The sequence below is a fragment of the Felis catus genome, chromosome C2 (assembly GCF_018350175.1).
Source record: "Felis catus isolate Fca126 chromosome C2, F.catus_Fca126_mat1.0, whole genome shotgun sequence".
In the NCBI taxonomy this organism is placed as follows: domain Eukaryota; kingdom Metazoa; phylum Chordata; class Mammalia; order Carnivora; family Felidae; genus Felis; species Felis catus.
In genome coordinates, this window is record NC_058376.1 from 24699474 (window position 1) to 24771562 (window position 72089).

Here is a 72089-nt window from a genome sequence, read left to right on the forward strand (position 1 = left end):
AAACCTTCTATAATCTTAAAATTAAATTTCAATTTTGTCGTTGGCCTGTGTCCTTGGAATACAAACTTCATCAATATTTCTTGATTCCTCCACATCTTAGATAACACAGAAAGGCTACATGAGGATGCAGTGGGAGAAATGTTTATCTTGTAGGTGAGATAACACTCTGGTAAAGTCAGCTGCCCTTTAGGGTAAGCCTTTATCATGGGCAATGCCCTGATCATATTTCACAAGGTTGATTCTTCCCCTTCCTCTGCCAAGGCCATGAGAGATTATACTTAGTTCTTGCCAATGAGAACCTGGAGGCTTCATATGGGTAAAACCTAAGAAAATGTGGGGACCCTGCATAGACTGTGGGCCCCAGGAATTTCTCCCTCTATATCTAGCCCACACTCAGACTCCAGCACTTTGTCAAAATTATCATTTTAGTGTTCCTACCAGTTGATGGCTCCAGCAGCTGTGCTCCTGGTAGTAGCTCTTGACTTTAACTCTATGGATTCATCCATCTACAAGTTTCAGGGCTTTGATTTGTTCTGTAATGCCAGTCCTTGGATGGGTTCAAGAAAAGTCATTGAGTTTTAATTTGCTTTGCTTTTTTTTTTGTATTGTAAGGAAGAGAGTGGTGATTTCTCTGCACCTTCTGTATATTCTCTGTATCTGCTCTCCTTTCTCTTCTTTATTATCAGTATTTCTACTCAGCTATATTTACAGTCCACTCTCAGCAGATTTGTTCAGTCTTCTTGGGAAAGAGTTTTTGTTGGGTACTTTGAGATTTTAGCCACACCTCACCCAAAGTACTCTCCAAATTTTTCGCAGTAACTTTGACATAATTTACAGATGGAACCTGTGTATTCTTTTCCTCAGTTTTGGCTGTCTTTATCAGATTCATGTGCTGAATTTCCATTTCGGTTTTTGGGAACTAACGAGTAAGTACCTATGGGGAACTTCTGGATTCTCTGGCTTAAGTATAAGATCATCTGACTAACTCTTTCCTTCCCTCTGCACTCTCCTATGCTACTGCTCATCTTGAACCAGGGACTTGCTGGTGTCAGTATCTTGTCCCCACATATTCATATTCTGGATGAGGAGATATAAAGATGACTTATCTTTAGATTTTATTGACAATGTTATCATGACTGTAGTTTTTGCTTGTTGGTTTGATTTTAGATTGGCTATATGGAATTTTTGTTAATGTTCATGAGGATATTTGATAAGATTAAAAACGAATTCCACCACAATCATCTAGTCATCTGCAAAATAAAATTATTTATTTATTTTAATATTTTATTTTATTTTTGTAAAATGAAAATTTAATATATTAATTTGGTTGGGAACTGCTAACTCCTGTGAATATATTAGGAATAAACCCTTTTATGTTCAAATAATTTTTGACTTACAGAAAAATTGAAAAAAAATAGTATAGAGTTTACTTATACCTTTCACCTAGCCTTCTCTATATTTAACATAACCACAATTATTAGATTTTAAAAGTTCATTGATAGTAGTGATATTAACTATATTAACTAATATAAGACCTTACTTAAATTTCAATCTTTTCCCCCTAACGTCCTTCTGTTTCTGGAGCCCACACTGCATTTAATTATTGTGTCTCCTCAGTTTCTCCCAATCTGAACTAGTTTCTCAGTCTTTCTATGACTTTGATTAATCTTCACTTCTTTTGAAAAGTACTAGTAATCATTTTTACTTCAGAATGTCTCCCAATTTTAATTTTTCTGATGTTTTCTCATGATTAGATTGAGGTTATACAGTTTTGATAAGAATACCCCATAATGATGTGGTGTCCTCAGTTCATCTTGTCAGATGAACTATTTGATGTTAATAAGTCTTATTACTAATAATGTTATCCTTGATCACTTGGTCTTCTGAGTTTCTTCACTGAACGTCAATGTTCTTCTTTTTGCAATTCATAAATATCATGACACTATACTTTGAAACTGTAAGATATTCTCAAGTTTGTCCCTAAACTTTGGTCCATTGATTTTAACATCCACTAGAGGAGTGTGTCTGCAACAATTATTATTACAGTGACCATTGTTTTTAATGATTAAGATTTTTAGTTCTAATTAAGTTAGTTTTTTGTCTTTTGCTGTAAAGTTCATTTTGAGTTGTTTAAGTAAAAATACTATGTCTGCTTCAGTCATTTACAGCTTAAGGAATTTTTAATTTCCTTTATTTTTTGCATATTTTGCTGTTTTGATCTCCTTAAAAATTCCTTTCTTGAACACTTAAATATACTGCAACTAATATCAAATAATTTATTAAGTAATAATAAATAATAATAAGTAATTTTATATCATAAAAATATATAAAGCAAACAAAAAACTGATGGTGACAATAGCAATAGGAAGCCAAATAATTTTATGGACCAGATTTTGTATAATAGTCTTGAAAAAAATTAAATAACAAACATCTGGGTCAAATTCAAGGTGAACAGTCTCAGAAAGAAGCCATAGATTTCAGCTAATCCCCTCAGAACTAGTTACCAACAATAAAATACTTTTTGAACTCCAATAGCTTGCTGTTTTCATTTTGACATGACTACAGAATAAATTCTACTAGATTCTTTGAGAACTAAAAATATCAGATCATTTAATCCTTTTGGGTAAATTATTTTTTTCTACTTTGCAAGCCTTCTCACATACATATGCGAAAATCTCACATAAAACTGGTATTCTATTGACTGTGCTTGCACAGACTCCCAACATTTTTTTTTTTTTGAGCGTACAGACATTCAAAATGTTTACTTGTAAATCCTAAAATACACTTACTAATCTGGAAAAAATCACCATGTTTACCATAAGGCTATGCCTAATCCTGCTATGTTACTACATAGCCTCAGGTGTACACAGAAGCATCCATATATAAGAAACAGTTTTGAGTAAATATTTGTAGAAAGTAGAAATTAGATTTTTTAAATGCCAAATCTTTTTGATAAAAAATGCTTTATATGCTATTCATTTTTAAATTGCATCATCCATTCTTCTGGTTAATTAAAACGATCAATATCTGATGAACTCTAAAGTTTCTGTCAAGTTCAGTATGGTGATATCCTGGCATGGCAGTACTCAGGAGTAATTGTATTGTCAGTAATATAACATTGCCTTCAGGCATATGCTGAGTATTCATGAATGCTTGTTCTAAGCTTCATGTCACAAAGCTACAACAATTTTTAAACCATTTTCATTTTGAAAGAATTGTAGATTTGGAAGAATTTGCAATAATGGTAGAGAAGTCCCTTCACCCAGTTTTCAACTGATACATTTTACACAACTATAGAACATCAAAACCAGGAAATTGATGTTGGTATAATCCACATAATTTATTCAGACATTTTATTGTTTGTATGTTTGCATTGCATTTGTGTGTGCTTCTATGAAATTTTATTACATGAATAAATAGATATAACTATCACAACCAAAATACAGAACTGTTGAATTGCCATAAATATCTTCTGTTATCTTTTCATAATTACATCCACTCTTTCCCCCTGTTTGGTCTCTAAACTCTAGCAACTATTAATATGGACTCTGCTTGAATAAATTTGCCACTTCAGGAATATTAGGTAGGCCTGGGCCATAGAGACAGTGCTTGGACAGCCATTTCCCTGGGGCACCATTTCCAAGGTAATGAGCCATGCCAGCCATAAGCCCTCCAATAAAGCCAGCCAGAGTCACCTGCCCCAGAGCCCAGAAGAAAAACCAGTGGAAAAGTAAAGAGTCAAAGCTTGAGATGGACCTTTTTAAAGGACCAGCCATCATACTGAAAAGACTCATTTTATGAAAGTTATCATTCTGGGAAGGCATCGGTGCAGGGTTGGCTACTCCAGCCCTCTTTTCAGTCACTCGCTGCACCTGTTCTCCATCCTGTTCATGAACACCACCACATACCTGCCTCTGTTGAGGCACGAGCTGCCACCCCGTGTGGAGTAACTGCAGTGAAGGCTTAGGAATAATCACCTTGCCCTTCTAGCTGCATCTTCTGGGTCATTCTCACCTCTTCTTTACATTGATCTGCAATGGGAAAGGCCCTCTCCCCCTCCTCTTCCAAGAAAGGAAACAAAAGCCACATTCTCCTTAGAGTCGAGAAAGGTAGGGTGGGGTAAGGAATGTTATAGAAATATATTACTAAAGTATATATATTTTGGGATTGCCATTTTTTACTCAGCATAATTCTTTAGACATCCATCCAAGTTGTGTGGACTCATAGTTTCCTTTTGTTGCCAAGCAGTGTCACATAATATGGCATAATATGGATGTACAGTTTATTCAACCATTTATTTGATGAAAACCATCTGGAGAGATAACTTTGGTGTTCTTCTGAATAATTTTATGTGAACAATTAGGTACAGCTTTTGTGTGAACACACAGTTTCATTTCTCTGAGTTAAATTCCAGGAGAGCAGTTGCTGAGTTGTATGGTAGTGTCATGCTGAGATTTTTAAGAAACTACCAATTGTCAATTCTAAAATAAAGCTATGTTTTCCATGTGTTTGTTTTTTAAATATGGTTAAGCACTGATAAGTTCCCTTTATTATTTATTTATAGATCAACATGGGGAGAAATGGATTTTTTACTCTGTCTTCTAATCCATGAACATGGTGTATCATATCACTACAATTATTTAGATTTTCTTTGATTTATTTCATTAGCATTTTGTAGTTTTTAGTATGCAAGTCCCGTACATCTTTGTTATATTTATACACAAGGATTTAATCTTTTGAGTAATTGTAACTCCTTTTGTGTTTTCCACATTATTACTAGTGGATAGAAATACAGCTTATTTATATATGCTGATCTTACCTTAGTTACTTTGTTATATTTATACACAAGGATTTAATCTTTTGAGTAATTGTAATTCCTTTTGTGTTTTCCACATTATTACTAGTGTATAGAAATACAGTTTATTTATATATGCTGATCTTACCTTAGGTTTTGAAAATTTTGTTCACATTTCCTGGAATTTTTTACATATACAATCATATAAACTGCAAATAAGGACATTTAATTTTTTTTCTTTCCAATCCATGTGCCTTTATTTCCTTTTTCCCCTATTGCCCTGACTTGGACTTCCAGGATTATGTAGAGTAAGAACATCTTTTCCTTGTTCTTTTTTTTTTTTTTTAATGTTTATTTATTTTTGAGAGAGACAGAGACAGAATGTGAGTGGGTTAGGGGCAGAGAAAAAAGGAGACACAGAATCCAAAGCAGGCTCTAGGCTCTGAGCTTTCAGCACAGAGCCTGACTAGGGGCTCAAACTGATGAGCTGTGAGATCATGACCTGAGCCAAAGTTGATCGGTCAACTGGCTGAGCCACCCAGGCGCCCCTCCTTGTTCTTAATCTAAGAAGAAAACATTTACTCATTAATCCTGAAATATGTTAGCTTTATTATTATTATTTTTTGTAAAAGTCCTTTATCAAGCTGAGGAAGTTTCTATTTCTAATTTACTCAGAGAAAATTTTGTCTCCAGTGGTTGTTGAATTTTGGCACATATTTTTTTCCATACCAATGATATATCCATGTTGCTTTTCTACTTTAGCTTATTAATATGGTAAATTATATTGATTAATTTTAGAGTACTGAGCCAGCCTTGCATTTCTGGAATAAAAATCCCTTGGTCACAATGTATAATTACTTTTAATATTGCTGAACTTAATTTGTTATATGTTTTCTTGAAGATTTTTGCACTTACTTTCATGAGGGATATTGGTTTGTGATTTTCTCTTTTTGAACTGCTCTTATCCAATTTTTGAATCAGGATAATATGGAATTTATAAAATGAGTTTGGAAGCATCCCCTCTTCTATTTTCTAAAAGAGACTGTAGAATTGGTGTTAATTATTTTATAAACTTTTAGTAGAATTATTTGGTACAATCATCTGTATTTGGAGATTTATTTTGGGGAGATTTTTTCTAACTAACTAAACAAATTCAATTTTTAAAATAGATAAAGGCAATCTAATATCAGCTCAGTTTTGATAGTTTGTGCATTTTAAGAAATTGATCTTTATTAGCTCAGTCGTAGAATTGGCACCACTTGAATGGGTTTCTGTTTCATTTGAACCTTGGTTTCTCTTTTATTTAATTTTCAATACTATTCCATATTAAACACACTTTTGAATCTATGTTGTATGCTGGCACATTGAAGCATTGTTTCTTAATAGATTAAATTCCTGCCATATAGAAACTCCACATATCCAACCTGCTCTCTACCTATGAAAAAAATCCCCAAACTTATTTTAGCCATCATGTTATCAGAAAACTATATTTCATACTGATGGGTCATAACAGAATCACACTTTCAAAATGATTTTAAGAAAAAGCCCAAGGCATGTTTGTTCTGTTTAAAAGGCCTGGGAAGTACGAAAATGAAACAGGAGTCATAAATGGAAGTTGATTTACTTTATGAAGCCCAAATTCCTCTGTGGTGTTTATCCCAATTTCTACACAATAACTTGAAAATCAGAAAACCTTTGTCATCAAGCAAAACAACAAAATGGCCTGAATAAAGTAGAAAAACCTTTGCTTTTTTTGAATATAATGTTGTATTCTTGTTTAAAGTCTAGCTGGTTTTTAATTCTGCCATTTTAACTTAATGTTAAATATGCGTTGTGTGTCTTTCAATGTTACTTAGAGAATTTTATTGAGTAGTTTTAAATTGGTATTTACAAAGAGAAAAAAATGTCTATCCAAATATTTTCGATAATATATCCAGTACCAAGTTCTTATATTGGAAAAAAATGCAATGCAAAATAAAAATAAGCTGAAAAAATATATAATGCTGGGATGATAAGTAATCTACACAAAAGTGACATTTCTAACTACAAAATTTATGCTTAGAGAATAAAAGTCTAAGCAGTAGGTCGATACAAATGCATGCCCATATAAAAAGATGATGGAATTGATGGAATTCTTTAAAATCAAATTCAGCAAAAGGGCAAGTTTATACGATGGCAAACCATGTTTGACTAGAAAAATGAATATTCAATCTGTTTTGTCATTATTTTTTCACTTCAAAAATAAGCATATGTGAGAAAGTAAAAAAAATAGGTAATTTATATATTTATCTTTTTTTCCCCTTTTCCCTGAGTATACCTACTTGGGACAAAATCCTTGTGTTAGTTTGCTATTGTCACAAAAAATGCTGTGATTAAAAAACAAACAAGCAAAAGAAGCTAACCATCTCCAAAGTCACTGCTTGAAACAGTAATCATTCGTCCTCACAAGTTTCCAGATCAGTTGAGGGTCCGTTGGTCTAGACTGTGTTTTGATTGGTCACTCTGTTGAGCTTTGGGCTCCCACAGGTGACTCAGTGGAGATTAGGCAGGGTTCAGCTGATCTGGATTGCATTCAGATGGACAGTGTGATTGTTCCAAGACTTTTTTCTTCCTTCTGATAAAAATCAAACTATACTGGGCATGTTTTTCTCATGACAATTTCAGATGTTCTGGAATAAATGCAAAAGTACAACATTTTTCAAGCCTGAGCTTGCTTCTTGAATAATCATCTCAAAAGTGAGATGCATAGCTGAACTGAGAGTGGAGGAATAGGGAAATATGGCCCATGGAAACAACATGGCAAAGAATGTAAATGTGTGATCCTATTACTGAATAGGATCACACTGAAAAAAAATACTCATTCTACTACATGTCCCCAACAGACATTAGACAATAGATTGTTTGTCTGTTATTCTAAGTAGGACTGCCAAGACATCGTCATGCAAATTTGTGGAATTCCCCTTAATACATATGAAGAAGACCCCACAAGAATCCAATAAATGTGGAAACAATTATACAAAGAAGGGACTGGTATTTCATTGATAAGCTTGGTTCTTTGTTTATAAAATGGCATTGATGATTTACTTTTTGTGATCACCTGAAAAGGAAAATTGGGCAAATTGAAGGAGATGGAAGGTAAGAAGAAGAGACTCTTGTTTGTTTATTTATTTATTTATTTATTTATTTATTTATGGTTATATGTTTATTTTGGGAGAGAGAAAGAGAGGGAGCGGTAGAGCCAGAGGGAAAGAGAGAATCCTAAGCAGTTCCATGTTGTCAGCACAGGGCCTGATGCCAGGCTTGATCTCATGAACTGTGAGATCATGATCTGAGCCAAAATCAAGAGTCAGATGCTGAACCTACTGAGTCATCCAGGCTTCCCAAGTTTTATTTGTTTAGGTGGAGAGAGACACCACAGGAGAGGTGGAGAAGGAGAGAGAGAGAGAGAAAGAGTGAGAGGGAATCCCAAGCAGTCTTCACACTGTCAGTGTAGAGCCCAACAGGGGGCTCAGTCTCACAGATTGTGAGATTATGTCCTGAGCAGACATCAAAGTCTGATGCTTAACCGATTGAGCCATCCATCTGCCCCAAGAATAGAATCTTAATTATCAGCGTGAATACTACTGTTTAGTAAGAAAAGAATGCTCTATGCTTAATTTTATGTGTGAGCTTGACTGGGTCAAGGGTGCCCAGACATTTGATCAAACATTATTCTGAGTGTGTCTATTGAATATGTTTTTGGATGAGATTAACATTTGAACTAGTAGACTTAGTAAAGAAGATTGGCCTCCCTAAAGCGGGTGGTCCTCAGGTAATCAATTGAAGACCTGAATAGAAGGAAAAGAGTGGGTAACAGGAAACTTCTCTTGCCTGTCTTTAAGCTGGGACATCAGTCTCCTGACTTAAGACTTGAACTTGGACTGAACCTATGCCATTAGTTCTCCTGGGTCTCCAGTTTACCAGTGCAGATCTTAGGACTCTAAATCCATAATAATGTAACCCAATTCCTTAATAGTTTCGCTGAAGAACCCCAAATAATACAAACACATTGGCCACCACAGAAGTTAGCTATTAATTCAAGCCAGTAAGAGAGCTGATTACTAAGACAAGGGACTCTGCAGTAACTAGATCACAAAAGTGAGAGGTGAGAAAGAGTAAAGAGGTGAAGGCAGAGTAAGAACCTATGAAGTGGGGAAGTTTTTTATATGAGGATTTTCAAAGAATTCACACATGTGTACAACAAGAAGTCAAGTATTTAGCCATATCACGCATGGAAGGTATCATCAGGCAAGCAATAACAGCCAAAAGGGGACAACTTTATCACCAGTTAGGTGAGAATTTTAATGTTTTCCTAATCCTACTCATGAATTTCCAATATCCCAAAAGTTAAAAGCATCTTGAAGAGGAAATCGTGGTGAAAAGAGAATGAATATCACATGCCTTTTCACTGTGTGTTTCCAAAAATTTGAGGCCTCCCTGTTGGGGAAGACATGAGTAGTGAATTGGGTAAACAATTTAAAACCAATTAACTTTGATGGAATTTAAGAAAAATTCAATTTCTTTAAACAAAATTCAATTTCTTTAAACAAAAACAAAAACAAAATAAACTAACAATGACAACAGCAAAACCAGTTTTCTCATGTCTGCTACCTCCCATCCCTCCCCTGGCAAACACCAATCTGTTCTCTGTATCTATGAGCTTGTTTTTTTTTTTTTTCTTTTGTAGTTTTTTAAAACTGAAAGTGCCCAGAAAGTTATAAAGGCTGTCCAAGGAACAGTAAAGGGGATTTCAAAACGCATGATCAAAAGCAATGATTGTACAAAATTAACATATCATGGCTGTACTCTTCTGTGAGGGAAGTATCAACTTTCCCAAGACTGGGTTGGCCTCCTAAAGAGCTCCCTGAAAAATTGCTACATCCAAATTGTAACGTAATCAATTCACTAGAGAACTGAAGGTAAGAAATCAAGTCATTCATCTATCATACCATGTTAGCCACAAGCCAAGGCTGAGACCTTGGTGCCTGACCATGCCAGAAGAGGGATCAATGTTCCCTCAACTATAAATATCAAGCTGGCAAAATAAGACTGAAGTCAAGGTCCTGCCATTTCATTATGCTACTACTGGCCCCAGATAATGACAAGGAAAAGACTAATGTCTCATCAATCATGCAGCTTAAACTCTACACTCTAAAAGTAAGAACGTCTTTCCTAGACACTGAAGTTCTTCTCTGGTACCCAAGTATGCAACGGGAAACAAAAACTGGTACTTCTACATTTGTGTCTCTCTACTTGTGTGCTCCTATTTATATCTTTTCCCTGGAAAATCCAATCTGTGTTTCTCCCGTAGCTAATGACAACTCATATTTTAAGAATAAAGTATTCCACCATTGCATTTAGTCAAGTATTGCTCCTGCTTGCCTCCCACTCTCCCATCCAAATGTCTGACTAGAGCTCTTTTCTTTGCTTTCATTTCAGTATGGGTTTTCCTCTATCAGAGCAACTGTAACATTAATTTGTGAGTAAGACTGTTCACTTGTTTCTATGTTTTATTTATGTACCATACTTTCTGACTCTCCCATAATTAGATATCTGATTTCAGCAAATATATTCAGTACATTTATATTCTCAATGGCTTGCAAGGTTCCTGAAACCAAAAAGAGGCTCAGTGTGTTTGAGTAGAATGAAGTGGTTTAACTTTCCCTTTTGAAGTACCTGCTTTGTGTCAGCCACTGTGCTGATTGACGTGCTTATGTACTAATATTCTCTTGTACAACAAACCCAGTATGTTTGTAGAATATGTTTTTTAATTACCTGACTAGCATGTATCCCTGCTTCCTTTATGCTGCCAGACCCCCAGTTTGTTTGGACATCCACCACCCTAAGTCTTTACTGATCATGGCTACGTATTGTGGTTTCAGTACAATTATCAGTGAATGGATTAAATGTGAGGTGTGTGGTGCAAATCTGGGTAAAGGGTAATCAAAGAGATGTCTGTGGGCTTCTGGGAAGAGTCTCTTTGACCTTGTGAAGCAATGAAGTAAAAGACTGACTCCTAGATTTACTACACTATCTTATTATTTTTTTAAGTAGGCTTCATGCCCAGTGTGGAGCACAACATGGGGCTTGAACTCACAACCCTGAAATCAAGATCCAAGCTGACATGAAGAGTCAGACACTTAACTGACTGAGCCACCCAGGCACTCCTGCTATACTATCTTGAGTGAACGAAGATGACTAGACTAAGAAACAGAATTCTAAATTGGTACAACAAAAAAATGAAAGACAACTAAGTCCTGAGGAAGCAAATGAGCCACAGAATTAAACCCTGGGACCACACTTATCTCAGGTCTTATAACACTTAATAACAATCCCCCCTTTTCTCTCTCTTTTTTTTTTTTTTACCAATGAAGGAAAAACTAATTACTGCATTATTTTTACCAACATTTTATATGTGGGGAAGTTGAAGTCCAGGGTTTAAGTAAGACATCTATGTAGACAAGTAGAAAAAAATTAGAACTCAAGTCCAAGACTCTCTTTCCAATACCGCTGTTTTTCCATGGCACCACAGAGTTTATGAGAAGTCTCAGAATACTATTGAGTGACTTCATTCACCAGGGCAATGTGTCGGCTTTTCTAAGCAAAGCTACACAAGACAGAGACAAAAACAGCATTTCTGTAATATTTGTATTAATCTCACCAAATTATTCTACTAAATTGATACCAATATCAAAACTAACCTCTATTGTCAATGTTAATAATTTTTAACTATTTCCATTTTTAACTTAATACATGATACAGTTCTTATCCTTGGCTAGTCTGGTCGTAGATGACATATTTAAATGGTACTATTTGAAAGGAATAATTTTGATACTGACCTTCTTTCATGGGAATAATGAGGTTAATCATTTACTCTGTAGTGTAGTAAGATTCCCAATGTCTCTTTAATGATAGTAGAGTTGAAATAACACACTGAAGGGAAACATGGGGAGGGTCATTTAGACTCTGTACAAGGTCCTTGTCACTACAATATATAGTTATTAAGAGAACATTACTCCCTCTGGATAATAAAAAGGGTGTCCTACAGGGCAGAATACATGAATTGTAAGACAGCATATGCATAGAAGAAAAAACCGATCTATTATTATTATATTATATTATATTATATTATATTATATTATATTATATTATCGAAGGACATTATAGAGAGATACAAATGTTAGGAAAAACAAATTTAAAACTAGAAAGCTTATCAGAATTAGGAAACAGCGAAAATACATCAAGAAGATATATGCAAGAAGATATTCTAGCTTTATCTCTTTCTCAAGCAATCATAAATCAAATACTAAAAGGAAGACCAGACTGTTTATTGGAAGTACATGGCAGACTGGTTATAAATTTGAGAAATGTGTCAAATAAGAAAGAAAAGAAAGACAATTTTACACATAGTTAACTGTATGAAAAGGTCTGCTTCTGAGGAATGATATTAACTGCGTGCTAGTGCTCATCACAGTGTAAAGGGATCTTCCAGAAAGCAAAGGGTTTCTATTAGACTGTTGCCGGTTCTCAAGTTCCGAGCAAGAGGCGGCAATTGCATTTGCGGTATTCCCCAGAGCGTTTCTTCTCGCTCTTCTGTCTTGGCTGCACTGACGGCGCAGCTTTGCACAGTCCTTTGCTTTATGAAAAGCTCAAAGAGGGTAATTGAGTACAAGGAAAGAAAAGAATTCACTTCAAGGTTATGCTCAAACTATTTAACACTGAATTCCACCAATAAGGAATCTGTTGGTTGGAAGCAGCGTTGCAGTCAGGCAAAATAGATGAGCTCTTTGAGGTAAATGCTAGAGCTTTATATAAGCACTGGAATCTCATTGAGGAACAGTTGATAGATCCAGGCAAGTATTAGGAAAGTTTCTATTTAACCTAAACAATATTCAGTAGAAGTACTACAGCCAGAATAAGAACTGGAGAAAAGCAATTGCCAAATGGTCAGTCATCAATATTCAATAACTGCATATGGGTAAATCGCTTATATGTATGAGTGATCTGCGGAAGCTTAGTTATCGCTTCTTCTAGATAATGAACAGAAGTACAATGCAACAGACAGTAATCTCTGTGTAGCTAACTGCTGTCCTACCACAAATATGCCTCTAATACCAACGGAGATGCCAGTCAAGCTAAGAAAGAAGAAGAAAACTCAGTAATTAAGTGAAACTGTTGGAATTTGAGGTTGAGATAGAAGTTGCCTTTTCCAAACTGCCATCAGATATTTCAGCTTGGAATAGAAGCACACTTTCATGTGGACTAAAGCCAATTTCCTAATGATTACACAAAAGGATTTAATGTCTTTCTTCCATATCATTTTGTTATTAAAATAATTCAATTTTTTAAGGAATCTAACCCTGCGTTAAAATACAAATGAAGGCAACTCACATAATGGATGATGCAATGTGCAATTTTACCTTTTCAGGACACAAAGAAACCTGCCCTTGAAGAGAATTTTACATATTTAGAAAAAAGCAACTAGCAAACAGATTTCAGTGGTATTTCACTTTTGGTGGCATGTTTGATTGCCTCTACCAACAGTTCAGACTGTGGAACCCTTGAAAGAAATAGATATGAAGTAGTTTTAATGAGACCTTGTCAATGGGCTCAAATAAGCAAGATCACCTCATGAATGTTGGTATAATAGTCTGCTCTTACCCACTGGAAATATGTTCCAAGACTCCCCAGTAGATGCCTGAAACTGCAGATAGTAGTGAATCCTATATATACTTATACGTCTTTTCCTATCCCTACATACCTATGATAAAGTTTACTTTATAAATTAGGCACAGTTAGAGATTAACAGCAATAACTAGTAATAAAATACAACCATTAGGGGCACCTGGGAGGCTCAGTCTGTTAAGGGACCGACTTCGGCTCAGGTCACCATCTTGCTATTCGTGAGTTGGAGCCCGGCATTGGGCTCTGTGCTGACAGCTCAGAGCCTGGAGCCTGCTTTGGATTCTGTGTCTCTCTCACTCTCTGCCCCCTCCCCTGCTCTCACACACACACAATCTCTCTCTCTTAAAAATAAATAAACATTAAAAGAAAAAAAAACTAAAAAAATACCCCAAACAACCATTATAACAATATGTTGTAGTAAAAGTTTATGTGAATGTGGTTTCTCTTTCAAAATGTCTTATTGTACTGAACTCATCCTTCTTGTGATGATATGAGATGATACAATACCTACACAACAAGGTGAAGTGAGGTGAATGACACAGGCACTGTGATGTTGTGATGTAGTGTTGGGCCACTATTGATCTTCTGGCCATCTGTTGGAGAAAGGGTTATCTGCTTCTTGATTAAAGGTTGACCTTGGGTAACTGATACCACTGAACATGAAACTGTGGATAAGTAGGGACTACTATATCAAAATCAGCAGGTTGAAAGCAACACTGATGAAGGAAGCTTGTACACTGCACTGAAATCAGAGTTGAGGCTAAAATGAGGCTGATACTTTGATTTAATAGTTAACATTAGTTGATGATTAATGACACAAGGACTGAGTCAAGTTAAGTAAACAAGTATACATGTTAACACTGCAAAAATTTAAGTGACTTCTCAGTTATTTTGTTGCAAGCTTATTTTTTTTTTTGTACCTGGTGCATTTCAGGAGATCAGTGCCATATATGCATGTTTAAACATATGTGCATGAGTGTGTTGTGTGGGTTTGTAAATCAATGCCATTAATAAACTTTCAATGGTTACAGCTTGAGAGTTTAAACTTTTTTTTCAAAAGTTTATATATTTTAAGAGAGATAGAGAGAAAGCAAGGGAGGGGCAGGAAGAGAGGGAGAGAGAAAATCCCAAGCAGGCTCCACACTCTGAGGGCAGAGCCCAAGGCAGGACTCAATCTCATGAACCATGGGACCATGACTTGATTCTTGAAATCAAGAGTCAGATGCTTAAGGTATGAACTGAGCCACCCAGATGCCCTGAGGGCTTGAACTGTTTTAAGTGAAAAAAGTTCAATTTCCTAATATGGAGGCATTTTCAATTTCATTTACTGCACTATGCTTTTCATGGCAGGGGGGAGAGGGAGAATAAAACTCATTTTATTATGTTTGTCTTAAAGTAGCATTCAACTTTCAATTAGAGGGCATGCAAATTTCTGTGCTTACAGATATTTAAAATATTTAAATATAAGACTGTAATTAGAATTATTTAATTTGCATGGACAGTGTTTATTTTATCCTAAGCAAAGATGATATTTAAATTGCTGGCATAATTTGATGACAGTGGTAAGAAACTCAACGATAATTAAAGACTCATTAGATTATCATCAGAGCATTAACCTGTCCCATTTCACCTTCAATAAAACATATTGACTCAGTGATAGATTTATAAGAGCATTATTTTAAGGTTAGAACTACTTTTGTGGAGAAAATGGATATAAAAATAAGGGAAACATCATTTGTCTGTATTATTCATAATCTGATGCTCCATTAATCACAAAACTGTACTTCACCCCCGGCCCCCATGAAGGGAGTAGAGCATTCATCTTTTAAAAAACATACATTTCATGTTCTTAAGAAGTAAAGTACATCCCCATAACATTTCCAAATAACCTTATTAATGTTTCTCATGCGTAACTTTTAAGGGGGGGCATGAGAAAAAAGGTCACTGTTCTATTCTTCTTTTATTCTTACTGCTCCATTGACAACTTGTCACAGTTGTGTCAGAGCTTTATGGGAAAGTTTTCATTATGATAACTGAAATAAACCTTTAATGTTTCCTTAATTTCTATCAAAGATCACATAGTTGATGATGTAACTGTGATTCTGTAATAATGTATCTTAAAAACAAGAAATTGATACTGTGTGCAATTGGCTACCTGATTGAAGAAAACATTTGACACCACTCTTGGAACATCAACCACATGTAATTGAAATCTGTGCATTTTAATATTGAGCAGAATGAGGACATATGCCACAATGCTCCTAAAATTGCTATAACTTGACCAGGAAATGCCTGAGTATTAAGTTGTCTCCCTAATCATTAAAGAAATAGGACACACAAGAACCTGCCCCTAAATATCTTATTAGGTTTGCAGGGTTTTTCACCACTGCTTTCACTTAGAAATCCATATATTTTTTTTTTATTTTTAGAACAAAACTCTAATGATTGAACAAAACTTGCTTTCCAGTAAGTTTTCCAAACCAGCCAAACTATATTATTTACCTGCTAATATTTATCATTCAAAGTCAAAATGTTGGGTTCCCATACAATCATTTTCCAGCTATGTGAAATTGCAAAACATAACTCACGCATGTGGGTCTTCAAGCCCTCATTTGTAAAGTGCCTCTTCCTGTGAGATATATTTAAAGCACATTTTACACCTCAAAAGTATTTTCCAAAGGAAAGTTTCCTCACAGCTATGGAGGGGTAAAGTGGGAGAGCAAAATGAATGGCATGTTTGTTTTGAGAAGATAAAGGTTGTAATCTGGCTCCCATTGATTGGGATCTCCTGATAGAGAGGATGTCAAGTTTATATTCATAAAATGGACATACTCTACCTGCAAGAAAACTGTAATAGTCAAATGAATGACAAAGATTTGGACACTGAAATCATACATTCATTCCCCCCCCCTTTTTATTCTAAATGCTATCTGTTAGTTTTTTGGCCTAAGATGAGAGAGTAATGTCCATAAAATCTGGTTTGATTTTCAAAAAGCAAGCTTATATAATGAGATTTAATACAAAAATAGGTCTTAAAATACTATAGTTTGTTGCTGTTAAGCATTCCTTTGGGAGAGTTAAAACAAGGAAGTCAATTAACATCAAAGTACTAGTTTAGGCTTGCCAAAAGAAGGGAGATCAAATCATTATTTGGAATTAAAAACATAAGGTAAGATCTTGGTCTAACCTATATAGTATTATATGACATGTAGAATGTGATATAGCTATTGAATCAATGAAAAGTTACTCTACTGCTAGGAGTAAACTTGCTCCTGAATAGAAAAATAATGAGTCAATACCATAAACCTTATACTCATAAGTTTCTTCCAACCTATAAAAATATATGTTTGTTTATACTACAATATTAGAAATGTAATCTTGGTGTTTATTTTATAGAGTATTATATTATTAACATAATGCTTATGTTTTACTTTCAGAAAGGGCACATTGTGTCAGGTATAATAGATAGAGTGTTATTAAAAGAAGCAAGGGATAATATGTCACATTAGCAAGTGCAGTTTTGTTTAGGAATTGTGTATAATGTTCATGTACCAGAGAGGTGAGTTATGTTTAGACTAAATAGCACCATAAAGCTTATTATTATGAGTCATGGTAAATATTCACGATTAATTCTTACAGCAGGAATTTGTTGTTGCTGTTGGAGGGTGGGGATTCCTTTGCGTATTGATTTTACAAAAACAGAAAATGAATCTATTCTGAATGGCAGTCAGTAAACAGTCAGAAAAATTCTCCCTCAAAGTGTAGAGAAGCCTATAGGGTATTGTAATTGCTGTTGAGATTCTATAAATAGTTTTCTTTAGATGTTGCTGTGTTTCTAATTATACTGGAAGTTATCTTATTACATGCTACAGAGATTCTGAATAATTAAATGTAATCGAATGTAATATCTGACTTTAATCATTGGTGTCAGGAGCTAATATGTTTTCCACATGGTGCATGAACTGTACAGCCATTGGAAGAAGTATTAACCAAAGCAAAAATTTTAATTTTACTCTTGAAATTAAAACATTTTTTGTCATGTAGAAATTGTAAGGCTTTAACAAATACAGTAGAAATTGTTTCTGTATTTAAAAGAGCATGCTTATACCCATCAATCTATGAGTGATATCTTATGAATCACACTATTGTAAAAAGTATTATGTTAGCCTTTAGTCACTGATTCTTCTGGGTCTTTCCATAAATCCAAGCAGTTGGTGTGTGAAAGTACCTGGTTATACATAAGAGATAAACTACAAAACAATTTACCTGTAGTGATCTTTCATGTTTTTAGAAAATAAATGCTAAGTGAAATAAGTCATAGAGAGAAAGACAGGTACCATATGTTTTCACTCTTATGTGGATCCTGAGAAACTTAACAGAAGACCATGGGGGAGGGGAAGAAAAAAAAGAGAGAGAGGGAGCCAAACCATAGGAGACTCTTAAAAACTGAGGGAGGTGGGATGGGAGGTGGGAGGGAGGGGAAAGTGGGTATGGGCACTGAGAACGGCACCTGTTGGGAAGAGCACTGGGTGTTGTATGGAAACCAGTTTGACAATAAATTTCATATTAAAAAAATAAAAGTACAAAATGTAGGAAATACAAACCAACTGTTCTATCAGCACCCAGTTGAAAGGAGGCTCACACATATTTCATTTTCACATGATTGCCAAAATTTAATACAAATATAAGATAGTATGCATTTCTAAATATATTAGGTTCTAGTCCTTTATATTGTTACATTTCTATTACAAACACAGTTTTGAGGCATATGGCCATATGACTCAATAAATACTTTTTCATGGTAAAATAATATACAATATATGTTACAACATTTTGTTGATAAGTAGACATAATGTAATTATTAATTACTTATCCAGAGACTACTTGAGATGGGAAGTATTCATTGTTCAATAACATTGTTCATAATTGCATAGATTAACACCCTAATTCAGTTAGAACCTTCTGCACTGCTTAATGTACATTCTTTCTTCCAAAACATGCCATGTTTGGGGTTTTGCAGGTATTGTTTGCCACTACTCTTACTCTCGCATATAGCTGTAGCTGTCGAGTCAGCCATTCTAGGTGCTGGGAAACACACACACACACACACACACACACACACCACACACACACCCTGGGAAAACATTATTATTTTTTTTCCCAAACCATCAGGTAACATCTGGATTATGCCATAACTCTATTATATATCAAGCTCTTCACCAGATATGATACCCATACCCTTTAAGCAGCAACCCCTGGTGAAATTGAATCTAGTTTTGAACATTGTTGACTTCATTTCTGTCTTGATCAATTACCAATCTTCTACTTTCCTGGTTGGACTAGAGTCCTATCTAGAATCCCAGTTTACTCATCTGAGGCCTTCTTCCCTGAGGGCTAAACATTGGCCAAATATTTTTAACAACTTGGCAGTCTGCCCACAGAAGATGGTTTGGAACCAAATAGAATGGACCCTCTTCCTGTTTTGGAGTATAAGTTGTTGCAGAATAGTTTACTTCAGTGCAGAAACCAACCAATCACTGAAGTCCACTGGGATAATATTTGCTGAGTTGTATGATACACAAATTCATCTTGCAGTTTCTTATGGTTTCCACAATTCCCAACCAACTCATCCTGATTTTTTTCCTTTTCTTTTTATTTAAAACAGAAGATCAACTAAGCCCAGTGGAGCTTTAACAAATGCATTTCTGAAATGTCTTTTTTTTAAAATACCTATTTCTACTCTTCTCTACCCTACAAGATTCACATTTACTTCTCAATCACCCTTATAGTAGATGATTCCTTGTTCTTTGTCCCTGTGAAAGACACTGGAAATAAAATATTTGTTAAATTATTTAATGTGTGCATGAGTAATAACCAGAGACAGGTAGCATCTGCTGTTGATTGAAAGCAGATTATTAGTTAATTATGGTGACAATTTAGTACATTGTATTAAAAGCAGGCTCTTTAAGCTGAATAAGAAAGATCAAGACAGACTTTTAAAAATTACTTCCTGTGTCCTGTAGAATTTTTCTTTGTCTCCTAATTTCCATCTTGTCTTTCAGGACACAAATTGAGCAAATCAAATCAACATAATAATCACCTAATCATGTGCCTAATTCAACTAGAAGCATATGCACACTTCTGTAACTGTCACTTAAGTGTGAATGTATATCTTAGCAACACCTCCTTCCACCCTTTTTAATTGATTCATAAATTTTCTGTCTTTAATTATGTTGGAGATTGTAGTTTATGACCTTTCTACTATAATGGGGGCTGTCTAAGCATCAATTTACATCTTAAGTTATGTCTTCGGATGTAAATGTGTGCCTATTGGAAAAGAAACCTTTCTCATCATCCTTCTTTACAATATGGATTGGCTTAGAATTTTCCAAATCTGTTTCCTCTTGATTAAAAATCCTGTATCTAAATCATTTCTCTCTTCTCACATTTTACCATAAGCGGTCAGGAGATATCAGGTCACTATAATGCTCTGCTTAGAAATTTCCTTGGACAAATATCCAATTTTGTCACTGTCAAGTTCTACCTTCCACAAAGCATTAGGACATGAAGACAATTCTGCAAAATTCTTTGCCACTTTCTAACAAGGATTTCCTTTCCCTCCTAGTTTACAATAATACGTTTCTCATTTCCACTTAAGAGAGGGACTTAGGTCATCAAAGTGCATCAGAATGGCCTTTACCATACATATTTATACCAATGCTTTATTCAGGATTACTTAGATATTTCCTAAAAGGCCCAAGACCTTTTCAACAGCTCTCCTCTTCTTTCTGGGATCTTGTCAGAATTGCCCTAAATGATCCATTCACAGCAAAGTAGGTTTTTTTCTGGCATGTATCTATGAAAACTCTTCTAGTCTCTACCCGGTACTCAGGTCCAAAGCCACTTCCACATTTTTAGATATCTGTTACAGCACCTCCTTCCTCAGGACCAATTTCTTAGTCCATTCAAGCTGCTAGAGTAGCATACTATCTCTAGATGGGGTCACAGAAGTTTGTAAGTTTGTCTCTTTCCTGGGAAAATGACAGATGAGGATTGGTTCTCATTCACTTGAAGTTCAGACAGTTCAGACAGACAGATGATTATGGTAAATAAGATATGGCTCCCTGAGATGGTAAGTGCCGTAATTTTATAATTATTTAAATTTATTATTATTTTTTTTATTTTAGAGTTTATTTTAGAGAGAGAGAGAGAGAGAGAGAAAGAGAGAGAGAAAGAGAGAATCTCAGTCTCCATGCTCAGCACAGGACCTGACCTGGGGCTCTGTCCCACAACCCTGGGAGCATGACCTGAGCCAAAATCAAGAGGCAGACACTCAACTGCCTGAACCACTCAGGGGCCCCAATAAGTGTAGTAATTTTAAAAAGGAAAAAAAAAAAACCAAACCACTGAGGGGGATGGGCTAGAGGGGTGATGGGTATTAAGGAGGGCACTTGTTATGACGAGCACTAGGTATTTTATGTAAGTGCTGAATCACTTAATTCTACTCCTGAAACCAATATTGTGCTGTATGCTAACTGACTAGAATTTAAGTAAAAATTAAAACACAAAAAAGAAAAGAAACAGGTAGCAAGATAAAGTTACCTATAGCGAGCATAGGATATATTTGTGGCTCGGAAGTGCATTTTAAAGGAATAGGGAAAGAAAACTCCAGATACAAACCCACAGGGACTGGAATTAAACAAACAAACAAGCAAACAAACCACAACAATTCAGTGTGAGTGCAGGGTAGAGAGATTTTGTCATTTTGGAGCAACTGTGAAACCAGTGAACTGGCTTTATCAAAGTCTAATTTAAATGTTTTATTGAAGTTAAGTTGAAAAATACAAAACAAGGAAAGAAAAAAAAGGTTTCCAGCTAGTGTAAAATAGGTAAGAGCAAACAATAATTACTGAGAGGTATTACGGTTCACGTTTCCTGAAAATGTTATGCCATATGGCTTAGAGTTTCATTTATACTTTTGTGGAAATGGCCATTGCAAACTAAACCATAACACATAGTAAAAGTATAACAAAGAGAAAGAAAAATACAAAGTTCTATTGATGGATGGTGTGAGCACCTGAAGCTGAAAAAGTAGAGATAGTGATCCAAATCTGAGGAAGAAAACAGCCCTGAGAGCAATGAGAGATACCTGGTAATACTGAAGAGAAGATACTTTGCAGGGAAGTGACAGTTTCACGGGTGGAATTTCCAGTCGTTTGTGTCATGTGTCTCTGTGATCAGAAGAGTGGCCCAAAGGAAACTTCCATGGCTAATTGCCATGAACTATGTTTAATTTAATAAAGTCACAGCTGCAGTGCTCTTCAGTAGGGAAATCTCCTGAGTCTGTATTGCTTGAGCGGGTTGAAATCCATAAAACCACAGCATTTCCTTGCCTGAACATTAACTTAAAGACAGAGTACTTAGAAAAAATAGAAGGTTTCATGGATTCAGGTACTGAATGCAGTGAGTTTGATTTAGGATTAATGTTTAATAGCTGCATTAGTTATGCTATTTCCAGGACTCATGCTAAATATATTTTCAATTTGAAAAGAATAAAGTATTAACATTATTGAGTTTGATAATGTTTATAATACTCTAAATATATGTAGTGAAATGGATGTTCTAAAACTCACCTTTTTATCTTCCCTGTAAATGTAAGCCCCATTACCATTTCCCTAGCACCTCACACCGTGGTGGGAACAGAGTAGTCGTGAAAGAATGTTTTTAATTAAATGAGCAAATGCAAGAACTGTAGAGAGATTCAACTAAACAGACACAAGAGGTTTTGCACTCATTCATGCTTATTTGGTAACATTTATTGACAGGTTATCATAAGGTCACTGAAACATAATGTTATTTAAAGAGATAAAAATATGTGTATACTTAGATACAATAAAAATTAAATTTTGAAAAATCACAATATAATTAAAGTGTGTTGGGAAAATTTACTGAATAGGGAATGGAATGATTGTGAAATATGAGTGGAAGGCTTAATTTATCCTGCCTATGTGATTTTGATTTTATTTTTCCTCAGTAAGATGGAATTCTTTTGCTGCTTACTTTTATAAAATTTGTCAAGGAAATTTGAATAGCAGATAATTTAGGAAACTAAGACTTCTTTGTAAAAAGAAAGTTGGCAGAGGTATTTTATCCATTACAAACATCATATTATCATTAGATCTAGTCAAAAGCATTTCTTTCCAAAATTGCATAAGATTCAAAATAAGTTGTCTCCTATAATCATTGATTTCAACAGAAAGTAGAGGAAAAAATAAAGCACTCCAGCATGGAACAATGGAAAATGAAAAGCTTGGAAGTGGACAAGCCAGTTCAAACACACAGAAAAAGTACCAGCTAAAATTGACTGCAGTTAAGTATATGAAGAGGAACTGTAGACAGAATTGTATATGCAGCAGGCAGGATAACTACTAAGGTAGTTGGTAAAGAAGTCCATGGTTAATTCAACAGTCTATTAAAATTTAGGGAGAGGAGACTGTCATGGCTACTTCTCTGCTATTTTCTTATTAATCTGAAATGTGGAGGAACAAGAAGCAGGAACAATGGTAGAGGTACATTGGAGTCATTTAAATGAGTTTATAGTCTTGACTATAAATCTACTGATTTTATCAGCAAGCACATCCCACTGTTAATTTCTACAAAATATGAATCTTAATAGTAATAAAATCATCAGTGAAAAAAGTTTGCAGTTAAGTATGACATATCTTGATATTTTTTTCCTTATCAAATGGATTTTGTGCACCATGAGGAGTATTGCATACTGTTCACAGGGCAGCTGAATGTCTTAAGGGGATATCAAAATGTGAACTATGATTTCCCTAAGTTTTGCAGCATAATACATCAGATCATTAATAGGTTAACTCAGAAGGAAGAAGTAAGTTGGATTCTTAGGCAGCAAGAATGACTTAAGCGATTCTATATTTGTACATTGAAGAAAAAGGTATCAGTTTACAATTTGAAGTTAAGAAAACAAGACTCAGAAGATGTTTTCATTGACTCTCCGTATGCCCTTTTTTAATATGACAGAATCTTAACAGAACAAGGTAGAACATTTGACAGAATTGCTTATAGTGTGAGACTAATGAATCAAATTATCTTAGGTAGAAACAATAACACATACAAATTGTTGAACTATCTTTGCTTTTATTAGATGTTCACCAGGCAGCATTTGACTAAGCTATAGGTTTTTCTATAAAGACTTCCCCTATTATTATGACTGAATAATCCTATTATAGTTATGATTTACTCATGATTTTATGAATGGATTTCCTGAAGCTTTATCTACTATAAAGCAGATAACATGAAAGAATGACCTCCCTTAAGGAGTGGATACATCTCCCTGGTAGGTCAGGACATGTGTCCAAATGAACAGCCAGTGAAGGCTATCACAATTGGATAGTCAACACACATATATTGGATGTCAACACACATATAAAGTTCTGTGGTTCAAGGAATAAACTTACAAACCAAAGTGTACAGTAAGCCTACAATAGTAAATTTATTTTAGATACAAAACAATAATGAATATTTATGAACATGTTCTTTATCAACTGGATTTTGTGCACTATGTATAATATTGAGTCTGTTCACAGTGTAGCCAGGGTATAGAAAGAATAAAAATGTGAATCACCACATTTTTCTTTTCTAACTTTTGTAGCGTGTGTGAGTGTGTGTGTGTGTGTGTGTGTGTGTGTGTGTGTGCACACGGGCATGTATGCAGGGAGGGTTGTACATTTCAACCATTATCACAGTTTTCTTTGGATTTATTCATGTTACTTTGGCACATCACTATAAGAATTGGTATGAGATGGGGCACGTGGGTGGCTCGGTCGGTTAAACATCTGATTTTGGCTCAGGTCATGATCTCACTGTTTGTGGGTTTGAGCCCCGCCCTGGGCTCTGTGCTGACAGCTCGGAGTTGCCAAGCTGTCAGCTGCCTCTCCCCGGCTTGTGCTCTGTCTCTGTCTTTCAAAAATAAATAAATTTAAAATAGTTTTTTAAATAGAAAAATACAGAACAAATACTCATAATATAACCTTCTTTTCCTTCTCTATGTCTTCAGCATTTCTTCAGGACCCAAAGCCCAGGCAAATATAACCTGTATCTTTCTTTTAGCTGTGTATAATAGCACTGCATGAGCATATATGAAAGCACTGTATGTTTTTTAGTAGATAAAAACTTTAGTAGATACTTTGACTTGCTCTAATTCTTCTCAGAATATTTTTTTAAGTTTATTTATTTATTTTGAGGAGGGGAGGGGCAGAGAGAGAGGGTGAGAGAGAATCCCAAGCAGTCTCTGAGCTGTCAGTGCACCAAAGGCAGGGCCTGATCTCATGAACTGCAAGATCATGACCTGAGCCAAAATCAAGGCTCAGGTGCTTAACGACTGAGCTAACTAGGCACCCCTTCTCAGAATATTTTATATCATTTTCCATCCCACAATACCTTAGCAAAGATATTTTCGTTAACATTATTAAAAATGTATGACTCAGGGGCACCTGGGTGGCTCAGCTGATTAAGCCTCCAACTCTTGATTTCAGCTCATGTCATGATCTCAGGGTTCTGGGATGGAGCCCCATGATTGTCTCTCTCCCTCTCCCTCTGCCCCTCCCCTGCTTGCCTGCATGCATGTGCATGCACTCTCTCTCAAAAAATATGTATGACTCAAAATGATATTTACAAAATACATTAATACACATAACATATAAATGAATTGCATCCCTTCAAAAAATCATTGATTATAGAAGTTGCATTTCAAATTGTTAATCTTTTAGAATACCTGTATGACAATCAGGTAAATAGTCCATATATCAATTCTGTTAGAATGAATGCATATAAGAGGATATCTTATCAAACAGATTTTGAACAAATAGGTAAAATTGAAAATTTTAGTTCTGAAGTTAGAAAAATATTGATATGTGATAAACTGGCAATAAAAATGACCAGTATGTTTTAGTTTCTATTAATGTAAGACAACCATCCCTGGCTTCTGGCTAAGAACTCAGTTACTCTCAAACCATATTTATAAAAGTTGTGTTCCTCATCATTTTCAGATAATTTTTCCTATTTACCTCTTGAATGAATTCTCAGATGTCTCAATGAACTGATAACCTGACTCTGTTTTCACAAAGAATAGTTTGAAATTTTTTGATGGTTACGAATGCATTCAGTATATAATTTCCTTTTTTTCAAAAAGTCCGTAATTCATGAAATAAAAGATTAAGTACTATTATAGTTCATCATGATCCTTTAAATTCATAGCAGGCACATGACCAAATTGTGAATGTATCTTCAGTAGAACCTTATATATAAATGAATCATATTATGTTTGAGATGCAGGTATCTTTAAGAGAGTAATGGTATTCTTGTCAAATTACATGAAATCAAATCATGAAAATGACTACCAATGAAAATTAGACATACTTTTGTCTTAACTATTTTTTAAATGAATAAATCCCATTTGATATGATTTCTTTCATTAAGTGTAGAAATCATTAAGTATACAATCTTTATATAAATGTCTTCAATTCACTTTCTAATATTAGGCATAGTCATTTAGAAGTCCTTGAGTTGTGCTGACATAAATATTCAATAGGATTTTTTTTACATTAAAAATTTTTGCAGTTAATTTTCAATACATTTTTCCGGCAACAGCCATCCAACATTGATATATTCAAATAACACAATAGTAACAGGAAACATATATAATTTGTAATTTTAATACAGAAAATGCTCTTTACAAACACCAAAATTTGGATTTTTTTCCACATTTAATCAACAGTGCCACCAGGTGGCTACATTAATGCAAGAAAAGGACAATTGTTCAAATAATTTAATGTTTTGAAAATATAAGTTTTGTTGGGGTTTATATTTCACAACAAAGTAACAAAGTGACTGATGTGCATAGTTAAATTTAATGTAAACTTATCAGAAACTTTTCTTTAGCTATTTTTTCTATATAGTACGTTGTTATTAATTACCCAGCTTCATAAGAATTTGGTGAACCATTTAATATGAATTTGATGTGTGTCATACCTTCCTCAATAGTAAGTACAATTTTTTTTTTTCAAATCTGCCAGTTTGAATAATATATAAATGTCAACAGTTCAAAGAGGCCAAGTGAGAAAATGCACAGAATGTTTTGGAATAACATAAATTTGATCCTCTCTGAGATTTTTCTGAAAGTGTACCTTAATAAACACTCATAATCTTTTAATTTGGATGGTGGCCTGGTTTCTTAAAAATCAATGGCTACTTTATCCTATATCTTAATGTTCATAATTGTTTTTGAGCCTCACTTAATGCAACATTTAAATGCATTTGTTTACCTTCATTAAGTGCATGTATCGTTTTTCCTCCTATATTTCCCTCCCTGTGCTGTTTATAGCTGTAGGCCATTGGTAGCATTCCTGATGACCCTTCAACCATCCCACTCACTGGAGGAGTAATGTAGCTAATTGCTGAATTTGGAGTAAAGGAGAAACTGGGTTTGCATATTTCTGTTCCTTACTTTTCTGGTTGGAGTCTGACCTATCTGTATCCTAAATTTCTTTCAACTGTGAGTAAGCTTTGGCTCTATGAGTCTATGGCTTCCAGCATTACTGATGACTGGACAATCACAATGGCCTCCTTTTAGAGGAATTAGGAAACATACAAGACCATAAATACAAGCTATGTTCTATCATATCAATATTTTCATTAACAAAGATGTTATTTTGGCTCATATCTCCTCACATTTTCACTTATTTCTGAATTGATCATTACTTGAGTGGGAAAGAAAGTGTTTTTTATTGTCTTTCTTCAAAAATAAACAAACTATAATTACTAAAAGAAATTTTAATGACTGATCAAGCACAAGTAACTTACTAAACTTGGAAAAAAGAAAGACATCTTGAAATTTGAGGAAACTGAACCATTGTTTTAACCACCCAGTCAAAAAGTTCAGCATGCAACTAACAATGGTAACACATTTTTGTATAATTTTCTCTATATTTTAGATACCCAATGACAAAGTAACCAAATGATATAAAAAGAATCATTGATGAATTTCACCTTTGAGGAAACTTTTAAAGAATGAGGTAATTTAAGTCTAGTTTTTCACATTATGGAAATACTCCTCTAAATTTGGTATCGTTCACAGTGAAAAGGATGTGTTTAATCATATGCAAATCCACTTAAAAATAAAAATTTCAAAATCCCCAAGTTTGAATATTTAAAAACAACATGCTTGAAGAAAAGTTTTGCCATAACTGCCACTTTCAGTAGCTACCAAATAAAACGTTGGATTTTCCCACATATCTGATGCTATGCCATCACCTCCAGATCCAAAAAAAATTCATATTTTCTCCCCTTGCAAAATTGTCACTGCATTTCTAGCCTTTACAAATTAGTGCACTGTCTCCTTATATGAATTTAAGGACCTCCACAATGTGACCTTAATCTATTTTCCCTCATTATTAGAATACCTTGTTGCTGAAGCCACAAGGAAGAAAATGTAGAGAAAGAAACATTTTATGAACTTAATGAAGGTAAATAAATTAATAAATTCAAATGTTATTTTCAGTATGACTTACAAATAATTATTAATATGGATAAATATGTAATTAAATAGCCTTTAAATAGCCACAGTGGTTCCCCCAACCTGGTATTTTTTTTTTAAGTTTTTATTTGTTTATCTTGGGAGAGAGTGAGTGGCTTTGGGCAAGGAGAAAAGGAGGGAAAGAATCCCAAGCTGACATCGCAGAGCATAATGAGGGGCTTGATCCGAAAAACTGAAATCATGACCTGAGCTGAAATCAAGAGTGTGAAGCTCAGTGGAATGGGCCACACAGGTCCCCTTGGTGTCAGGTTCTTGTGCATATTCCCCCACTCTTTGAGTATGGACATGCCCTAGTGACTCACTTCTAATGAAGAGAACATGGCAAAAGCAATGAGATATCATTTCTAAGATTAGGTTAGGCTTTGCTGGGGTCTCTCCAAAGTAGCCTACCAGTCATGTTGTGAGTTGTTCTACGGAGAGTTTCATATGACCAGAAATTTATATTTCTGACCAATAGCCAGCAAAGACTTATGACCTGCCAATGGCCATATTAGCTTGGCAACAGATCCTCCCCCAGTTTAGATCAAGGTAGCCTGTACCAACAGATGGACTATAAGCTGGTGAGTGGCTCTGACCAGAGGTTCTCAGTAACTTATCTCCAGATTCCCGATCCCAGAAGCTGAGATAATAAATATTTGTTGTTTTAAGCTTATAAGTTTAGAATAATTTACAACTCAGAAGTAGATAATTAATATGCCCATATACTGATGACTGACAAGGAGAGACCATCATGTGTCCACACTTGCCAGATGAATTGCCTAAGGTTCTGACTTCCTCTCAAGCTGCTCTGGCAGGCCCTATCCATTACCATAAGTAAAAATTGCAGGCATGATAAGTATTTATGCAGTTGTCCTTGAGCAGGGAGGGAGGAGAAAGAGAAGATCAATAAGTAAATGACATAATTTGTTGCAATCTTCCTGCCAACACCCAAAAGAAAGATCCCAAGATGTGATAGCTCCACATGGACTAACTTTAGAAGTTCCCAAGATGGAGCAGTCAGCTGTGTTTTTGAGATCCATGGCTAGCTGGGCAATGCACCTTCTGGTATTTACTCTCTTGCTTTTGCTGACTGTTTTCACTCTTTCTTCACTCGCGCTTCCATGGTACTACCCTCCAAGGTAAAACTCTAACCCATAAGTTTTTGCTTCAGCCTTTTTCAGGAAGGACTGTAAACTGATGAGTGACCCTGACCAGAGGTTCTCAGTAAGCTATCTCCAGAATCCTGACCCCAGAAGTTGAGATAATAAATATTTGTTTTTGTAAGCCTATGTTTAAGCCTTTCACCAGCAAATATATTTCTTAAATGTGCTTCTAAAACTAGAAGTTTATAAGAAAGTCCACTAAAACCTAATTTTAATTATCTTTAACTTGTATAAAATTATGTTAACTCACATATATTATATTCTTAACTTATTTTAGCCAAAGAGAGCTAAAAGGAGTGAGAAAATTCTGATTTTTCCCCCCAAATTTTGGGAGCATAGTTGTGAAAATTTATAGTTATATGTAATGTTGGTGTGATATCAATTTGTCATAGTTATTTAGAAAATAAAAAGCAATAAATTTGAATGCTAAGGTTAAGTGTTAAAAAAATCATGCAGCAGGTAGATATCTATAAACAATGCGCTAGAGTATCTGCTAAAATTTTGAGAATGAGGTATTTAAGACATGTTGTGCCAGGTTCTGGCTTTAATTTAAGGTTAAAAACGAGTAAGGTTGGTAGCTTCTCTAATGTATGACATGTTTATATGAGAAGAATACACATGATTGCTTTTCTTTAATTCTGTACTCTATACTGGCTACATCTACATTAAGATTAGAGATGCTACATAATGTGAGAAATTATATAAAGAAAAATTTTAATAACAAAAGCAACCGTACCTCAAGTTTCAGAATACAAAAGAGTGCCAGACAAAAGATATTTAATTTGTCCTGAACTGGCACTGCATTGCATTGAATCATGAAAATTTATTGGCTGTATACAAATTAGAGAAGAGTCAAAGGAGAAAGAGAAAGGATAACCTGAAAACTTGAAGCTTTGCCAGATGCAGCTTAACAGATGTGAAATATCTATGGTCTTGATCTTAAGGAGACTTGAAGATTCAGCATGTAATAAATTATACTTAACAGGAACAATTGGTAAGAAAACTCAAAAAAATGAATTCTAGTAAATCAACATTTTGAATGTGTATGATTCATAGGAGGCAGTGTTAAAGAGTTAATTATTACTGAACAGAATCTAGGTTCTAATAACACAAGGCTGCTTTATATACATATATTTATACAAATAATGGACTTCTATGTCATATTCTCATGGTGAACTTGAAAGTTTCTAGGCAAATTTTGTTCATGAATATAAAATAATCTTAAAACAGTGTTTATTTAGGAATATTCCAAACCACAATTTATTTTTCAGCCAAGTAATTTTCTTGCCATAGTTTTTTAAAGGTTAAGGCATATTCTGAACCATTAGTAGCCATTCTTAAAACAATGACCTTGAAAAAATCATCAATATAATTAGATGGCTGATTATAAGTATTTGGGGGAAAAAATCCCAAATTTCCTGGTTTATTGCTATAGAACATGTATTTTTTTCTAATTTATTTCTCTTTTTAAAAAATGTTGATTTATTTATTTTGAGATGCTACAAGCTGGGGAGGGGCAGAGAGAAAGGGAGAGAGAGAACCCCAAGCGTGCTGTCAGCACGGAGCACAGTGCAGGGGCTCGATCCTACAAACCCGAAGATCATGATCTGAGCCGAAGTCAAGAGTCAGACACCCAACTGAGTGAGCCACCCAGGTGCCTCTTTTCTAATTTATTTCTTAAATAAAATTTCATATTTATCTTTATGAAATAACTATTCTGGCCCTGTTGATTGACATTGTATACTTCATTGATTTGATTACCTATTACAAATATTCTCTTTTGACTTAATAATTATCAAATTAATTTTTAAAACTGTGCTAAGCAATGTCCAGCTAGATTTGTATCACATCAATGTTCTATTACCAAGAAAGTTTAATTCATAGAGACTTTTTCATGTAATGTGGGTCACAGGCAAAAATAATAACCCTGCTGGCTTCATAAAATTAGAGGGTTCCAAGTCATTAACATACAAAATTAATAATAAACCATTTAACATGGACCCTTGAGGGAGACCAGATGTTCCGGCCTAATTAGAGAAGCCCTGACCCTAGATGACAGTATATTTCAATCACCTTTTCAAATAAGCAGAAAGCCAAACTACAGAGCTTTAACACAGCCCACAGTGACATGCATAGGATTAAGGAAGCCTCACTGAAATGTCAAAAGTATGCAACGGTTAAAGGAGAAAAACATCACACTAACATAAATAAACTATTGTTTTTTGTTTTTATGAAAATAAGTGTTGTTGAGTGATAAAAAAAATTATCCAAATGAAAATTTGAGAAATGTAATGAGGGAAAATGATATCTAAACTTAAATGTGTTTATTAGAGTATTAAGATCTAAAGGCATAGATTCTTTAAAACTTATAAAGTAACAATTTAAAAAATCCCCAAAATCATAACATTGAAAATATTAAAATGAATATTAAACCAAATGTTTAAATGATGAATACAAATATGCAAATCTCTTTCAAACTTGACCACAAAAATTGTGGAACAGATCCACACGCAAACAAGATTATGACAAGTGAAAGACACAAAGATACAGGAGAGGTAACAGTAAGTTTGGAAATCTAGAACTGACTTTGTCAAATTATGCCTGTGCACCAAATCTGGCCTTCCGTTTGTTTTTGTTAACACAGTTGCATTCAGGACACAGCCATTTTTACATGTGGCTCTGCGGCTACAAGGGCAGAGTTGAATAGTCAGTGACAGAGACCATAGAATCCGCCAAGCCATAAAATATTCCTGTCTGCTCCTTTAACAGAAAAATTTAGCTGACTGCTGACTTAAAGCCAATGGACAACTCTTAAGGAAAAAAAAAGAATAACGGAAAAATTACCCAGATATATACTAACAGCAATTGAAGACACTGAAACAATAAGAATAAACTAGTCAAAAATGAATAGAATTCCAGATCGTTTTAACATTGAATTTACCATATACTATTATAGATATAATACAGATAATATATAGATATAAATGGGTATAAATGCCTTTAAATCTTTAAATAAATAAATCTTTAAAAAATGGCAAGAACTGTTTGGGAAAAGTAAACCGTAAGGCAGACTTACTTATGAACATAGATAGAAAAAGAACTAATTAAACTACTACAAACCAAACCCAATAGTGTATTAAAAATTATACACTTAATGATAGATGGATGCTTATGATAGATAGTGCTTATCACAGAAAAGAACAAATTTTTATTTAATATTAGAAGTAGTTAATTCACAATCTTAAAAAAGTCTAGTAGAAATAATTAATCTTATCAATAATAGATCTGGGGTTGGCAAAAACACATTATGTTGTAAAACAGTTACAAACAGAAATATGATAGAAAGTACAAGGCAAAGACTATATATTAGATATATATTTTTCAGTGTAGAGAGAAAAATTATAGTAAAAATTTGCTAATATTCAGTATTAGCATATTATAGTATATTATAGCAGTTACATAGTTACACACATAAGTTACTGTAACTATATCTATGATGTTTTGATATTTTTACTTTTCAATATTAGTCGAGTCAGGTGACTTTGAGGTTTTTTAAAAATCCTGTAAATATCAAATAAACAGTAGCACATATTAAGAAAAGGATATTATAATTAATACTCTTCTCTAGAATTAAAAATTTAAAAAGAAACATATTTAAAATGTTAAAAATAGTCATCTTGATGCATTCGAATATCCAACTTATTAAAATTTAATTATGAAAATATGCCAAATTTAGCATCTAGCTTTATGGCATAAGGTTTCCAAGTTTAACAAAAGCAAGTACAAATCAGGCTTAGACATTATCTTGAATAAAGAAAAATATCCAAGATGATTGAAGATTTAATGCATGTTCAATTTATTAGGTTTTATTAATTCATTTCTAATAGAATTGATTACACATGAATGCTGTTGAAATTTTTAGACAGTTAATAGGTGGAATAGTGTTCATCAAACTGGTAACTGGCTTAATAATTCATGAAAATAATCTTTAGAACAAAGTCCTACTGTCTATATATGAAAGCCTTGAATGGAACAGAAGTGGTTTTAAAAATCTATTGAGAAATAATGGATCTTTCAACAAATGATTCTGAAACAATTGATTATCAATATTGGGAAAACAAACAAAGATAAAATTGTGTCATTAACTTATTTTATATTAAAATACAAAGCAGATCCAAACTAGATTCAAAAAGTGCAAAGCATAAAACAGAAAAAGTTGACTATACATTTTTAATGATACCTGTAAGCCTAAAGGCACCATAAAGAAAATTAAAGCTAAGTCCCAGACCGGAAGGTGATATTTGCAAAGCATATGTCAAGCAACATTAATAAAGAACTCCTGTAAAATATTAAGAGAAGACAAATATTTCAGTGAAAAAAAAAAAGACAGTTGTATAACTGGCAAACACAAGTGGTCAAAAGTATTACCAAAAGATTTTGTAGTTTTTAGTAGATACATGCTCAGTACATATGTCCTTAGACCAAGTGTACTTACTACAAATCTAGAGACATGTAAGATCTTTTTTACGATTTTATACTTAAAAGTAGAAGTGTTTTGTTGTAGAGTGAAAATGGCTTCAAATTTATCGCACATTGCCTACTTTCTTTCCAAAGGGACTATTTTATGTATGTTTATTTTCTCGTATCATTAAAATCATGCCACATAATCAGATTATTTAACTTTAAAGTTTGTGAAATGGCATTACATTGCTGTAGCATTTCCCTCATACCACTGAGTATGTTCACATCCTAACATGATATATATATTTTTTGTTTTAATTTTAGCTATTTTCTTGGGGTTACAGTAGTATTTCACTGTGGTGTTGATTTACCTTTCCTTGATTAGTAATGATTTTAAGGAGCTTTTAATGTGCTTACCCTTAATCTTTTGCATACCATTTTGCTAATATATAGAAATACATTTTTCCATATTCACATTGTATGTTAATCTCGTACCCCTTTATGGAGAGATGGTGTTTAATACTTTAGCATTTAGAATTATGCTAGTTGTGGCCTTCTTGTAGATATTCTTTGCCTGAGGAAGTTTTCTTCTATCACTAATTTGCTGAGAGTTTATATCATAAAGAAAGCATCATTAAATTTTACCACAAACTTTTTTCTCCATTTATTGGAATGATCATATTTTTTCTACTTATTCTGTTATTGCCATGAATGAAATTAATTGATTTTTTGAATGTTAAAACCACCACATCAGTAAGATAAGCATTCTTGAGCATTATGTATTATTTGTAATATATTGTTGAATACAATTTGCTAATATTTTGCTTAGGATTTTGTGTTTACATGTTCATGGAAGTTATTGGCATACAATTTTATTTTCTTATAATACCCTTAGATGTGATTTTCTTTTAATTTTCTTGCTAAGTGCTTTTAGGATGTTTGACTATCTGGATTTTTAATATAGAATTTGGATAATTCTTATTTATCATTTCTTCAAGTATTTCTGTCTAGATTTCTTGTGTTCTCCTGGATTTTAGACCTTTTGATCATGTCCCATATCTCTTTATGTTTTAACATGGGATTGTTTTTTGAAAAAAATGTTTTGGAAGTGGTCTTCTGGTTACATATATTTATACTGATAAACAATTATAGACACTGTTTTAATACAATCTTGTGGGAAATATAGGTGACAAAATATTGGAGGATGCTTGAAAAATTTAGGTAAGAATAATTGACAGTGGTGGGATCATTAATATATTGATAGTAAATAGAAAACAAAATTGTTTGAAAATATGAGACACAAGAGTCTTAAATCACAGATCACTTTTCAATTAAGAACGAGTCTTTCAAATTTGTTTTTGCGTAAGGTATAAGAAAGTGGTCCAGTATTATTCTTTTGCATGTTGTCGTCCAGTTTTCCCAACACCATTTGTTGAAGAGACTGTCTTTTTCCATTGCATATTCTTTCCTGCTTATAGTTGTGGGCCCATTTCTGTGTTTTCTATTCTGTTCCATTGATCTATGTGTCTGTTTTTGTGCCAGTACCATACTGTTTTACTTACTACAGCTTTGTACTATAACTTGAAATTCACAATTGTGATGCCACCAGCTTTGCTTTTCTTTTTCAAGATTGCTCTGCCTATTGGGGGTCTTTTTGGTTCCACACAAATTTTAAGATTGTTCCAGTTCTGTGAAAAATGCTGTGGTATTTTGATAGGGATTGCACTAGATGTGTAGATTGCTTTGGTTAGTGTAGACATTTTAACAATATTTGTTCTAATAATCCACAAGCATGAAATGTTTTCCCATTTATTTATATCATCTTCGATTTCTTCCATCAGGGTTTTATAGGTTTTAGAGTACAGATCTTTTACCTCTTTGGTAAAAGAGATTGACTTGGTACAGTTGTAAATGGGATTGATTATATAATTTCTCGTTCTTCTGCTTCATTACTGGTGTATATGAATGCAACAAATTTCTGTATGTTGATTTAATACCTTCAAATTTACTGCATTTGTTTATCACTGCATTTAACTCCACCAAGATACTGCTAGAAGTGATCATTTCAGGTTTTCTATATAGGGTATCATGTCATCTGCAAATAGTGGAAGTTTTAGTTTTTCCTTGTGGATTTGGATGCCTTTTATTCTTTTCTGTTGTCTGATTGCTGTGGTTAGGACTTCCAGTACTATATTACATAAAAGTGGTTGAGTGGCCATCCCTGTATTGTTAACTAACCATAGAAGAAAACCTCTCAGTTTTTCCCCATTGAGGATATTAACTGTGGGTTTTCATATATGGCTTTTATTATGTTGAGGTATGTGCCCTCTAAACTTACTCTGTTGAGGGTTTTTATCATGATTGGATGTTGTACTTCGTCAAATGTTTTTTCTGCATTCATTGAAATGATCATTTTTTTTAAAGTTTATTTTATCTTGAGAGAGAGAGAGAGAGAGAGGAGGAGAAAGAGAGAATGAGCACAAAGGGCAGAGAGAGAGAGGGAGAGAGAGAATCCCAAGCAAGATCTGTACTCTTAGTGCAGAGCCAATGGGGGGAGGGGCTTAATCTCACGAACTGTGAGAACATGACCTGAGCCGAAATCAAGAGTTGGACACAACTGACTATGCCATCCAGGTGCCCCATGATCATATGTTCTTATCCTTTCTCTTATTAATGTGATATATCGCATTGATTGATTTGTGAGTGCTGAACCACCTTTACCTATGATCCAGCAGTTGTACTACTAGGTATTTACCCAAGGAATACAAAAATACTAATTCAAAGGGATACATGTATCTCTATGTTTATAGCAGCATTATCTATATTAGCCAGATTATGGAAACAGCCCAAGTGTTCATAGACTGATGAATGGATAAAGAAGATGTGAGATACACACACACACACACACACACACACACACACACACACATATCTCCACACACACAATGGAATATTATTTAGTTGTAAAAAATGAAATCTTGTCATTTGCAATGACATGTATAGAGCTACAGAGCATGACACTAAGTGAAATACGTCAATCAGAGAAAGACAAATATCATATGATTTCACTCACATACGGAATTTAAGAAACAACAAGAAATAAAATGAACAAAGGGGGAATAAAAGAGAGAGAGACAAACCAAGAAAAAAGTACAACTTTAGAGAACAAACTGATGGTTACCAAAAGGGAGTGGGGGGATGGGTTAAATAGGTGATGGGGATTAAAGAGGGCATTTGTGAGGAGAACCACGTGTTGTATGGAAGTGTTAAATCCCTGGATGGTACACCTGAAATGAATATTACACTGTACGTTTACTAACTAGAATTTAAATAAAAACTTGAAAAAAGTATGGATTTTTTCAAATGATTTACTTCTTAGCTTTAGAGCAAGTACACATGTATCTTCACTGAGCTCTGATTATCTGATTTACTCTGAAATTAATTTCTTGCAAGAAATATGTAGTCTTTTTTTCCTATGGATTTGTTTTAAAAATATGAAACTATCTACAGCTTACCTTACTAAAGTCAGCTACACCTTCAGTTTTGTACAACTAAACTAACTGTGTATTGTTTTCAAAAACTGACTTATAAACGGGAACATTTGCTTGTTGATATTTACTGTTTTTGCCAATACAACATATTTTCCTCTTGGTCCTTTAATGCCACTTTGTTTTTACAGAATTATTTGAATGATTTAATATAATTATTGAATTTTGTCCTTGGACAGATGACTAGACCATATCCTTTCTTGTACTATTAAAATTTTTACAACTATCTGTTGAATTGTGTTGTTATCATCAGACTCAATTTTTGCAAATTATCCTACTGAACATAATTGTAATATCCTCCACAGTACGTCAAATTGCAGCAAAAGTGTAGAAATGAAAACTATATCTTAAATGAGAGACACAAATCAGACAGAAGCAACCAATGTAATGGCATTACTGTCTACTTTCGTGTCAAGAGCTTGGAGACAACAAATGATTTTATAGATTAAACCCTCAAGATGATGTAAACCTAAGTGACAAGATGATTCTGAAGAAAAACTGGGAAGCGAGGGCAGTGCAAAATTACAGCTAGATCATGTAAAAAGTTGAATAGAATTCTTTCTTTTGGCTCTTTACCTGAAGATGAAAAATTGTATCCCCATTATGATTAATAGGTCAAGTTGACTGAAATGATTTTCTGTTGAAGTTTCTTTTTGGTAGGAACATGAAAGGGATGATGGAGGTAGACAGACTGCACTCTACTGAAGAGGAAACAGGGTTGTCCTAGAACAAATAACTACAACTATAAGTATAAAACAAAATTACATTTTTTTAAGTGGAAATAAGCTCCCTACACTTGAATGAATAATGGGTCTCCAAATGGCTCCCAAAAAGGAAAAATGATTATGGCTACCTCCTGGTTTAAATCTAAATATTTTGTATCTGTCATCTCTTTTAAGTCAATATTAATAATCTCATTTTAAATTTATCTTTAGTTTTTTTAATGTTTATTTAATTTTGAAAGAAAGAGAAACAGAGTGTGAGCAGGGGAGAGGCAGGGAGAGAGGGAGACACAGAATCCAAAGCAGACTCCAGGCTCTGAGCTCTCAGCACAGAGCCCGATGCAGTGGGTTGAACCCACCAACTGCGAAGATCATGACCTGAGCTGAAGTCGGACGTTTAATTGACTGAGCCACCCAGGTGCCCCTAAAATTATCTTTAAAGATAATTTTTCAGTAATTTATTACAGAATGGCAAATACCTTAATACCTACAGGCTTAAACAGGAGACAATTTAACACTTTCTAAGGGCTGGGAATTCAGGAGCAGCTTACTTGGACCACTCAGGGTATGTCATGGAGTTGTGGCCAAGATGTCAGCCAGGTCTGCAGTCATTTGAAAGAAACCTTTATGACCTACACTTGGATGTCACACACAATTACTTCTGACCTATTTTGTTCTATAGAAGTGAGTCACTAAGTTTAGCCTACAATGAAGAGCAGGGGAATTGGGTTCTGATGGATTAGTGGACATATTTTAAAACTATCATAAAGGAAAACATGATGAAATTTCACTGTTTTTTTTTTTTATTTGAGAAAGAAAGAGTGAGAGCAGGGAGGAGGGGAAAAGGGAGGGAGAGAAAGAGTGAAAATCTTAAGCGGACTCCATACTTAGTGTGGAGCCCAACGTGGGACTTGATCCCCCACAAGCCTGGGATCATGACCTGAGATGAAATCAAAAGTTGGACACTCAACCAGCTGAACTACCAGGTGCCCTGAAGTTTCACATTTTCATACAATAAATGGGTTAAGTGCTTATGTGTGGGCATTGAGAACCAGAGGTGATAGGCTTGAGTGATCAGAGTGGTTGTTGAAATGCTTTCTAAGAGAATGTGATAGTCCAGGTTAACTGCTGGGCTTCTTGTTTTGCCGTCTAGTAATATTAAGGAAGGACCAAAGTTGGAGTATTATGAAAAATGAGAGATTGCTCAGGCTGCAGAAAAAGAAAAAAGGTTTCACAAGGCAGGAACCAAAAGAAATTTGTGATCCAAGTGGAAATGTCCAAAGGAGAGTTTTGCTGATTGATGAATAACAGAAATACTTTATATCATTTCCCTTTAAATTATCTCTTATAATATCTATATTTCAGTAAAGATAAATTTGGGTTGAATTGTTTTTGCATGCGTTGACTGTGTCTGGACTGTTGGTAATTTCAGTTCAGGAGGTTTCTGTCCACAATTAGCCCTTCGTGTTTAGGTTATATTAGACACATTGACAGAGGTGATAAAATCTAATGTTTTCACAAATAATTAAGAAAACTAAACAATCAGACAACATCCATGAAAGGTACTTAAAGTACAATATTTTATTTGTCTTTATGTAAATAGATATGTACTACTCACAATTAGTAAGAATGCGAGCAAAATAATAGGTTTCGTAAGAAACTTGCTAAAAATTAAACAGAAGACATCGCCAAACTTTTCTACATGATTATGCTGGATCTGTACTCTAATATAATGTGTTGTAATTAACATGAGTTGTAATCTCATGTTAAGAACGACCATTTAAATGGTAAGTATATTCGGATAAAAACTAGGCCGTCTTAACAAAAAATCTAAAAATAGTTGGCTCTATAAGACAATAATTCATTACACTATGACATAACAGTGTAGGCAGCCCACGCTGGTGGAGAAGCTTTGCTTCATGAGGTCATTTGGGAACCTGAATTCACCATGTTACTTTGCTGTTTCAATCATACCCGACTGGAGAGGAAAAGGAATCATTGACCCTGCTGTGTTCCAAAATGCCGCCCTTAACTCGGTACCTAGCATGATGCAGCAGGGGCAGTTCCAGCCTCTCTGTCCAGAGTGTCTGTGGATTTATACCCTGTCTCTTGGGAATTAAATGTCACAAGCACCATGACAGTAGATCTAAGGCAGTTATCTCCCTGGAGTAAACAAGTTTAATTCTTATTGTTTCATGTGAGTTTCGTTTATAGTTCTGGCTCCCGCAGAACTGATTTTAGCTTTTTAGCATCAGCAATGTGCTTATCATTTCTTAAGTGACTGCATTCCTTTCGCTTTTAGGATTTTCAGTATGGTTGGGAGTATAATTTTTGGCTTTGTCCAGGATCTTGAGTATAAAAAAGAGTTGTAATTATGTTGTTTCTAATTGTTATAATTTTTTCTTCCATTTATTTATTTGCACACAGAACACAAGTTTCCCCTGCTATCTGAAAGTGTGGCGTTCCTGTGAAATCTTTTGTAAGCCAAAATAACATAAAGCAAAGAAGCAATTGTGGCTAATTTATATGGAAAAATTTTCAAGCATACCTAGATCTCCCCCCCCCCCCCACACACACACAAGAGACTCTCTTTTAAGGCTTTTCTGATACCTTAGGACACATCTTGCTAATGGATGCATAAAATAAATTGAGATGAAAGGATAAAAGTACAGATGCTCAAAGATGCAGCTGAAAGATTCAGAAGCTTGATGATGAGATGCTGAGCGTAGTTCCTGGGGAAGGAGTTTGGCGGGTTTCTCTCACTGCCCAGGATATGCATGGTCTCAAACAGCTAGCTGCAAAACAAATGCCGAACGCTATTTTTGCTTTTTGTCATTTTTCGTAAAAGTGAAAATCCTCTTTGGATTTCTTTTAGCTAGTAAAAACAGGTTACAGGCATACCTCAGAGATATTGGGGGTTGAGTTCCATACCACTGCAGTAAAACGAATATTGCAATAAAGCAAGTCAAAGAATTTCTTGGTTTCCCAGTGCATATCAAAGTTATGTTTATGCTATACTGTGGTCTAATACGTGTGCAATAGTATTATGTCTAAGCAAACGATGTGCATGCCTTAATCAAAAACACTTTATTGGTAAAACATGCTGTTACCTGAGCTTTCAGTGAGTCCTAATCTTTTTGTTGGTGGAGCTGGTCTTCCTTTGATGTTGATGGCTGCTGACTGATCAGTGTGGTGGTTGCTAAAGATTGAGGTGGCTGTGGCAATTTCTTAAAATAAGACAACAATGAAGTTTGCCACATTATTGACTCTTCCATTCCTGAATGGTTTCTCTACAGCATGTCATGCTGTTTGATAGCATGTTAAACACAGTAGCACTTTTTTTTTCCAAAATTGGAGTCAATCCTGTCAAACCCCACAGGTGCTTTATCCACTAAGATTATGTACTATTCTAAGTCTTTTGTTGTCACTTCAACAATCTTCACAGCATCTTCACCGGGAGTAGGTTCCATCTTAAAACAACAACAACAACAACAACAACAACACTTTCTTTGCTCATCCATAAGAAGCAACTCCTTATTTGTCCTAGTTTTATCCTGAGATTGCAGCCATTCAGTCCCGTCTTCAGTGCTGCTTCTCAATCATAGTTTATTTCTCTCTGTGGATGTGAAGGTGTGGGTGTGGCTCACACTTCACCTGCTGACCAACTAATAGAAAATATGGGAGAAAGAAAAAAAGAAAATGCAGGAGAAAGGCAGTTGGGTCTCCTCCTCTTGCTTCCCTTTCCTTTCAGAAGTTGAAGTTACCGGTCATTTGAATTTTTTGACCAGCTCTTTATTTATTTTATTCCACTTCAAATTTTTTGAACATGAAACTCCCAACCAAGCTTATCAAAGCATAAACGTCAGTCGGATCATTTCCTGTCAGGATTTTCTTCAGAAGTTTGTTGTAAATGAAAGAGCTGAGGTCAAAAAAGCACTCAAGAAAGCTTTATGAAAACTGGGCGATTCATGGGTAAAAATCCCCAAAATAATAAGTCTATTGGTTCCAAAATTGGTTTATGTTAAAAGTATATTTATTTATTTACTTATTTTTAGAGTGTCTTCTTTACTTGTATTTTTTTTTTATTTATTTAGAAGACCCAGGCTTTGAGAAATGAAAGATATTGCTCACCGTTATATATGTGGTCAGAGTTTTGTTTGCCTTCTTTAAAAGACACCTAATAAGGAAGCTGAGTTTAAAACCGATTTAATAAGGAAACTGAGTTTCCTGAGAATATAATTTTTGTTCAAAAACTTAGAGGTGATTTATTCATTAATTCCACTGATATTTATCAAGTGGTTAGTGATTTGAGGGGACTTGGCATAGGAGAGTGAGGAAAACAAACAAAACACTTCTGCCTTCATGATGTTCATGTCGTTGTGGGTGAATTTAGGTATCAGTGGTATTGTTGGGGTGATAAACAAGTGCATATCCACTGTCAGCTACTCGTAGTTCTTTGGGTTCATACATTACTTACTGCTTAATGATCATGATTTTCCATAACATATTATTAATACCATTTTATTTGTACTCCCCCCCACAAACACACATTAAAGTGAAATCAAATTATGTAAAGGATAAACATTATTTTTGGTGTATCCTTATTTTCTGAGGCAAGATTGTGGCTAGTACATGACAAATACCTAATTAGTGTCTGTTGAGCACTGATGGAATAAAGAATAAGAAACTTTGGTGGAAAGGTAAGCACTCCTACTTAAACTCAGTTTGCCCAATGTTTGTCTTCTACATTTCTTTTTAATCTTCAGGTTGTTTCAGGTTGAAAAGCCCAAATGAGTGTGGCAGCAATGTTCAATGCAAAGAGAACCATGGCCAGAGTATTAGCAGAACTGAGACAGATGTAATGGATCGTGGCCTTGAGGAAGCAGAAGCACACAGAAGAATTCTGTATAATGAGAATCTGCAGAGGGTGAAGTCAGGGACATGCATTGGATACAAGCTGTGAGGAATGAGAAAACAGTAACAACCTCTAGAAAAAACTCTTTACAGCACTTCTGTGGTAACTTCAGTCTTGATTTACATTCAGCCTTGAATGGTATCTCTTTTAAAGGAGTTGATTACAATTTGGTCTCTTGACATTTATTCCTAAGAATTATTCCTAACTGAAATTCCTAAAGAAACATTCTTTCTACGTAGGTTAGAAAGCTTTATGTTCTGACTTGGGTTTTTGTTTCTCCTCAGCTTCAGAAATTTATCCGGGAAAGCATTAAGTAGTAGTAGAACTTATACAATAACTTATTAAGGATATATTTTCCAACAGTTTCTTCTGAAGTCCAAAGAAAGATAAAATATATTCAGGATGATGTTTACCTTAAAAAAATTTTTTTGGTGATTTTTGAGCAAGAGAAAGAGAGCGCAAGTGGGGAAAGAGTGAGAGAGAAAGAGACACAGAATCTGAAGCAGGATCCAGGCTCTAAGCTATCAGCACAGAGCCTGATGCAGGGCTCAAACTCACAAACCGAGATCATGACCTGAGCCGGAGTTGGCTGTTCAGCGGACTGAGCCACCCAGGCACCCCATCAGGATTATGTTTACTAATTAAATTCTTATAATATACATTTTTCTTTCCTCTATTCCTTTCATTGTAATAGTTGTATTTCTTGTGGTCACTAATATTATGAATAGAATTTATGCTTTATTTCCTAAAACTATAGTATTTTAATTATTATTTTAATTTAATTTTTAAAGAAATTCCTCTGTATCTCTTGAGCAAGTAAATTTTCTGTATACTCTCAATAACAAACAATCCAGAATTATGTGAGAAAATGTACCGGCATTTTCTCTTTATGCACAAATGTTAAATATTAAAAACTTATTTTTAAGATCCTTGAATTCCTATGATGAAAGAAAAATTGGCTTTACTTCTAAATTTCTATCAAATAAGAGAAAAAGAAAGAGCATATAGGTATGATGTGGAGAGGAAAGGCCAGTTAATGAGCATACATAGAAAACCAACCAACCAAATAAATAGAACATTTGGCAACTAGAAACAAAGATTAATATGAGAAAATATATATAAAGTTAAACAAGGAAAACAGCTTTTAAAAAGGCAAGAAATGTCTTGCTACAATCATTGATAGCCTCCATCATTATCAATATTCAGCAATTTCTCACTTGAAGGTGTGCTATTTGATGCTGGGGATCATTCTGTCTGTTGTTTAAATTGTAGATTTGCTTGGGTAACATAAAATCGTTCACTTACGTCTCAAAATACTTTTTTCTGTCTTTGTCCGTTCCTATTCTTTCACTAGGACTATCAAGTTAGTTTTCCTTAATTACTCTGCTTTTCTGCTCACGCGGCATAATTTCCAGGCAATTTCATCCTGGTCTCCCATTACAATCCATCCGGGAATGATTCCAGTATTTGTGTCTGCAGCTCTGACATCGCAAAAGTGATTCTTATTAGACGTTATCATCTGTACGTCACATATGCACCCAGCTAATCCCCGCACGCATTCTCATAGATACTGATTTTACTTTGTTTTTATTTTATTTTACATTATTTTTAAGGAGGCTCCATGCCCAATATGGAGCCCAACGTGGAGCTTGAACTCTTGACTCTGAGATCAAGAACTGAGCTGAAACAAAGAGTGGGACACTTAACCGACTGAGCCACCCACTTGCCTCAGATTTTAGCTCACACCTTTCTTTCTGTGGAGTCTCTCCCTATGACTTCCCTGACTCTAATATGTTTCCAATTTAAAAAAATGATTTTTAACCCGCTTTTCTCAAACCGATCTTTCAACCATTTTCAACCTTTCTACGTGTCTCCACTGCTTCCAGAATACTTTTTTTTTTTTTTAACTTTTATTTATTATTGAAAGACAGAGACAGAGCATGAGCATGGGAGGGGCAGAGAGAGAGGGAGACACAGAATCTGAAGCAGGCTCCAGGCTCTGAGCTACCAGCACAGAGCCCGATGCGGGGCTCGAACCCACAAAACGTGAGATCATGACCTGAGCTGAAGTTGGACGCTCAACTGACTGAGCCACACAGGTGCCCCAATCCATTGCTTCCAGAATAAACTCAGACTTTCTTAACAGTATAGAAAGGCTCCCTGAAAATAATTTGAATTCTTTTCCAGTGTCACTTCCTATTATTTTTCTTGCTAACTTTCTCTTTTTCACCCTCTAACCTTATCAAATGGGTTACAATTTTCTGAAACAGAAAAAAAAAACTAATGTTCTTTCACATAATTAAGACATTTACCTCTTTAGAAGTTCCACATGGTAGTTTATATAACCACTGATGTTCAACAATTTGTCATTTTAAGAACTGTAAATTAATTAATTCCTGCACTTTGGACCTACTTAATGATTCAGATGCTAATAAAAGAGCACACTTAGAAAGCAAGCGTGTCAGGGGAATTAAATAAATTTGTATATCTCTGTTAGCATGAATTAGTGATATTATTTATTTCCTCTTATTGGAGATCGCAGAGAACGCAAATCATGACCTCTCTTTTAATGCGGATTCTGGTTCAGGTCATTAATATTTTAGAACATATGGTAAAAGAGAACACTTTGCATTTCATTACAAAGAATCTCTACTGAGCTATTTGCAAAATTCGAATCTCAAAATACTATACACTATTTCATAAGCATTTACATACAAAATATGCAGAAGAGCAGTTCCACTCTAAAGATGTCACTGTTTACCCATTGCTGTCCTAACTAACATCCACCAAAAATAAAATAGTGATTCTTTATGAAAATATGTTTCAATTTATAACTTGACCAACTCTAATCCCAAGAATTTATCAATGAAATTAAAGTTCCAAAAATTGTTCATGAAAACATGATTTTTTGTCTCTTTAATGTATTTCAAATAATAGAAGGCATTTCTCTTTAATTTATAAATGAAAATACCATGAAATGTCTAAAGAAAGTATGGCAGGGTGCAATTAAGTAAAAGCATGGGCTAGCCTCGGAGAGAAAATACCCTGGTAAAATGTTCATTTCTTTATAATCTGGTTTATATGCTTTTTATTTCCTTCCAATTTGAATATTCTATAATTTTTCCATTGTCTTAAATAATATTTCACATTTAACTTCTGATTTAATTGAACTGAAGGGCTTTGGTTCTCTTCTCTTGTATTAATACCCATGAGGAAACAAATTTATTTACTAATATTCCCTGAGGAAGGCCAAAAGATACTTGGTTTCACTTGTAATATCCAAACATCACCATAATTCATGGCAACTGTTCATTTTTCTTTTCTTTTTAAATTTTTTTCCAATACCAACTCCCAAGAACACGAACATTAGCCAAATAATATTTGTTACATGTTCCAAGATTTCAGAAATTATTTACTGGAATATTGTGATTGCTGAATATTTTAAAGTTTTAAAGTATAGCAGCCATAATTAGAGATATCTGAAGAGATCTCCAGTTTCTAATGTTAATCCAAAATTTGCACTAAATCACAGTATAGAATAGTCTCAGATGTGAGTAATAATCTTGCATTTAAAGAAATCTCTGACCTTTAGAATTTAGCTGGCCAGAACATGAAGACCCTATTTATACTTAAGCTAGTAAAAAAATTTTGAATAAAACATTATGCATGTCTGGCTTTATAGCTGACAAATATTTCTCAAAATAATGTGAATTTATTAATAATTAAAAACACTAAAAGATTTTAATGTTGAGCATTATCTTAAAAAACAGAAACTTATTAGCATTACATGTGTAATTACACATAATAAGGACCCTAATTTTTTATTATGTCTGGCATTTGAAAGATACAGAAAAGGTGAAAGTCATCATAAAGGCTTATGTGTTTTGAAATATACATTGACAATGGTTATTTTTGGCAGCAAATATATGCTTTTTTTTTTAAATTAGCTTTTATTTACCAAATTCAATGTTTATTTATTTTTGGGACAGAGAGAGACAGAGCATGAACGGGGGAGGGCAGAGAGAGAGGGAGACACAGAATCGGAAACAGGCTCCAGGCTCTGAGCCATCAGCCCAGAGCCGACGCGGGGCTCGAACTCATGGACCGCGAGATCGTGACCTGGCTGAAGTTGGACGCTTAACCGACTGTGCCACCCAGGCGCCCCTTATTTACCAAATTGAATAAGAAAGTGTACAGCATAAAATATATGTCAAAATATATATTGGGGCAGGCTACTTGGGTGGTTCAGTGGGTTAAGCGTCTGACTCTTGGTTTTGGCTCAGGTCATGATCTCGCGGCTTTGTGAGCCCAGTCTAGGGCTCTGCATTGGTAGCATGGAGCCTGCTTAGGATTCTCTCACTCCCCCTCTACCCTCCCCCACTCATGCTATGTCTGTCTCTCTCAAAATAAATAAATAAACTTAAATATATATATATTTGTATATATATGTATATACATGTGTGTATATATATATATATATATATAGGGGCACCTGAGTGTTTCAGTCAGTTAAGTACCTGACTCTTGGTTTCAGCTCAGGTTATGATCTCACGGTTCATGGGTGTGAGCCCTGAGTCAAGCTTCGTGCTGACAGCATGAATACCTGGTTGGTATTCTCTCTCTCCTTCTCTCTCTGCCCCTCCCCCACTGACACGCTCATGCATACACACACACACACTCTCTCTCTCTCAATTAATTAAGCGTTAAAATAAAAAGTCTTCCTCTTAAAGTTTTTTAAAAAATATATATTTAAGAATAAAATAAAGTTTATATTATTTGAAATATCTGGTACATTTCAGAAATTAATTCCAATTTCTTTTTTTATGTTATTGAGACACAGAAATATAAAAAAAATCAGATTTATTGAATGTTAAATTTATTTTTATACATTAATCATAAACACAAATAATACTGACTTATTGTTCACCTTTTTGAAAGATAATTTTAAGGGCACCTGGGTGGCTCATTTGGTTGTGTGTCTGACTCTTGATTTAGCCTCAGGTCACCATCTCATGGTTTCTGAGATTGAGCCCCACTTTGGGCCCTGCACGTTCTCTCCCTTTCTCTCTCTCAAGAGAAATAAACATTAAAAGAAAAACAATCTCATGAGCCAGTTTTATAAAACTGTTAGATTACAGATGAAATGAGGCTTTTCCAGAATTACAATATTAAGAATTAAGAATGAAAAATGTGTTAAATTTATTTATTTATTTATTTCCCCACTATTTTTTTAAAAATTTTTTTTCAACGTTTTTATTTATTTTTGGGACAGCGAGAGACAGAGCATGAACGGGGGAGGGGCAGAGAGAGAGGGAGACGCAGAATCGGAAACAGGCTCCAGGCTCCGAGCCATCAGCCCAGAGCCTGACGCCGGGCTCGAACTCCCAGACCGCGAGATCGTGACCTGGCTGAAGTCGGACGCTTAACCGACTGCGCCACCCAGGCGCCCCAGCCACTATTTTTTTTTTTTTAAGCAAATGTTGATGCTCCAATTTTCCCATACTGGCAAATGAATGTCGCTTTAAGCTGATTCTCATGTCATACAACGTGACCATATTGATAGATAAACATTACTTTCTTGGCACCACAAGAAGCCCCAGGCTCACTATTGATGTTCACACTCCAGAACAGACATCAGCCATTTCCTCCAGTAGTCTTGGTTTCTTTTATGTGAAAATAATAATTAGAAGCTAAGTTCTGGCCATTATGGGCACTTGCTCATTGCTCATTTAGTAGAAAGAGAAGAGGTACAAACACACACACACACACACACACACACACACACATACATTTGTCATGAAAGATTTGGAAAAGAAGATAAGATGAGGGATGGAATTTCAGCTATAAATTTTTATCAGCATTTTCTAGTGTGATTACTATTTAAAAATTTATGAAGTAAAGACACACTTTGCAATCACATTTAAACATCAATAAATCTTAAAAAATGCTGTAAATCATTTTTTTGAGTTACATTGTACTTCATAAACAACTCACAGTCACCTTTCAAGATTTATATCAGTCAAGTTCAAAAGTGAAATACAATCTATTATCCAAATGAGACCCATGTGTAACCTAAGCGGTTTAAAAAATTTCTGATTAATAGCTAACCTTGAATTCATAGTTCAATATTTATTGCTTATGTTTGCATCACTTTCTAGATATTAGGCATCAAATGAGTAATATATGATAAACTGAAAACTTCTGAAGAAACTTGTGAGCATAGCAAAGTTTCAAGCACTGCACACTGTAGAAAGGATTTGCATATATTGCCTTATTTAATGGTCTAATGAATTCCAGCTGCTAAGTATTTTCCCATTTTACAGGTGAAGAAACAGAAGTATTCAGTAAATCGAAACCTATTGAGAATCTAACTCGATAGGCTTGGAGGAGTGTCCAGGTCATAAAAAATTTTAGTAAGCTCCATGAACTGTTTTCATTTCTATCAAAGTTTGAGATCAACTGACTTTGAAAGTCCTGTTGTTGGAAGGTAGCATCTGATGCAAACCTGCAGAGGTAAATATAATATATTGCAGGGAATAAACATGATTATCAAGAAATTAAATTTTCACAGTTACCATTGATATGAAATAGTAATGGAAAAAATTTTAATTGATTTCCTTTTATACATAACATCAAGCATTTATAAAATTTGAAAGTATAACAGTTAAGTTTTTTTTCATACTATATATTGTGGAGAAACCAAAGTAATCTGGGACACCAGGAAACCAGATTTCAAAGTCACGCTGAGTTCTCTGATCCTTGTGGATTTTTTTTTTTTCATTTATTTACCCAAGACCTGTTAAGTTTATACAATGTGCCAGGCCCAGATCTATACATGAGGAGTAAACAGTGTACAAGATGGGTGATGACTAGATTTAATAGCAAGTGATAATGAATAAATAAATACAAGACAAGACAGTTTCCAAGGGAGGTAAGTGCTATGAAGGAAATAAATAAGGTGATAGGATTATGATTAACTGAATAGTGGTTGTTTAGTTTCACAAGGTAGCAGAGGAGACGGAAAGGATAAACATAGGACTTGGTATTAGATTTTATATAGCGGATGTAGGAAAAAAAAACACCTGTGATCATTCTTTGGCATATGGGTTTGCAGGAATGTAACACCATTTTATTTAATGAAATGGAAAAAAACTGGGAGGAGTTCTGATTTGGTTATTTTTAACTTTAAGATGCCCATTAAACATTCAGATGAGTTACCAAGAAGGCAGTTGGCAGTAAATTTAGAGTTCAGACGCACTGAAAGTAAAAACATGTAAATCTTCAGCCAACATAAAAGTATAAATATGTAAAGTCAATTCATAGGCTTCCTGTTACCATGGCACAGAGAATTCGCATTTTGACGCATTCTTTCCTCCAAACAAACAGCACTGTTAGATAAATAGGAGGAGAGAAAACAAGGACTAAATACATGTTGATGAGCCCTGTAGGGATGGAAAACATTTCATTCTTCCCTTCTAGGTTCTTTGGCTGCTCTAATAGTTAAGTTGACATAAGACAGATTAACAGGAGAAAAACATATTTTTGTATGTACAACATCCCCATAAAAATATGCATCTCCCCGGCAGTCAGGTAACAGGGGTTCATATATCATCCTGAGCCAAGGAGAAGAGAGTAGGGCTCTGGTGCTTTAAAAGGGAGGAAAACACTTCACAGGGAAATGAGAAGAGCAAATGTTTGGAAAACATATGCCATGCCAGCAGATAAGTCTTTGGTATATAAAAAGTTATCTCTGGTTATAGCTCTCTTCCTAGTACAGGTTCTCTATCTAAATTCTTTTAAGCAGTAAAGCTCGTCCGAAGTCCACTGGGCCCTGACTGTCTTCAGTTCAAAATAATCCACGTGCCAAAGTGACACATTCTGGGGTGTTGTGTTCTTCTCCTCCTAAACCAACATAAGTTTCTCTGTTTTCCATGAATAGAATAGAAATACACACTGATGAGGATTATCGAAAGATAAAGACTTCTTGTGTTGGACAATACTTCCTAAAGCAAGAAATGGGAAAAGGGGAATAAAAATGGATCAGAAAAGAAAAGGGCCTTCACCTATATTATCAGCTGAAACCAGACTTCTTACTCTTGAAAGGTGGCTGACGACAAAAAAAAAAAAAAAAATGCTGTCAAATTCCATGAGGATCAAAAACTGGGGATTTCACTGCACGATTTAAGTAAGAATTTAACAATATCATCTAGCTTGGATATGAAAAAAATATCTAACACATACATAGAGACGCAAACAAGAAATGAATGAATGGAATAAAAAAAGGAAAAACCAATACAGTGCACAACTGAGGTGTGAATTCATTTCAAATGAAATTCATTTTGAAGTTTGATAAAGACATTGAATTAATGATATGGCAAATCATAACTCTGTGTTTGAAAGATGAGAAAAGCTAGTTAAAAGCTGGATGGGGAAGGACAATGTGTGTTAATGGGAAGGAAAAGAAAAAAATGGAAAGACTGGGAGAAGGACCATAGCTGAGAGAAACATTGCTGATAATTGTCCAGAATTAATAAAAAACATAACTTCTCATAGTGAAGAAACACTCTTCATAAAATTAAATGCACAAATATAAGCATGGAAATCTTCAGTGTAACAAATTCTGTCAAGGAGAAATTGCACTGGATAAGTTAAACTGGCAGAGGAGACTGTATTCAATACTATTGCAATAAAGATTTGGATTTGCAATATGCGAGAGAGATTAAACTCAACTCGTTTGAAACAAAAGGCAGGAGAGTTTTTTAAGCATTGGAGTGAACTAGTAGTGAATTTAGGGGTGAAGTTGGTTAATGTGATTAGGCTACCCATGTTTGCTAATTACAGCTTATTGAAGTTAGGCTCCTACCCCCTCCCAGGGACTGGAAGATGGGGGCACTATCTTTTGCATGATTACATTTGAAAGGACTGGTTCTCAGGTCCTAGAGAGACATTCCTTTGTTGTAAAGCTAGCAAGAGGTTACTAGGAGACGACTAAGTTCTGGAGATCTAATGCACAGCACGGTGATTATAGTCAATAATACTGTACTTTAAACTTCAAAAATTTCTAAGAGATTAGATCTTAAATGTTCTTACCTACCACAGAAAGTTGTGATAATTATGTGATATGACAGAGGTATTAGCTACAGTGCTAATCATCGTGCAATCAACTCAACACATTTTAAGACTTAAACCTGTACAATGTTATATGTTAATTTTATCTCAATAAAAAATTTTAAAGAAAAAAAACTAGCAAGAAGTTAGTAGAAAATTTACATCTCAAAGAGGGAGAGAAAGAATATATGGTTCCAAGTTTTCTTAAGTAAATGCTCTAATCAAAAAAAAGGTCACGGTCCTATAGTCTGGAAGAAACTTCTTTAAAGTTTGGTTCAAGCAGAGAAGAAGGGTAAAGCCATGTTGGTAAATTTAAAGTGAATAACTATAATGACAATAGATTGAAAAGTATTTCAGACCTATTACAATCAAGAATTTACCACTAAGGGTACCACTAAGTATCCTTGACCAAAGAACTGCCTAGAGATCAACTATAGTAAAAGGGAATATCATCTTAAAAGAAGAAATAGGATGTAGGAAGCAACAGTGAGTCAAGAGCTTAGTAACTGCATAGATAAATCTAAATAAGAATGGCCTTATAAAGCGAAAGAAATAATTGCTAATTTGCAAGCAGGTTGAAAATGATCTTGCATTAATCTATCTAAAAAACTAACATCAAATATGCGAGAAGGGTAACAACACAATGTATTGTAATGTTCTTGTATTTTTCCTGTGGAAGAGTAGATTTATACTTGAAATATAAAATGCATATGACATAGATTAGAAATAAATTTTTATTTTCCGAATTTGAATAGAAAGAAAAATACAGTAACAAAAACTTGATCATCTCAATGGAAAGCAGCAAAGAATAAAATAGCAAAGAAAAATAACTGGAAATAGAAAAATTATGCAGTTTAAATCACCTTTCATATATTGTTTAGTATACAGACATATGTGACAAATCGGAACAATACATACACTAATTTAAGTACATACAGTGATTTTCCTCCAAAGTAAGGGGTATAATATAAACTTGTATTTCCCATTTGAATCATGTCTAATCCAAAAACACACCTATAAATGTCAATTCTGAATGGTAGGCACATAAGTGTCCGTTAGAATATGCTATTTTTAATTGTAAGCATTTCAGTTTTATATCAATTAAAAGATCAAATGGGAGATAACGAAGGTATTGTAAAGAAGAACAGATAATTGTTTGGAGAAATGTTTCCATGAAAAGCTTTGGAGAGATGGGGAGTCAGCTGTGAAACATTGTAGAATCAAGAGAGATTCTAGACCCACAGTGTTCAAAGGAGCTTTCTGTGATGATGGAGATATTTTATAATCTAGAACACGCTTTAGAACTGTACCATTCAGGGGCACCTGGGTGGCACCTCGGTTGAGTGTCCGACTTCAGCTCTGGTCATGATATCATTGTTCCCGAGTTCAAGCCCTGCTAAGGGCTCTGTGCTGACAGCTCAAAGCCTAGAGCCTGTTTCTGATTCTGTCTCTCTCTTTCTCTCTCTCTCTCTCTCTCTCTGCCCCTCCCCCACTCACACTCTGTCTCTCTCTCTCTCTCAAAAATAAATAAATATTATTTTTTTTTCAAAAAGAACTGCACCATTTAATATAGCACTCATTAGCTGCATGTGGCTTCCAAATACTTGTAATGTGGTTAGCGTGACTGAGGAACTGAGATTTTATTTTATTTATTTTAAATAGCTTCATTTGGCTAGTGCCTGCCTTGTTGGAAGTGCAGTTGTAGAGCATGTCTGTATATTGAAGACAATTATCTAATATGACAATGACGTATAAGAGAAAGACTAGCTAAATAGCAAGCATCAAGTCCTCAAGAAGGCAAGTAAGTAAGACATGCAGATGGCAAGGGAAAGGATTGGATTTGAAGAGACCTATGTGCTCGTTTGTAACAATAATGGAGATGGATTAATTATGCAAATCATCAAATTGTTATTAAGCACCCACAGGCTAGAACCTCAGTGACAAGTTACCTATACAGGTGAAGTTTACATCTGCGGAGAAGAAAGAGAAACAGACAAGTAATATGAATTCATTAGAAGTAATTTCTTGAGAGAGAGTATGAGCAGGGGAAAGGGGCAGAAGGAGGAAGAGAGAGAGAGAGAGAGAGAGAGAGAGAGAGAGAGAGAGAGAAAGAGAATTTCAAGTAGGCTCTGTGCTAAGTGTGAAGCCCCAGGAGGGGCTTGATCCCACGACCCTGGGATCATGACTTGAGTAGAAATCAAGAGTTGGATGAGCCACTCAGGTGCCAGAAGAAATAATGTCTTCGAAGAGGTCAATCTTAAGGTATAGATGAGAACAAGACTTTAGTGACACCAAGGAAAGAACTGAGCTAATGTATGAACAAAGACCGTTAGTGCAAGGAAGGGGTGGTGGAGAACATGAAATTTACAAACTCCAGGGACAGAACACAGATTGACGGATTTGCGATAAACAGAAGGATTATGTGGACTCCAGCAAGCAAATGGTGAGCAGAACGATGAGGCTGGGTGAGTAGACTATGGCGAATCCTCTACGGGCATTCGTGGGCTTGCATATGCCATGAAGCAATGAAAAGCTATTTATGATTTTTCAATAAAAACAGTGACATGATTGTTTTTCAACACTTATTTTCAACAAATATTTATGGAAAAAATACTGTCTGTTCTGATTCAAGATATGTTTCAGAAATAATTTTGTAACTTGTTGATGGGCAGGTTTTAGAAGGGCAAGAGTGAAAGCAGGCAGAACAGTTCACTCGCTCGGAAAATATTTAAAACATTGGGAATGCATCAGATACATGGGATAATATTCCATCACTTATTTTCCATTTTTTATTTTATCTGAAAAATAAAAGATGTAAATGCATGGGTTAAATTTAATTTCAAGGAGAAATAACAGCACCAATTTTATGTGAGAATAACCGATAGGTGGAGGAAGAAGGAGAGGGAAAAGGAGAAAAAGAGAGGGGGGGGGAGAGTCTAAAAGGAAAAGAATAATTCCAAAACCAGATGAGAATACCTGGTGCTTATTTTTTGGTTTTGTGCTGTTCTTGCTGCCTGTACATATGCATTCTGCACTTGAATGATCAGATCTGTTTCTAGTATGTTCCAGTGCTTTTCTTAAGTTCACTAACAAATTCCATAATGCAATTTTTCCTAACCTTTATCCCGTTTCACTGCCTCAATTTACTTTTGTTTTATCATCTTTTCATAGCCTTAATACAGCCCTTCAAAACTTGTTGACACCAGTCCATCTAGGAGATATTTTATTTTTAATGTTTATTTATTTTCAAGAGAGAGACAGCGCAAGGGGGGTAGGGACAGAGAGAGGAGGAGACAGAATCCAGGCTCTGAGCTGTCAGCATAGAGCCCAAGATGGGGCTCGTACTCAGAAGCTGTGAGATCATAAGCTGAGCCCAAAGTCAGACTCTCAACTGAATGAGCCACGCAGGCGCCCCAGAGATGTTTTACTTTTATTGACCCAGTCCCTAGAAAGCATCTATGAATAGGTACCAGGGCCATGACATTCGCTTCAAAATTTCTGAAGCATTTTACCCCTCTTTGAGAGGGAAAATATCACTCACAATACCAAAGAAATCACAAAAATACTAATTAGTAGAAATATGCATTTCTATTAAGTTTAATATAAAATTAAGTGTGAATTAAAAAAAATTAGTCACTCACATTTAAATCTCACTTATTTATGCCAATGTTATTAAAAACAGTCTTTTTGGTATACATTTTGCATCTGCAAACTTTGTCTTATCATTGACAAGGCTTTTCATAAACTCCCATATTAAGAACGAACATTTCTGGTCTTAGATCACTGTTTCTACAGAGTTGGAATAGACAACACAGAGCTGAAGAAAGTTCCTCTGCTGTCAACCTCTATCTTTATCCTAAGAGTTGTGTGCACTTTCTGTGCCCCTTACGTCAAATTTTAAGAGATTTCAGTATAGCAACGAAGGAAGAGAATAGAGAAGGTGGCATATATGTAATTAAAATAGGTTATCAAAGGAATGGCTTCTCATACAGATTTTCAAATGTCAACAGTTACAATGTATATTTTCACACTATCTGCTTCTTCAGTTTCCTTATCTAATTCCAAAAGCAATAACATACTTTATAAGGCCAAAACCCATTTGAAACAAAACAAAACAAAAAACAACACAAGACTATTTTTCCACGTTATTTTCTCATATGTTGGATTTATTCTTATTTAAATATATAACCAACTCAGTTATTCTAAACTGTAAGAATCACACACATGATCTTAATCAGAATTGGACTTAATTATAATCAGTTTCTAAAGGCATATTAAGGAATTGTTAATTAATATACAATATACTCTTTAATAATTAATACTGGTCTGCTTTAAAATATCAGTGCAGTGCATTGGATCCAGGTTGATAGCCATAAATGAATGAATTCTTCCTTTTTAGAAGTGAGTCACTGGTCTATTTGAATTAGAATATTTCTCAAATGCACTCTAGTGACCTTAAATGTTCACTGAAAAATATGAGCAATTTAATCATTTGTAAGAGAAAGTCCATTACAATGCCAGGATTGAAGCCACAAAGAACTTTATGTGAGGATAATGCATGTCTTAAATTGAACATGAACATCCTGAAAGTAAGTACAGTCAATGGAGCCATTATGTAATGTTCTCAGTTGAAATGATAATCAGTTCTCCATTTATATTCTCTAACAGCTAGCATAAAATATGCACAGTATTTACCAGTGTTTTTAATTGGTCCCAAGAAGTCTCTTGGTATCCTGCCTCCATCTGGATCACATGCTTTTAAGAAGCTACCTTCCTTAGTTTATTACAACATTATCAGTTAATATCTGTATAGATAGGAGAAGCATCATGCTTATCGTTTTATGGTATATTAAAACAATAAGTAAACTATTTTGTCGTTTTACTCTCTCCAAAGAACTGAAACAGAGCTTAGTTAGCATCAGTGTTCTTAGGCACCTTGTGCTCTTTACATAAAACATAAATTTAGTTTTATATTGCAAATAATTTGGACTTGTTGACCTCAGTGAAGAAGTAAGCTAAGGCAAGCTCAAAATGATGTGTATTGTGGGAATAACAGAGTAACTGCAATTCGGGACAAGCTGAAGGCGAGTCCTTTGAGGGTTTGGAGTAGGTTTTATTTATGGGCAGAGAAAGTGAAGAAAAGAGAGGTTAGGTAGAGTCAGCTAAGATGACAAACAAACGGAGACCAACTCTGAATATTTCCTGAGCAGACTCAATTGATGCAGTCCCACAATCAACACTCAATTCAATCCACTTTGCAGGACCAATCTAACTTGGGTCATCTCTCACCTGCTCCTCTGGCAAAACTTTCCAAGGCTGGTATGAAACAACCTCTGATCAACCTCCCGTCATTCAAGAAAAGTCCAATAGTATCAGTTTTCTGTAAATCAGGCATGGATGAGAAATTCGTCCTAGACATTAAATTTCATATTCTTGAGGGAAGATGCATGAGATTCCCCATTTTGTATCCTCTGGTTCTATTTTAGATTGAAATTCTTTCACAAATCTTTCTTAATCATCCTATCAGTGATTAAGAAGGCAACCTCTTTCCTAACTAGATATTTTCCAGCCAACATTTGATAAAGGTGAGGAGTTTTGTCTATTTACTTCACAGCCTTATGTCAATGTACACAATAGTATCTGGAGAGACTATACTTTTGATAAATATTTATTCATTTAATCAGAAAGACCTAATGTAGCCTGAATGTTAAATTAACATCAGAATAACAATAGTTTGTCAGCAAAATTTAAGAACTTGTCCCCAGTCATGCGCATACAGAAACATACAAGTTGTAGAAATTAATATTTTATCTTAGAAATTGATGTTTCTAGAAATAGACACTTTTATTCAACAAGTGGTAGACTTACTTCTAATTTTTCTATTTGTTTTATGATTAGACCTCAAAACACAATAGAAAGCTAATCTATGTAAGTCCTTTTCAGCTATCTTCAGTATATTTCCAAAAAAACCCAAAAACTAAAAACAAAGTTACAGCAACTTTTTTTTTCAGTCGTACTTAAACAAAAACTATCTCAGCCGATATTGCTGACATCAATTTACAAATGTGTAAACAGGCCAAACTTAGTTTTTGGTTTTGCTCAAAATTTGTTTCTCATTCTCAAGGTACTGGCAATTACCTCTTTTATAGGACTATTCTTTATTTTTTCAATTCGGTGGAAGTAGTCATTTTTATACTCTGTGGAAACATTTACTTCCTAATGTGTAAGGAAGATCAAGGCCAAGAAATCTTAGGACCATCAATTTTATTCTTCTTTAAAGTGTTTACGGATCTATGTGTTCTTTCTTTCTTTTACAGCTCAGATAAAAACACATCCTTCTTATTTGACGAAATAAAGATAATACAGGCATACGTCATTTTATTGTGCCTTGCTTTATTGTGCTTCACAGATACTATGTTTTTTACAAATTGAAGATTTATGACAGCCCTACGTTGAGTAAGTCTATTGGCACCATTTTCCTAAAAACGTTTTCTCTCTACGTGTCTGTATCCCATTTTGGCAATTCTCACAATATTTAAATGTTTACTATTATTATTATATTTGAATTGCTGCAATCTCATGATAAAGCTTTAATGGGCAAGCAGTTGCTTCTGATGGATGAGGAAAGAAAGTGGTTTCTTGGAAGAGTGTCTACTCCTGCTGAAGATTCTATGAAGATTGTTGAAATGACAACAAAAAATTGAGAATTATTACATGAACTGATATGATAAAGCAGGGGCAGGGTTTGAGAGGATTGACTCCAATTTTGAACGAAGTTCTGTGGGTAAGCTGCTGTCAAACAGCATTGCATGCTACAGAGAAGTTGTGAAAGGTAGAGCCAAAGGATATGGCAAATTTATTGTCTTATTTTAAGAAACCGCCACAGTCACCCCAATTAGGTGTCCAACTTCAGCTCAGATCATGATCTCGTGGTTCACGAGTTTGAGCCTTGCATCTGGCTCTGTGCTGACAGCTCAGAGCCTGGAGCCTGCTTCAGATTCTGTGTCTCCCTCTCTCTGCCCCTTCCCCACTCACACTCTGTCTCTCTCTCCCTCAAAAGTAAATAAACATAAAAAAAATAATAAAAAAGATCAAGGTATGTGCTTTTTTCTGAAAATTTCTTGGGGTGCCTTGGTGGCTCAGTCGGTTGAACGTCTGACTTCAGCTCAGGTCATGATCTCACTGTTCATGAGTTCAAGCCCCACATGGGGTTCTGTGCTGACAGCTTGGAGCCTGGAGCCTGCTTCAGGAGTACAATGTAAATATAACTTTACATAAACTGCGGAACAAACACATTCATTTGACTCCCTTTATCCTGACACTTGATTGTGATGGTGTGGAACCAAACATGCAATACCTCTGTGTGTGTCTGTAATAATATCTAGAGCATAGGGATTCAATAAAGAAATAAACACAGAGACTTCAATCAAGTTTTACTTTCAGATACAAAAACTTTTCAGTTTCACAATCCAAGACTAAATGCACATTTATGGCCCCATGTGCCCAAGTGAGACATGGCTTACACCTCTTCTTTTGCATTCCCGTCCAGTAATCCAGTAAAATGTTTATGGTAAGAATCCACCTTATCATTCTCAAAAGTGTTCCAATTGGAATGGCAAGTCAACAAACATAAGTTTTATGTTAACTGAAATTGCTTTTTGTGTACAGTGAATGTGTGGATTAGGTCATCTTTTTTTTTTTTTTTTTTTTTTTGCTTTTCTTTCTTTCTTTCTTTTTTTTTTTAAGGAATAATGAAGCATCTCCACACAAAAGCTATCATTTTCTCACTACCTTGCAGTACCCATCGGTGTCATATAGCTACTTTTTAGGCTTAAGTATCTAGGCTATGCTTTCTGTTATAATAGAAATATTCTTTATTTTATACTAACATACTTTTTAAAATTACTAGAGCCTTATTAGAGATCTGCAATAAAAGAAATTCTTCTGCCCAAGTTTTTGAACACAAAATATTTTTGGCCATTACTAAACTTTTGTTTTTCCATTTGAGTTTTAGAATTAACTTGGCAAATTTCCCTTGGTTGAGTGTTAATTGAAACTTTATAAATTTAAAAAATCAATTTGGGGATAATTATTTTCTCTTCCCCATGAGCATATTAATTTTGATTACTGTAGTCTTATAATATTATACAATTGTTGTAATATTCTTCTCAGTGGTCTTACATACGTTAGTTAGATTACGTTAGTTAGATATATTGCTGGATATATTGTAGTTTTGGTTGATATTACAAATGGTCTCTATAACTTTTGTTTTCTAATTGCCTCTGGTATATAAAAATGCAATTGACTTTTAAGCATTGATTTCATATGGAGTAAGTTATATGGAGTAAGTTAATAAACTCTTATTGATTCTAGAATTTTATATGTAGTTTACATTGAATTATTTAAGTAGAGAATCTAATTATCTATGAATAATGGCAATTTTGCTTCTTCCTTTCTAACTCTTACACCTTTATTTCTTTTGAATAAGGCCAACAGTATAGCACTGAATGTAAGCAGTTTGTTCCTATTTATTTATTTAACATTTATTCTTTTTTGAGAGACAGAGAGAGAGTGTGAGTGGGCGAGGGGCAGAGAGAGAGGGAGACACACAGAACCTGAAGCTGAGCTGAGCTGTCAGCACAGAGCCTGATGTGGGGCTTGAACTCATAGACTGCGAGATCAGGACCTGAACTGAAGTTGGATGCGTAACCAACTGAGCCACCCAGGTGCCCCTGTTCCTATTTTAAAGGTAATTCTTCTAGTGTTTCAAAATTAAGAATTAGATTATTCTAAAACTTGGTGTATGTCTATTTTATCCATACCAGAAGACATTTTTAGTTTTACTTTGGTAAGAGTTTTTATTATAAATCATCGTTGAAATTTATCGCACTGTTACTGCATATAACAATTTTTAATCTCATATACTTTCTAGCACTAAAATCTGTTTTTACTAAAAGCCAAAATTTAAATAATTCCCCATAATCTGAGAAGTGTACTTGCTATGAAATTGAAACTATTCAGCCAGAAACTGAGAAATGTCCAAGATGTTACTCATTCGACCAGATGTGTGTGTGTGTGTGTGGGTAGTCTGTGTGTATTGTGGGTATACTCTGAATCAGATCAGGACTTTATTTTTTCTTAAGTTTTTATTTATTTATTTTAAAAGAGACAGAGGCAGCACAAGTGGCGTAGGGGCAGAAAGAGAGGGAGAGAGAGAATCCCAAGCAGGTTCCATGCTGCCAGCTCAGAGCCCAATATGGGGCTTGAACCCCCTAAGCCGTGAGATCATGACCTGAGTGGAAACCAAGAGTCGGATGCTTAACCAACTGAGCCACCCAGGTGCCCCCAGGTCAGGCCTTTATAACTCACAACAATAACAACATTTACATTAGTACCACAATGCCACTATGCATACCCAGTAATGCACATAGTGACATCATAAGACTCAAATGATCTTGCATTGGTTGATATTGATAACAGAATAATACTGTAAGGAGAGCAATTCTGAAATTACGAATCTTGGAGTTTATATTAGAGTTGAAACATGTGCCCCTCTTCTCCTCTGGAGAAAGATAAGAGTTTAACTTTCATTCTAGCAAGTAAGCAAATCTATTCTTGGGAAAGAAGTGAATTGTCTGTATTCCAGAATGTGAGCATTCAACACCTCATTCAGAGATGAGAAAGTTTCATACCTTTTGAATGGAATCAAATGGCTTTACTATAAAGAGAAAATGGCTCCAGGTTTAAATGCTATAACATTTGAAGATCAAGTGGTTCTGAAGTGGAAAGAAAGAGTCATTTTTCTACAATTATACCATGCCAATTTTTAGACTTAGGATGCTAGAACCTTTGGTTACAAAGAACACCAAACTTCCAGAAAGAATCGCCTTCCAATAGAAACCTGCCTCTCCAAAGGAACCTAATTTTAACTAAGGCACAGGAATGTGGTCAGGGTCTGCCAACCAGTCCCCAAATAGTTTATTTGGGAAGAAAGAAACATAAATAATTAGATGCTATTCATAATCAATTTCTTGTAGTATCTGCTGTAGCTTTGTTGGGGGAACCTCCAAATTTTAGAGGCTACAAATCAGAATTCTATGCCTAGTGCCCACTGTATATATAGGGATCATAGCAGGTGGTGGGTTGATGTCTGTGTCCAATTTTATACCTTGCTTGCAGGTTATGTAAACTGCTCACTATAATTTTAAAAGTTTAACTGTTTGGTGCCAGATTTTACCTTAGATCAAGTTGTAGATTTTGATTTCCTGAATAGTTTGTATTCTTACCGATTTTGTTTGCTTAATATAGAGCTGACTGAGTGCATCGAAATATCCCAAAGATGTGGTGATTTTGTCAGTTTCTCTAACATGTAAGTTAATATTTTACATTCATATGTTAAAAATATCTTCTCAGATCCTATAATTGGGTTCAAAATCTTTTGAACTATGTGCTTTTGATAAATTGTTCTTGTGCAGCAATTTCTATTGTGTTTGATAGTAATTAGGCTCCATTTGTTTTCTTTTGACTTTTGTTTGTACTTTACTTTCATGATTATAATGTAAAGCTTTCTGTGCCTCTATATATTTTTTGTTTCATAATCTTATGACTTGTATTCTTGTTCTTGAGGATTTCCCTTTCAGTATATTTATTGACTCTTTATAGTAATGTCTTTTTATTTCTGGTGGATTTTAAGAATTTTTTCTTTAGTGTTCTACAATATTATTAATAAATATAGGGATGCAGTTTTGGTGTGAAGAGATATAATTGTTTTGTTTTAATCATGCTTGGACTTGCTGTGCTTATAAACCTGAGAATCCATGCCTTCCACAAATTCTGAAATATTCAATATAGGTATCATTTGAAGTATTGCTTCTTAAGCATTTTTATATTTGTTTTCTGTCCTATTTTAGTATTCTTATGGATAAATGATAGAACATATGTTTTTAACTTTCATGTTTCTCAACTTCAGTTTTATATTTTCCATTTCTTTTTCTCTAGAGAATCCCTTCAAATCTATCTTACAGTTCAAAAATAATTCTTCTACTGCATATAATATCTATTGAACTCATCTACTATTATTTTTACCACTGCATTTTCAACTTTTGACCCATATTTCTTTTAAGATTTTACTTTTTTATTTCTAAACCATGGCTGTACCTAGCCATACTTTAAATTTCTCAATAGTACTTATATTTCTTAAAAAATCTGCATATAAAATAATTTGTTATAAAAATCATCCTGAATATACTTTCACTAATTATATTTCTTATTATTATTCATAGTGAATTGCTGCTATAAGTTCTTTTTAATATGTTGAAAAAGTGAAGTCTATCTTTATATGGCTTTGCCCATGGAAGTGCTTTGAAGCCTGTACTGTGGGTATGTCTCACCAAAATCATTTTGCTAATACTATTACCAGATGCTCCAGGAGAGTTACCATATTGGGACCATATTAACATAAATGTCTCAGCTTGAGTTACACCATCAGTGAAGGCAATCTGAATTTGAACTTCAGCCCTAATTTATGGTATCCTCAAATTAATGAATTGTTATAGGGTCTTCTATCTATTGAATATTTGTCACACCTAAAATTTATGTTAACACTTGATTGCCGATGTGGTGGTATTTGGAAGTGAGGTCTTTGGGAGGTGATTAGCCTCCATGAGCATGGAGCCCTTATGAATGGGTAGTGCTCTTCTTATAAAAGAGACCTCAAAGACCACCCTTGCCTTTGTACTCAGCCAAGACACAGCAAAGCAGAAAGAGGTCTCTCAGACACCATATCTGCCAGTACCTTGATCTTAGACTTCTGAGTCTCAAGAACAGTAAGAAATAAATGTTGATTAAATCTACCCAGCCTATGGTATTTTTGTTATAGTAATCCAAATCGTCTAAGACAGGCATAGTAATAGTAGTATATAATTTTTTTAAACTTTTTTTTTGTCATTAGGGAATTGTATTTTAAAGTTTATTTATTTATCTTTGAAAGAGACAGAGATAGCATGAGAGGGGCAGGAGCAGACAGAGAGAGAGAGAGAGAGAGAGAGAGAGAGAGAGAGAGTATCCCAAGCAGGCTTTGTGCCGTCAGTGCAGAGTCCTATGTGGGGCTCAAAATTACAAAACCTTGAGATCATGACCTGAGCCAAAACCAAGGGTCAGATGCTTAACCAACTGAGCCCCCTCTAGCCACCCCAATAGTATGTACTTTTTAAATAAGTTTGAAAAAGACACATTTCTTTCTCCTGTCTACTTGCTAGTATATGGGCTCGTTCAAAGGAATCATATTTTTGTATGAAATGAAGTTCTGGTTTTATCCAGAAGTCTTACTTATTTCCCTGTGTCACGTAGAGCCCAAGGTCCCATCTCTTATCATACATCTGCTAAAACACATATCTCTTTGTTTCTAATACATCCATGGTAGGTAAAGCTTCATTATCTGCTTACCATTCTGGTTTTCAGGTTTCTCTTCCTTGTAAGCACTTGAATAATATCTCCTTTACTTTTGAAGGCTGGATTTATATATGAATAGACACAGTCAATTCTCATTATTTGTCATAGTTTCATGTTCTGCAAAGTCCCCACAACCACAAAATTAGTAAATATTGAACTAATGCTTCTAGGGGAAATACAAGGTTAGGATGCTGTGATCTTTTGGTCACAATATTTTTATGAACTGGTCAAAATGTAACCTTGTTTTATCTGTGTTTCTGGTCAAGACACGCTATTTAAAATACATTGCTGATTCATTAACATTAAAGTCATGGTCAACAGCAGTACAACTCATGCCTGAACTGACCTGTTCTAATACAATACACATCACAGCCTTCTTGTGTTTAGGCACAGTGGACAGCACTACAACACCATGCTGGGGCCATTTTAAACAGCAAAACCACCAACAAAAAGCATAAAATGTAAAAAATGTAGTATTAGACTGCAAAAAGAACAATTGTTTATAGCATGAAAGCAGAAATAAGAAGACCGTATGTCACTCTATCAGACCTCGACTGGGCACATGCACACTGGGAGAATCAAAGTTTTCACAGATAACCAGGAAAACCACCAGGGTGTATTGATTGTGAATTACAAGTAAATTTTAGCAAGTAGGCAAATCTATAATTTGTGGATATGAATTCTATAAATAATGAGGTTGGATGGACATAGACATACATTACACTTAATGTAAATATGTAACAAACTGTCATTTCAAATCAGTTGCTAATACCATTATATCAGAAATAAAAGTCTGAGCATGTATTTTGTATTAAAAAAATTTTTTTTAACGTTTATTATTGAGAGACAGAGAGAGACAGAGCATGAGCATGAGAGGGTCAAAGAAAGAGGGAGACACAGAATCCAAAGCAGGCTTCAGGCTCTGCAGGGGTTCAAACCCACAAACGGGGTTCAAACCCACAAACGGTAAGATCATGACCTGACCTGAAGTCAGATGCTTAACCGACTGAGCCATCCAGGCACCCCCTCTGTATTTTGTATTTTTAATAAAAATATCCAATTCTGATAATGGTATTATAAAGTCCCATGCATTGCTATGAAAATAAATTGGTATCACTTTCTGGGAAGTGATTTGGCAAGACATATCAAGATTTTTAAAAATTATTTAAACAAATTTAACTTAGTCATTACCCTCTGGGGTACCCTACCAAACTCTAAGAAAGGTGAACACAGATTAATTTAGAGATATATTCATTGTAGCATTAAGTTTATTGCTCATCGTTATATATTTTCTGTACTATTTCTTATTTGTATTTACTATGAATATGTATTTCTTTCTTAACTGGACAACATTAATAGATAAAAGGTAATATAGAACTAGTTTCAGACGAATGATGTTTAGATATTTGTTCTTACTACTAATAAAGTATTTTTGGTAGTAGTAGACATAGAGATATGTGCTCATTAATATCCAAGGACATAAGTGTGAAACCATCTATGAGATTGACACAGTAAGTAAAACATGGAAAAAGTAGTACGTGAAAATGTTTCCTCTCCCACTTTATCGCTTTCGTACTATAACTACAAAATCTCAAAAATACCTTCAGAGAGCCAAATGTGGTGAAGATGTATGAGGGATTTTTTAAAATGAATTTTTATTGCCCAAATCAAAGAATGAAGTAGTGTCGTGAGTCTCTGTGTAGACTAAAATCCTGAAAATAAGAGACATTTTAACATTGCTCAATACATTTTACAAGGGATAATTATGATATATATTAGGGAAAGAAATACAGAATTATCTTTGGGTTGGTAAAACTTAATTGACATATGATAATTAGTTTTAAATTTTGGCGGTTTTTGCATTAAATACACAACATTCACAAACCTATTGGGAGAAAATCTATTATTTTAAAGGCTATAATAAGACTTTACAGAAGACATTGAATTTTTTATTTATATAATTTTTATAATTTTATGACATTTATATTTTATAGGTAAAAGAAACATTCACTTGGCATGTTATTTTATACTTCAATAAGTTACAGTTCACTCAAATGTCTTACCATAGATGGCCATTAAATATTTTATTTCTGTGAATATCGTGCCAGGTACAAAATGTATTTCCCTCTACTGGAAATTAATTCCTTGAGGAAATTTCCCTGCCTGCCTGTAGTTGTGAAACTAATTAGTGCTGAATTTGACTCCCAGAGCAAAGTTTGCTACTAAGAAGAAGAAGAATGTAGCCAAAAATTATGCAGAAAAGTATTATTATTATTTTTTAGAAAATTTTTTTTATTTATTGTCAAGCTAGCTCACACACACCGTAGTCTTGTCATCATGCAGAAAAGTATTACTAAGAAATTTTTTCTCATAAAAATCTGAAGAAGGAAATTGAAATTAAGAGTTAACGTTGAAATTCAGAGCTAAAGTAGAGTTTAAGAATTAAAATAAGGTTTTTAAAGAACATGGCAGTTTTTATTTGAATATTTTAAATTATTTTTACATATTTTCATATATTTCTAATAATTTTAAGTCTTACAAAGATGTTGGCAGACATTGGAATATTACCATTTAAAAATAATTGCATATTTTCTGAAATAGGTTTGTGACACAAAATAATCTTGAAAACAACAACTTTGTTTAAAGGAAATAAAACTACAAATTTATTCTTTGAACTTTCTCTAGATTACTTTTATATATTGTGTTTAAGTTTTTTTTCATTTTTAGTCTCATTTTTAAAACATATGTAAAAAAATCACTTCTGCAGAATAAAGAACCATGAATCGGAAAAACAAGCAGCATTTATGTATATAAGAAGTTAAAAATTAGTAAACAGAGATGAACATTTTGCACTCTGATGGAATAAGATTAAATTTTGTAAAAAAGCAAAAACAATAATTCCTATAATTCCTATATGCAACTTGATATTTAGAATGGATGACTGCCTGCGATTTTGATCACCCATATTCTCCATATGGAAATAATACTGGTCTTCTCTAGGATATATTTAACTCCAAAATTATCTTTTGCAACATTCTCAATTAAAAAAAATTATCCACGTTTTATAAGAAATGCAATAACCCTAAATATGCATTTCCATATTTTGAGCTTACTGTTTTGTTTTGTTAAACTAGGTTATTTCTTTCTTGATTACTTTTTTTCTGAAATTGAGTGACCTTGACCCAGAAACACTGCAAACTTATTCTAATGATTTTCAAGGGACATTGGCCATTTTACCAAACTATCTGTAATTTAGGATATTGCCAATTAAATCTTGGTTGGGAAATATCATTATTGTTGAATAAATGCCATTAAGAGAAAATATTCAAATCATTCAGGCTATAGTGTATATATAACACATTTTGACTTGAGGTTTTCAAACCTTTGTCACTATTTCTTGTGGTTCCAATTTATTTATCTTTTTAAAAAAAATTTTTTTAACGTTTATTTACTTTTGAGACAGAGACAGAGCATGAACGGGGGAGGGTCAGAGAGAGAGACGGAGACACAGAATCTGAAACAGGCTCTAGGCTCTGAGCTGTCAGCACAGAGCCCAACGCTGGGCTCGAACTCATGAACCGCGAGATCATGACCTGAGCCGAAGTCGGACGCTTAGCCGACTGAGCCACCCAGGTGCCCCCCCTTTTTTTAAAAATTTTTTTCCAATTTATTTATCTTTTGATACTACATGTATTCCAAATACAATAAAAATATTCCATGTTAATACCATCTTTTCAATGGGATACTTTGTTCGACTTGCCATGTCATTTATGCTGTGGCACAGATTTTCTGACATCAACTATCTGAAAGCTCCTAATATGGTTTTAAAACTTCTCATGGGGTTATAAAAAGTGTAAGCTCAGTTAACTTTTTGCTTCTCTGCTGCTCATGTTAACAATGCCAGATGAATCTTGCTGTCCACAACATTGAGCAACCATATAGCTTTGTCCAAGACAAATGTTATATGTATTTTGAAGGTCAGGGAAAGTAATACAATTGTTGCCAAGAAGCACTTAATATCACTTTGCTCTTAATCATCTTAGAGTGAAAACTTAAGAAATTTAAAGGAATCGATTACAGAGATAAGGAAGCAACTAAATGTGTTTTAGGGAGAGGCACATCACTATTACATTTACATGACACTAAATTGTGTTGAGATGGAGGCACTTGGAGAAAGAAACAAATCTATTACATTCTCAAGGGATATGTTCTACTATTGCTAAGAAAATAAAACATGTCTATTTCTGGTTTTCTGCAACAATAACAAGTGATAGTGTCCACAGACCCTAGAATACTATGAATATCTAATGGGAACTTGCTTTCCACTTCAATGAAGACTTACAATCATTTTTCATATTCCTGTTCTACTATAATGTCGTCTTTCTTAGTTGAGGTTACATACCAGCGTTGATTAGTGGGCATGATCCTTGGCATAATCATTGACAATGCCTAACAGTTTTCATGGATTTAAATTATACTGTTTAAAAGTAGCATATTAGTTCACTCTTTCATGCAATATGCTTATTAATTTTTGACATATATTTGCTGATTCAAAAAATAACATTAGTTAAGATATTCTCTGTAGTTTGAGATAGTAATTACTTCTTAATAAGGAAGCAAAAGAAGTAAGTTTTTGTGACCTCTGTGACTCAGGGAAAGTGAGAATTATGTGGCGCCACCAAAAAGAAGAAAGCCCTACTGGGGCTCCATTAAATAAGAGTGCAGCAGGGGTGCCTGGGTAGCTCAGTCAGTTGTGTCCTAGTCTTGATTTTGGCTCAGGTCATGATCTCATGGTTGTGACTTTGAGCTCCCATGAAGCCTGCCTAAGATGCTCCACCTCTCTCTCTCTGCCCTTTCCCCTCTCCACGTGCACTCTCTTTCTCTCTCAAAAAAAAAAAAAAAAAAAAAGATAAAAAAAAAGAGTGTTGCATACTTGGCCTTCCTATTTTGGGTCCCCACATTTTAGCAACAAGCATAATTGGGCATTTCTATTCTGTTTAAAATATTCTCTTTTTGCTTTGCAATCAAAAGGCAGCTTTTTCTATCAGAAATGACAGAAACCAAAGGATGAATTATACACACAAATTTGAAGTAATACCAGGATTCCCTACAATGCAACATTGATTATATCCACCAAAACTTTCCCCTGAAAAGAATGTGTGTCCTACTTCTGATCTGGGACCCCTTCTTTTTCCCTTGTGTGGAGTCTAATTGGTCTGTCTCTGTACTTCATCTCTTCCCATCTCATGTCTGCTGTTAGGCTGTCTTAGGTGCAGTTATATGGAGCTTTGTCTTTCTAAGTCTCTAAGTTGCTCAAGCGTATGCTTATAAATTATCCTTTCACAACTCTAAAATCTTGTTCACATTTCCCTCTACACACATTCAGATAATAATGGAGTTTGGGTGGCTCACTTGTTAGTATACCTCTGTGGGTCTTACCGAATTTCTGATGCAGCTAATATAAAAACCCTCTTTGATTATGTAAGATGAGAACAATGTGATGTTGAGTGCTATCTGAAATACTTTTCTCCTCATTGCTTAAAAGTCTTTTTCTATGCCAACTTCCCATGTCATACTATCAAATTGTGTTTTTAACACTTTGGTTTCTATTGTTAAACCTGACCACTTGACCACTTGCAGCTTCCTCAGAGCTTTGCTGCATAACCCTTCATGTACTTTTACGTTAGAAATATATCGAATGGAAATGTTAATGCTTTAGCCACTCATGGGGCTTTTGTGAGCAAATCCGCTGCCAAGTGCAGAGCCCTATATTTGCCGTTCTTATACTCTGTGTATGTCATTAAATATAATTGGGATGTGTGTTGCTCACCCAGATAAAAATAAACCACCTTCAAGAATTTTAACGGGAAAATAGGGAACAGAATCTTGAAAATAATAGACTAGGTGTAAGTAGTCTTTATGTTCTTACTATAATGATTGCAGCAATAATGGTAGCACTGGTTCTTTAACTTAAAACTTTAAGAAGACAGATGTAGGCTGGGTTGAAAGTAACCAAAAGAAGAACGGTATACATTTTGCATGACACTTAACTTAAGCATAGCCTTCCTATTCATCTCATGGAACTTCTGGACTCTGGACTTCTCCAAATATGGAGAAAAGAGTCATTGTTCTCCACTCTTCCTTGATCTCTATGAGTAGTGTTCTGAGCAAAGAGTCATTGTTTTAGACTACTCCCTGATCTCTATACCTATGTTTTAAGTTCAAGTGCATTTATTCCGGGTAGATGCGGTACTTGTCTAATAACAGTCTGCTCTGGAATGTTGGTTTGCTGTTGGAGAGCAAGTAGGACTTTAGAAACCTCTTATTCTATGATTCCCATTTCTCAATGTTCAACATCTGGCCCGTGGTCACTAAAACCTATCTGCACTTTTTGGACTCACAGCTATAACTAGACTTCCCAGATTGTTTAAGGGATACTTGTGTCCGTGCCCAATTGCCTAGCAGAGTTATCTGTCACCTCCTTTACTTGATTTCCAATCTGTTATCGATAACCTTGAGTCCTAAGATGGCACTGACCTGGATAGCAGGACCTAGATTTCTGAACTATGGATCAACAATTCCCATTTGAACTCTATATGAAAGAGCTTTTGAATTTTTTTTTAACAATTTACCTTTTTAGCTGTAACACTTACACACCTAATATCAAACTTTGTTCTAACAGTGTAGCCATAGCTGCAATAAATTCTTAAAATATGGGACACTTCTTAGCACTAGGATAGAGACAAAACTTATATTGGATCCTTTAGATCTAAATGAAGTGGTTTAGGAAGGATAGGGTTGCGTCTTAATTTGTATTTATTTTAGGAAGGCATTATGTAGGAGCAATGAGTTCAAAAAATAATTGGCTAGTTTACTGAAATAAATGAGAGGAGCATGAAAGACATTTAAAGATTTTTAGCAATGAAGTCTTGAGGGAAAAAAAAGAATGTTTTAAAATACCAAGCAGTGAAGGAGAACCTAAGGAAAAAAACTACTAAGACATAGCTCTATGGCAAAAATCAGATTAATAGTGTGCCTATCCCAAAACTAATATCACAGGTAGTCTTAAGTTAGCAGCTATTAAAATGAGAGACCATGAGATGTGGTTTCAAAAAGAAATCAGGCTTGGGCACCTGGGTGGCTCAGTCAGTTAAGCATCCGACTCTTGGTTTCGGCTCAGATCATGATCTCATGGTTTATGAGTTCAAGCCCTGCATTGGGCTGTGTGCTGATGGTGTGGAGTCTGCTTGGGATTCTATCTCCGCCTCTCTCTGCCCCTCTCCTGCTTTCTATCTCTTTTCTCAAAAACAAATAAATAAACATTAAAAAAATTCTAAAAAAAAAAAAGAAAGCAGGCTTCACATCGGTATCTAAGAAAAATTATAGGTATATTACTGGCACATGAAACTTGGAAGCAATATCAGAATCTTACTACTAAGAAAAGAAGGGCATGTTCAGAAAGTACACAAACTTAAACTGTAAATGCAAATGGCCTTAGGCTCCTGAACATCCACTGCAGGTGCAGCCACAGACGGAAATGGACAAAAAAACCAAGATCTGTGAGTGAAAGAAACCACTAAGCTTTCATGAAAACATGGCAATGCAAC